Source organism: Sinocyclocheilus grahami, unplaced genomic scaffold, assembly GCF_001515645.1.
Source record: "Sinocyclocheilus grahami isolate Dianchi unplaced genomic scaffold, SAMN03320097.WGS_v1.1 scaffold555.1, whole genome shotgun sequence".
Taxonomy (NCBI): domain Eukaryota; kingdom Metazoa; phylum Chordata; class Actinopteri; order Cypriniformes; family Cyprinidae; genus Sinocyclocheilus; species Sinocyclocheilus grahami.
The window spans coordinates 335,007-403,680 of record NW_015505734.1 but is presented as its reverse complement, the minus strand read 5'-3'; the positions used below and the strand labels follow the sequence as shown (position 1 = coordinate 403,680).

The following is a 68,674-nucleotide window of genomic DNA, read 5'->3' as shown; positions in this document are numbered from 1 at the left end:
ATACATACATACATACATACATACATACATACATACATACATACATACATACAACAAAATATAATGAATACATATTTTAAAAAATTTTTATTTAATGACCCACATCATCTGTATCTAATGCTAAAGCACATTGGAAACATTTTATTCCAGTATACTCAATTTAGAAGTCTACCCTACACCAGTACAATGCCCTCTCAGAGGCGACTGTCTGAGTATATGCCTTCATTTGTCTCAGCCAAGCTATTGATTCTCACTGAACCTGTAGTAAGACAAATAACTCTTGGTAAACAGGCGAAAGTTTCGAAAACTTGGTGGGTTGCATTTTAGAGGATTTAAAACTCTGGAGTCTGGGGCCTAACTGTCATCAAAACCATTACCCCATCACGTGAATGAACTGAGGTGTTTCACATTTGAGTGATTTTTGCACAGTCACCGCTCTGTGTCCTATGCCAAGATGGGCAGATTTTTTTGAGGAATGAGATCTCTCATCTGCATCAAAAGCAGTATGAAAACACAATCAGCATTGTGCAATGAGGGCTGAAGATAGCAGCACATCCCATCTGTCTGTGCGTATTTGTTCTTACACATCAATGGCTTTTAGAAGGAAGAAGAAATGGATTGTAACAGCCGGAAGCTTGATTTTAGCCAATGAAGTCTGCAACAAACTGTATTTTTTGTTAAGAGTTACAGAATGTATTCTTTAGAATGCATGTTTATTAAATTATTATTTTTTCCCCAGGAACTAACAGACAAGATGAAGGCCTTTGTGGAGAAATATGAGCAAAATGCTGATGGAAAAATAGGTATCATTGAGGTAAGAAAGCTAAAACCCAGTGTTTAGACTCCAAAATTAAAAAGGTTTTGACATGCGTTTAACTCATACGGTTGTGTTGTTTTACCAGAGAACAAAGATGCTTGTTCATTTATGAAATGCTTTCACCCCAAAAAAGTACTGTGAGCTATTCAGACCCATTCAGAGCAGTGAAAGCGTGTGGATTTTCAGCAATCAGTGCAGCTGTCAGCGGCTCTCTGGGAGCATCATTTCAGAAATGCTATCACTTAGCAGATATTCTCAGATCCAGCAGCATTTGACACCTCATAAACTGACATCCCTTCATAGCTGACAGTCAACTTGTCTTTCCCATAAGAATTTATGCTCATTACATTAATCAAAAAGTGCATACATTTTGTTGATCTGATCTTTGTACATCTTTCACAGCTGGTTCAAATACTACCTACAGAGGAAAACTTCTTGCTATTTTTCAGACAACAGCTAAAATCCTGTGCAGAATTTATGGAGGTGAGTCTGAAATGTTCACAGTTTAAACAAACTAGAATAGATAATACCACTGCACTGCATGTGTTTGAAGTATACAATTACAGTGATTACAGCACTAAATCAGCATATTAGAATGATTTCTGAAGGATCATATGACACTGAGGACTGGAGTAATGATGCTAAAAATTAAGCTTTGCCATCACAGGAATAAACAACATTTTAAAATAGAAAACCGTTAGGTTAAATTGTAATAATAGTTCACAAAATTATTGTGTTTAGCGACTGTATTTTTCATCAAATAAATGCAGCCTCGGTGAGCATAAGAGATTTCTTTCAAAAAAGCATGTTGAATAACTTAAAGACATTTAAAAAATGTAAATGTAAATTCTGAAGATCAGTGTCAGCTTTCTGTAACAATTCCAATGGTTAAATGTATTAATTTTTCCACCAGGCTTGGAGAAATTATGATGCTGATCACAGTGGATACATCGAAGCTGACGAACTCAAGGTAAGAAACAATCTTTTAACCTTTCAAAAGATGTGAGCTCAGTGAGCAGCATTCTTTGTTGAGTAACTTAACGTTTATGGTCTGCTGAGATTGACTTTTTATGCTCCTTATGTGGGACCCAGAGACCCCAATGCTGTAGGTGTAAAAATAATAATAGTAATTTTAAACCTGTTATTTTCCCTTCAAATATGTATGTTGCTCTGACTTAACCGACACACTATAGCTTTAACTCTGTATTTTACTACCAAGTCAACATGTACTTTGCAGAAATGTGACTACAGTAATATTTCTGGTTCTGTTTGAGGTCAGTTTGACCTCAGCAACACCATGTTATCAAAAAATGCAAAAAAGCAAAATAAGTGTACTGCAGTCTTAATGTGTAAAAATGCTTTGCGGTGATTCATTTTTGAAGTTCATAATCTGTTCACATATGCTTGGATACAATTCATGAAGTATCCAGTTACTTAAAGGAAGAGTTCACCAAAAAATGACCACCCAAGATGTAGAGGAGTTTTTTTTCTCCACTTGAACAGATTTGGAGAAATGTAGCTTTACATTACTTGTTCACTAATGGATCCTCTGCAGTGAGAATGACAGTCAGAATGAGAGTCCAAACAGCTGATAAAAACATCACAATAATCCGCAAGTAATCCACATGACTTCACTCCATCAGTTAACATCTTGTAAAATGAAAAGCTGTGTTTGCAATAAATCCATCAAGATATTTTAACTTTTAACTGTTGCTTCCAGTTAAAATCATAATATTGCTTTCTCCAGTGAAAAGGTCATCTTGTCTAAATTGGGTGAGAAATATGCACAGATGAAGCACCGTTAACAAGCAAAACTAGTCCAAAACAGTTCTAAACAAAAATGTTGGTGGATTTTCATGTGAGAGGACAACAGGGATGGACTTTTTCACTGGAGGAAGCGTTATTATGGATTGGTAGTTTGGCCAGAAGTGACTGTTTAAAATTCAAAAGCCTTAAAGGGATAGTTCACCCAAAAATGAAAATTCTGTCATCATTTACTCACCCTCATGTCGTTCCAAACCTGTATGAGTTGCTTTCTTATGTTGAACACAAAAGAAGATATTTTGAAGATTGCTGGTAATCAAACCGTTGGTGGTTGCCATTGACTTCCATAGTAGGAAAAAAATACTATGGAAGTCAATGGCAACCACCAACGGTTTGATTACCAGCAATCTTCAAAATATCTTCTTTTGTGCTCAACATAAGAAAGCAATTCATACAGGTTTGGAACGAAATGAGGGTGAGTAAATGATGACAGAATTTTCATTTTTGGGTGAACTATCCCTTTAATGATGGAGTTTTTTCTAACAAACACACAGTTTTAGACATTAATTGATGGACGGGGGTCATGTGGATTACTTGTGGATTATTGTGATGTTTTTATCAGCAGTTTGAACTCTCATTCTGATGGCACCCATTTGCTGCAGAGGATCCATTGGTGAGCAAGTGATGTAAAGCTAAATTTAACCAAATCTGTTCCAATGGAGAAAAACTCATTACCTGTGATGGCAAAGCTGAATTTTCAGCAGTCATTACTCCAGTCTTCAGTGTCACATGATCCTTCTACATCCATTGATTTGGTGCTCAAGAAACATTTCTTCTTATTATCAATGTTGAAACTGTTGCGCTGCTTAATTTTTTTGTATTTATGCAAAATAGTAAAGCCATTTATAATGTTACAAAAGACTTCTGTCACTTTTAATCAATTGAATGCATCCTTGCTGAATAAAAGTATTCATTTCTCAGAAGAAAAAAAATAATTACTGACACCAACTGTTCAGGCCATTTGGGACCAAGGGTTTGTTCACACCTCATAAATGTAGTGAAGTAAAAACAGTATGCAATTTAATATATTTATACGGTTTGGGTTTAAACATTTTTGCTGCATGTCTGAAAAAAGCCTTTGAGACTCATGAAAACTGAACATTTCTGATGCCACATTGACAGATGCTCTGAAGAATCACTGAAGATATTCTTCTGATCTCTGACAGGTTCTAGAAGTCAGCAAAATCCCGACGTATAAGAGCGCCATCATGGCTCTGTCTGACGGAGGCAAGCTCTACAGAACAGAGTTAGCGCTGGTGTTGTGCGCAGAGGAGATGTGAACGCCTCCGTCTGTACTCACACCATCCCAGAACCCCGTCCTCAGCTCACCTGTGATGCGTAAAGTAGCTAGAACCCTCTTACGTTCTCTGAATATGAATTTCACTTAGAAAGGCAACCCAGTGGCACATACTTTTCAATTAGTTGTTTCTATACTGTTTCTAAGTGTACAGATTTTTTAACAATGGCACACATACAATACTTACAATCTACACTGCATACATGAACACATTTCCCTCAACAAAAGAAGAAACCCAACAGGCTACCATATCCCCATCTCAATTCAATACCCAAAATATACACCAATACCTATTCAGTAAGTATATTGATTTATCTTACAATATCATAGACAAAAGCAATAATGTCCTCAAAGAATGCTGTTGGTGGGATCCAGCGTATAAAACTCCAAAAGGCTGCATTTACTTTTGCGATGCATGTTTGTAATTGACGGCAGGCCCTGCTAGTGGGGTATTTTTGACTGCAAGCACATGCCGAATGTAATGCATCGCCCCAGTCCTGTCTCTAATGTTAGATTTTGCACTGTAAAAAATGACATGCTCCTTTATGCTAAACACCACAGACACGGTGTACGAAAATATTAAACTTATTGAATGACTACCTGCATCCAGTTGTTTGTCATGAATCCCTCAGTCTCTAAAAATCAGACTAATTTTAATTCTAAACATGTATGAGTTTCTTTCATCTGTGGGAAAGTATCTTTCCCCCCATACAATGAAAGTCAATGGGATCAAGTGCTGATTTGTTTTGGACCCCATTGATTTTCATTGTATGGATAAAAACAGTCGAAGGTTTCTTCTAAAGATCTTTGTGTGTGTGTGTGTGTGTGTGTGTGTGTGTGTGTGTGTGTATGTTCCGCAGAAGAAAGTAAGTCAGGTTTGGAACAATATGAGTAAATGATGAACATCTCAAGAAGTTCATTGTGTGATTTGTTGCAACAATCACAACATGCAAATGTTATTTTGCTCAGTCAATAAAATCATTCTTAAAATGAATGACTGGTTTTGAAACAGTATGTGAACATAAAGCAGGGGTTGGAGAGTTCTAGCAAAAAACACAAAGCAACACTCAGCAGAGTTCTCCTTCCCATTTAAAGTTTCAACAGATCATGATCTTATCTTATAATTGAACAGTTGACCTTCCCAAAGTGGACACAGCAAGACATAAAACTTGTGTAATTGTGAACAAACAGAAACACTCTGTCTAAACCCGTTTATTTAGCTGGAACGTTGAGAGCTTGATGAAACTAAATCAACTAGGATAGCAGCGTATTGAAAACGCATTTGATTTTTAAATTTTTTCATATATCAAGATTTTTGTATGTCATTTTCGATTAGACACCTCTGGACCGGAACACCAAGGATGAATGGCATTTAAGAGAAATGCCTTTTCCCCTCAAGCGCTGTAGCCAGAAAATTGTTTTCATACCAGAATTTCGATGCCAATTTATAAGCTATTTTAGCACCCTGCCAGTAATATCCAGTGATTTAGGCTTGACCTGAAAATGCCACTATTAAGGCTAACTGATATTTAGCACTAATGACTATAAGGACATATTGAGGCCTAAAACCGTCAAGACTCAGGCTTCGCCCAGCAAATATATTAAATTACATATTAAACATTTAAATACATCTATTATTACATAATATATGAAATGATTACACTACCGTTCAAAAGTCAATACGTTTTTATTAAAGAAATTCATAATTTTATTCAGTAAATACATTTACACTGGTACAAAAGATTTCTATTTCAAATAAATTGTTCTTTTGAACTTTCTACTCATCAAATAATCCAGAAAAATGTATCACAAAAATAACATGCAGCACAACTGTTTTCAACATTGATAGAAACGTTACTGGCGTACCAAATCTGCATCACCAAATCAAATGGAAATTAGATCATTTAAATAGAAATTTCATAATATTACTGTTTTACTTTATTAAAAAAAAAATCTTACTGACCTCAAACTTTTGAACGGTAGTGCGTGAGTGTGTTACAGGTGCATCTCAATTAATTAGAATGTCGTGGAAAAGTTCATTTATTTCAGTAATTCAACTCAAATTGTGAAACTTGTGTATTAAATAAATTCAATGCACACAGACTGTGGCAGTGTGGGCAGATGCCAAATCCTGCTGGAAAATGAAATCAGCATCTTCAAAAAGCTGGTCAGCAGAAGGAAGCATGAAGTGCTCCAAAATTTCTTGGTAAATGGGTGCAGTGACATTGGTTTTCAAAAAACACAATGGACCAACACCAGCAGACATTGCACCCCAAATCATCACAGGCTGTGGAAACTTAACACTGGACTTTAAGCAACTTGGGCTATGAGCTTCTTCACCCTTCCTCCAGACTCTAGGACCTTGGTTTCCAAATTAAATACAAAATTTGCTCTCATCTGAAAAGAGGACTTTGGACCACTGGGCAACAGTCCAGTTCTCCTTCTCCTTCGCCCAGGTAAGACGCCTCTGATGTTGCCTGTTGTTCAGGAGTGGCTTAACAAGAGGAATACGACAACTGTAGCCAAATTCCTCGACACGTCTGTGAGTGGTGGCTCTTGATGCCTTGACCCCAGCCTCAGTCCATTCCTTGTGAAGTTCACTCAAATTCTTGAATCGATTTTGCTTGACGAATCTCATAAGGCTGCAGTTCTCTCGGTTGGTCGTGCATCTTTTTCTTCCACACTTTTTCCTTCCACTCAACTTTCTGTTAACATGCTTGGATACAGCACTCTGTGAACAGCCAGCTTCTTTGGCAATGAATGTTTGTGGCTTACCCTCCTTGTGAAGGGTGTCAATGATTGTCTTCTGGACAGCTGTCAGATCAGCAGTCTTCCCCATGATTGTGTAGCCTAGTGAACCAAACTGAGAGACCATTTTGAAGGCTCAGGAAACCTTTGCAGGTGTTTTGAGTTGATTAGCTGACTGGCATGTCACCATATTCTAATTTGTTGAGATAGTGAATTGGTGGGTTTTTGTTAAATGTGAGCCAAAATCATCACAATTAAAAGAACCAAAGACTTAAACTACTTCAGTCTGTGTGCATTGAATTTATTTAATACACGAGTTTCACAATTTGAGTTGAATTACTGAAATAAATGAACTTTTCCACAACATTCTAATTTATTGAGATGCACCTGTATACATAACATTGAACATCACACATTTAACAAAGAGTAAGACTTATATGTGATTATCTGAGTGTTATATACTCTCAGATGCTGTCAAGAGCCCAAATCTAAAAAGACTGCTTTTGCTCCACCACAAGCAGTAATGTAATATGAATTGGAAACCACTAGGAAGAAAGAGCAGGGAGAAAAAAAAAGAAAATATGAATATGAAGAAATTAATATATTTTTTAGTGGAGGCTGTTTTAAAAAACACTTTCAATTATTAAAGAAACTTCAGAAATACAAAGCAATTAAGTCCCTTTTTTATTTATTTTTTTTATCCTCAAATTGATAATTAAACAAGAATAATGCAAGAATTAAGGCAGAATTTATTCTACAGAATATATATACTTTCGACAAAATGCATTTCTAAGTTAATGTATACCAAAATATCATATCTACTTCATTACATCATAAGGCTGTTGAAAGTTACTGTAAGACGTCTAACACTTGTTGCCATAAAATATCAGGCAGATTGTTTTTATATGCTTTTAAACAAAATAACATCTCAAAACATGTTTTTGTGGGATTTGTCAAAACGGGCAGTAACCATCTATCCACCCATCTATTCTCCAAACTGCTTAGTCTATCCCAGAGTACAGGGGCAGTGTGTAGGTTAAAAAAAAAGTCACCTACATGTTTATAGCATGCAGAATGTAATTGCTATTGTTACAATGAATAGTTAAGGCAGAAATGGCAGACAGGTCAAAAAGTACACAATATCTATATTCAGCACAGCTCAAAAACTCCACACAACAATTCATTATAGCCCTCAATGTGATAAACATGTCACTGGACGGATATTTGTATGTGCCAGGACAATTTAAGTCTCGGTTTACACAATCTAAAAATCATATTTCAAAATAGTTGATCCTCTGTGCTACAATGCACTCTAAAAAAAGCTGGGTTAAATACAACCCAGCACTGGGTTGTATTTAACCCAGCATTTTTTAGAGTGTGGGAGATTGAGATTAGGACTGTCATTAGTGCCGAGTTACTTCGGTTTCAGAGGTTTATGATCCTTTTGTGTTTCTGATCATTGCTTCCATAATGGCCCATTGCTTCTGTGTGACCTAGCAAATAAAATCAAGGTAAACATATAATAAATAAAGTAATAAAAACTCCCCATTGTACATTTCTAATTGATTGACTTTAAGGGGGGGGGTCACCTTTTTCAAGCCATTAAACTCGCCAGCAAGGGAGACATATTCACCACCATCCATTCGAATGATCTGTGAGGAAAAAGGAGATCTATGAGATGGAAATTTGTCTTTCTCTGTGAAAAACATATTAGCTGCCCTGTCAGGGCTCCTTAACTTTATAAGTATAGGGCCATTACACTTATGCACCGGACCATATAACTCCATATTGATCTCTAGAGCACTATTTGTTTTCTCGAATTCTTCACAAAATTCCCTCTGATACTCAGAGAGGGAAAGAAGGGTGGAGTGTGTGCCCTTGGCTCCGTTTCCATTTGGCTGTAAATGGAGAGGCCCTGTGGGGATGATGCTAGGTGAGCTCTCGCCCAGAGAGACAAAGCACTTTTTTCACGCAAGGTCACCGAACTCACCGCGCCTGATACCCAGCTGGCATAATCGCTGCAGAGGTAGGCGGCCAGGTTGGCAATCTCTGCAGGAGTTCCCAGACGACCCACGGCTATAGTCTCTAACATCAACTTCTCAAACGTACCAGTGGGATCCAGTCTGCTGAAGGCACCCTTCAGAAAGATACCGGAGGAGTCACTGTAAAGCACCTTTTTCAGATGGATTTCATAAACTTTTAAAAAAGTAAAGCTTTAAAGATTGAAAATAATCCAAACTGAATTGATTCAGAGTTGAACTCAAGAACTGGATCAGTCTGATTTGTAAACCAATCATTCAAACTGGTTTTCACTGAAATGATCTGACTAGAAAGCATGATTCACTCACAAACTGGACTTTACAACTTCTCGCTGAACACACCTAGGGTTGTATGATAACATGTTCAGAGAAGAGCAACTTTAAAAAAAAAAAAAAAAGGCACACTACCTTGGTTTTGATTGGTCCTGGTTGAATAATATTGAATCTCGTGCCGTATCTGCCCCACTCTGCTGCCATAGACCTGTGGGTAGATGGAATCAGTCAGATCTTTTACACATGCTCTGATTTATTTGAAATTTGTCCCATCTTTTGGGGACATCTGGTCATCCTATCTCTCAGACATGGCCAACACGGTTTCTACTGCAATTATCTTCCTGAGACAGATTTTCCATTAGGTTTATCACACAGGGGAAGCAATAGCAAACATAGTGGCTCACAGTCAAGCCAAGGAAAATGCAATCAAAGGGCTGTTAAGGCTTTGGTGAGCTTATGTACAGAATGTATAGAACACACTTCAAATCAGAGTGCAATTATGTGGCCACTTTTCAATTCAGCAAGAGATTTTTGTAGGGTGCAAATCTGGTATACAAGTAATGTAGGGCCCTAAAATCTGAAAACACATGGAAAATTCCAAGTCGTACAAAAAAATTCAAAATCAATTTTAATATTAGTAAGAATTTGACAGATAAAAAAAAACACATAATGATCTAAAAATAATAACAACAATAATAATACCGTTAATAGAATATTTAAGATATATCTATATTCATATTTATATAATTATATTCAAATCTTTGTTCTACTAATATAATTTTTTAAAATTTTAATTAACGGCAAGGCAATGGATTCAGATAAGCAACGTTTTGGAATTAAGTTAGGATTCTCATTTAATCACTCATGAATATACAAACATCTATAACAACTTCACCATTTTTAATATTAGTAATATACATAACTACTAAATAATAAAAATATAAAATTCTACTTTATATATTATATATAAAGTAGTGTGTGTGTGCGCGTGTATGTATGTATATGTAGCATCATATATAAATAAATGTATTAACATAATATATATAAATCCTGTCATTGAACTAAACATTTCAGCAGAGATTATATTATTAATGAGCTACTGATCTGAATCATCAGTTAGATAGTGTGCTGTTCACCTCTCCCTGTTGTATTTTCGGCATATTTAACACTCCTTAAGGAGAGGGGATCAAGATCCCCATCTTACAATTAAAATGTAAATGAAACATAGCACACGGCACCTTCATTATGATAATATATGCAGCTCCCCAAGAATATATTAGAAAGGCATTTGACAGGAGGACCTGATTCTCAAAGGAGACCACAGCCTGCCAGGAGAATTGGACCTAAAACATGTCTGTATTGTAACAGAGTACATACGTGCAAAGCGTCTCCACTCCAGCTTTAGCAGCAGCACTTGGCGCAACAAAAACTGAGCCACTCTCAGCATAGATTGTGGTGATGGCCAGAAATGCAGCACCTTCAAGTGAATAAATTCAACAAGATTATCAGTTTCTGGTGCCTCAAATGAGATTAAACTAGGCTTCAGATCACCTGTGACACAATGAGATGATGATAAAACACACTGTATCGTGAAGGTCAGACTTGTTATCAGTAATATATTATCTTTGGACTTCGAGTTAGTGGAGTAATTGAACAGTCTGTAATCACAATGTTCAAGGAAGCAGAAAGAGGTCAAAATAATCAAGTGAAAGGCTGGATGTCTGAATTTAAGCAGCTAATTCTCACACACACAAACAAACGTGACTGTGGCAATGAACCGGAATCATCTTATCTTGCTTGTTGTCATCGTACCCACACATACCTTATCATTGAAAAGTAAATGTACATTAAGACTAATGATGTCTTAATTTACAGAGGAGTGATTACACTGTGGCTTACTGGTTCCAGCCAGAAGCTGTTATCTTAAAAGAAAACAACGAGAGCAGAGAACAGCATGAACGCACATAAATTAGCCTATTATAAAAACAGGCTTGATTACCAAAACAAAATCCCACATTTTGACAACTTTTTATGCCACATTTCCAAAAGCATTGCTCATGGGATGTGCAAGAAGCCACAGGCAACCTCATTACAGTAGAAGCATCGAGACAATGGGCAAAAGAAGAAAAACATGGATCATCTGCACAACCACACATCTCTTGTCCACTCCAAGGCTGCATTCATTTGATCAAAATCACAGTAAAAACAGTAATATTGTGAAATATTATTACAATTGAAGACAACTGTTTCCCATTTTAATATATTTTAAAATGTAATTTATTCCTGTGATGGCAAAGCTGAATTTTCAGCACCCATTACTCTTCAGAAATTATTCTAATATGCTGATTTGTTGATACTTTTATGCAAATCATGACACATCATTTCAGGGTTATTTGATGAATGGTAAGCTCAAAAGAACAGCATTAATTTGAAAGAAATTTGGCAACATTACCAGTGTCTTTACTTTCACTTTTGATCAATTTAATGCATACTTGAAGAAAAAAAAAACATTTTGAACAGTAATGTAAAAATAAAGAAATGTTCTGGGGTCCAATAATTATCTCTACTGACCAGTCACCACAGAAAATTATTTTAATGTGTCACTCAAAAACAAAATGCACTTAAAAGTTTGGCATTGACAGGACACTTAGGGCCACTGCTTAGGGTCTAAGAATAGAAATGTACAACTGGACTTTTGGTTCTAATATAAATTCTTCAGTACAAAAAAATTAAATGATCTAAATTGTCCTTTTAGCAATGGGACTACAGTTCTAGGTGGATGGACTTTTGGTTATACATTTCTGATATAATATCATGGTTTACCATGTTTGCATGTAAAATTGTGTAAATTTCTGGCTGTACTTTTGGAATGATGTACATTTTAAACAATTATTTCAAAGCAATATCAAGGGCATGCATTTTCACACCTTTTTTTTTTTTTACAAACCTCTGTGTAATAAAATTATTTTCAGAGATGTGATTGATAGAACTTTGTTAAATTCAAAGCATTCTGTTAATTATTAAATAATCACCAAGACAAACAGCAGAATATCAGTGGCTTGTGTACTCTGTAAGCCTTTTTTTTTTTTGCTCTTACTGCCCTCTAGTGGTTATGTACTCCAACTCAACCACATCCATTCAACCTATCTAACAACCGTTCCATGTATTTATGCATTTTGCAGAAGCTTTTATCCAGAAAGACTTAAACTGCATTCCAGGTACACATTTTTTATCAGTTCATGCATTCCCTGGCAATCAAACCTATGACCTCAGCATTGCTAGAGCTATGCTCTACTGTTTTTAACGGTAAGCTATCTTTTTATCATAATTAAAAGTTGAATTACCCTACAACTACTTAGCTACATCTCTATAAAAATAATAATAACCTTTCTCAGCTTTGATGAGGTGTTTTCCCGATGTCTAGCGTGACATACGATGTCAGTGATGGTTCTCCAGGCATTGGGGGAAAGCTTCTCTGACGGAGAGATGAAGTTTCCAGCAGCATTGTTTATCACCACCTGTGGGGTTGACAGTGCATATCAGAAACAGTTTTGTGTATTTGGCTGAATCTATTGCATCACTGCTGTTGAGATGGAGACCTAAACCTACATCAGGCAGACCGACATCATTGACAAGCTGGTTAACAGCAGCCTCCACTGAAGCAGGGTCTCTAACATTACACTGGACGGCATGGACCTAAAGCATGAACACATTTATCAAACTCTAGGAGGATGAAAACAAGTTCTTCACCATAATCTGAATTTGAATTGCTGTACGAATATGACAATGTTTGCATAGACTTACTAAAGCAGAGGTACCTTGTTTCCTGTCTGTTGTGAGATTTCATCTGCTGTTTTCTTCAAAACATCAAGATTTCTGGAAATGATGTGACGACAGAAGACTTAACACAAATAATCACTCACATTCAAATTGATTTAAGCTTTTGGCTTTGCTTCTAGGGTGCATTAGCAGTGATTCAAAAATTGAAAGACCTATAAAACAAAGTGAAAATGTGTCTGAGGTAAAAATATGATTTTTTTATGTTTTTGAAAGAAGTCTTATGCTCACCAGGATGCATTTATTTGATCAGGATTACAGTAAAAACAATAATAATATAACAAAAATAACTGTTTCTATATTTGCACATGTTTTAAAAAGTAATTTATTCCTGTGAGGGCAAAGCTGAATTTTCAGCAGCAATCACTCCAGTCTTCAGTGTCCCATGATCCTTCAGAAATCATTCTAATATGCTGATATGGTGCTCAGGAAACATTTCTTACTATCAATGTTGGACACAATTGTGCTGCTTAATACTTTTGAATTGTACTGAGATAACTAATGTGCTGGCTATCACGCACTCTGCTCCCAGTGAAGACAGAGTGGTGGTCATGGCTTTTCCGAGTCCCGTTCCTCCTCCAGTGATGAAGGCCACTTTGTTTTTGTAAGTTCCTGGGAGAAGCATAACACTTTCGGAAGGTGGGAAGAATCTAGCTTGAGGACCGCTCTGGTATAAAGTGTTTGTCCCATTTCCAAACATCTGTTAAAGGATGCAAAGAGGGTCATTTTGTTTCAGTACATGAACTCAGTCAGGAATAAATTGTAGCAATTATAAATAGCAACTGGGTCAAAGGTCATAAGGACAATGCCAATGTAAACAACTACTACTTAAGCTAGAGAATTACTGTATAATTCATGCAATGCGTCTCAAATGAAAAAGTTTGAAAGGCACGATTTTCCCATTCAGTGCACAGTGTGCACATATTACAATTAAAAGAGATCATTTTAACCAAATATAACACTTTACAAGCTATTTAAAATTCAATTCTCTAAAATGCACACGTGAAGTTACAACCTTACATTTCGTATATGGTTTATTTACATAAACTTCCAGGTAAAGAAATTACTTTATATTGGCAGCATTTTATGAGATTTCGAAACTAAATTGTAAATACATACACAAAATCTAAGTGCGCATGGACAACATTCAATTCTTACTCGTGCTGGTGTGAAACACTTGTTTGGAGAAACTCTATTTAACACGGTCAATCATCTGAGCAGCGCCATAGCGTCAAAAGAAAAATATATATTTTTTTAGAGAGAACGCGTGCTTTAACAATGTCAAAACATGCAAATAAACAAATAAAAGTCGGACTCAGGACGCCTCTGACGCATTCTTCTTCTTCTTCATTGGAGTTTTACGCCATCTGCTGTCTCACTTCTTCTTCTTCTTCTTGTGTGATTGATTAGCGGCAGTTTAGACGCTTCAAAGGCGTATTGCTGCCCTCCTCAGTTCATCTGAAGAACTCCATCTCATAGATTAAATCCTCAAATAAAGACCAGCGTGGAGTAAAAAACTTATAACAACCTTTGTGCTGTCTCACTTTAACTTACTATATCTTAATTAAATTCGTCCTTCCAGTTCAGTCCTCCTTAGAAAATTAAACAAATATCTCTGTCCTTGGTCATTATTTCCATATGTTACTATATTTTTAACATTATACTCTACTATACCTATTTCCCGTAGCTGATTCTTGAACTCTTGCCTTTCTTGTATATATTTCTTACATGATATAAAGATGTGCTTAACTGATTCCTCCTCCTGACATTCATCACAAAGTCCTGTTGGGTGTTTAGCAAGCAATGTCCAATCCTCAGTCTATTTTTTATGACTTGTTCCTTCCTTTTATTTTTGTATCATGTACAGATGTCTCCCTTTTATATCATTATCCCACTGCTGCTGCCATTTTTGCATGATCTTTTTCCACACTAAACTCTTCCCTTCTGTTTTTGATCATTTAATTTGGACGTCAACATGTTCTTTTTTTTGTTGCTTCTTTTGCCAGTCTGTCTACTTTCTAATTTCCCTGGATGCCCACATGCGCTGGCACCCACATGTATGTGATGTTTTTCCCTTGCCTGCTTATTCTTGAATTTGTAAATAAAATCTAGTTAGTAATTCCTGATGATTTCTAGTTACCCCAGACTTTATACTCATGAGGGCAGATACAGAATCACTACATATTACAACGTTGTCCCATCTGGATTGTTCAATCCATTCTAATGCTATTAATACAGCATATAACTCGACTGTATACACACTTAATCAGACAGATGTTCTTTTGTTTACTCCCACATGATATCTACACTGTAAAAAATTACCGTGAATTTAACAGTAAAAGACTGTAAAAATGCTACATTAAAAACCTGTTAAATGGTTAACGGTAAATTCCCCTACTATATACGGTGAAAAACTGTATTGGACATTACATGTATTGGACATTAATGTTACGGTAGTATACTGTTTTTGGAAGTGAAAAAGACCGTATAATTTACAGTGAATAACCATAAATTGACATTCCCAGAATTCCCTGCTTTACATTTCAAATTTGATGTTTTTTTGTTGAAATAACTATGTTTCTTCTTAGTTTTTTCTTATCAGTTTTGTATATTAGGGTTGTGTGTTACACCTAATGTTGTTAAATCAATGTTTATTGCCTTATTTCAGTTTCATGTGTGTTACCATGATGGTGTTTAGCGTTTGTGTGAAAGACACTGTGCACCTTCTATATATGTTATTATTAAAAAGCTGCTTGTGATGGGCTTTGGTTCATCATGTGCCTTTCTCATCACTGTCTGTAATTTGGTGGTTATCAGTATATTACAAAGGTACAAAACAGATTTCAGTACTTCAATAGGTTGGTATACTAACATTATATCAGTTAATGAACTTACTGGTATTTAACTGTAAATTTAAGTTAGAACTGTAAAACCTAAAACATTGCTACTGTATTTTTTACGGTAAAATTCAGGCAACCACAGCTGCCGTCTTTTTACCGTAAATTTTACGGATTTTTTTTAACAGTGTAGGGATATATACAGCAGATCATGTTGCCTCTGTTTGTAAATCCTTTGATCCATCTGTAAAAAATTTGAATACTATCTTTGTACATATTGTCCATATATCTATAATATTCACTGACTATATCTGTACTCCTACTGCTGCCTTTTATTATTAGAAGCTCTATGTCCACCTTTGTATTTTCCATTGTCCAGATTGGTTTGTTAGTCCACACCACAGTACTAGCAAATTCTTTGTCATATATGTCCATTTCTTTTGCTATTAAATCTCCTGTCCAGCCAAAACTTTCCTTTTTCCTCCTCTCCTTCTTCCAACAATTCTGTAGCACCTTTTTCGTTGGATGGTTTTCCCCATGCTCTCTTCAATTAATCCAATAGTTGGCTACCAGTTGTTTCCTTCATAGCCATAGAGGCATTTCACCTGCTTCAACCTGAAGTGCACACTCTGGGGAAGTTCTGATTGCCCCGAAACATATTCTTAAAGCTCGTCCCTGCACAACATCCAATTCATTTAACACAGATTTAGCTGCTGACCCATACACAGTACAACCATTATCTAATTTAGACCTTATTAGTGCAATATAAATATATTTCAGAGCTGAAAAACTTGCTCCCCATTCCAATCCTGCAAGACACCTCATTACATTAAGCACGGTTTTTACATTTATACACTGTGTACTTTATATGTTCCCTCCATGTTAGTTTTGTGTCAAAATATACTCCCAAGTATCTAAAACACTCTACTTTCTCTAAAATGGTTCCATACATTTCCACCTTGCATTCTTTAGCCTTCTTTTTATTTGTAAAGATCATTACTTTTGTTTTTTCCACTGAGAACTTAAATCCCCATTTTGTCCCCCACTCTTCAACTTGATTAATTCCCTTTTGTAATTTATTGTTTATAAATTCACAATTTCTTCCTCTCTTCCATATAGCTTCATCATCCGCAAATAGGGATCTCCCCATATCCACTGGAAGCTCTGAATCTATACCTCTGACGCATTGAAATGACTCTATAACTAAAGTCCGAAAAAATCCCGAATGATAGCTTCCGGTTTCCGGTTTGCCGGCTGATCTAGGATCAGAGACTTCAGGCATTTCATCCAATAGCGTATCGCTAATGAGCTGAGGAACAGATCTCAGATCAGCCAATGGAGACGCACACCTCTGGTTCACTCCTAGCACATAATAACAAACGAAGCTGCTCTTTTATGTAAATATCTGTATGTTGTATCGTTCGTATGATTTGACAGGTTTGTTAGTAACGTTCGTTTTAACTTGGGCAAAATGTAGAATGTCATTTTGAGTAAGGTGGGAGGAAACAACTCTTGCTAACCAGTTAGTTGACAGCGCGCTGGGCTCAAAGAATCAGGTAAACAACCGTTTATTTTTACATCAGTGCTGTACATGTATGCGCACATGTATGTGACATAGTACGCTATAACTGCCAACTTATATCGAGCGAATATTGCAATAATGTAAATATTTGGAGTTTTATGTTTTGTAGCATTGCTAACTGATATGATGCAGCATTTTATGTCTCATGACACTGTATGTGAAGAATACTGTATACTGAATTTGATGATTATCCTAAATATATGACAAAACTTTACATGTATCTACTCCAATTATTAGTAATTATTTTAAGATAAATCTGATTTTTGTAATGAACTGCAGAACCATCTGTCTCTCTCTCTCTCTCTATCTATCTATCATAGGTATACATTTGTCTTTGAGGACAACCATCTCTAATCCAGTGAGATGGGGAACCAGCTGGCTGGAATTGCTCCATCACAGATTCTTTCAGTGGACAGTTACTTCTCTGACATCCATGATTATGAATATGACAAAAGTCTGGGCAGTACACGGTTTTTCAAAGTGGCCCGGGCGAAACATAGAGAAGGATTGGTTGTGGTTAAAGTCTTTGCGATCCAGGACCCCTCTCTGCCCCTAACCAGCTACAAACAAGAGCTGGAGGAGCTGAAAATCAGACTGCACTCCTGTCAGAACTGTCTGCCTTTTCAAAAAGCCACACTTACTGAGAAAGCAGCCATACTATTTCGACAATATGTTCGGGATAACTTGTATGACCGTATCAGTACGCGGCCGTTCCTCAACAATGTGGAGAAGAAGTGGATCGCCTTCCAGCTCCTCAATGCTGTGGACCAGGCCCATAAATCTGGTGTGCGTCATGGTGACATTAAAACAGAGAATGTTATGGTGACAAGCTGGAACTGGGTGCTTCTCACAGACTTTGCTAGTTTTAAACCTACATACTTACCTGAAGACAACCCTGCAGATTTCAACTACTTCTTTGACACGTCCAGGAGGAGAACGTGCTACATTGCACCAGAGAGATTTGTGGATGGCAGCATGTTTGCCACAGAAAGTGACCAGACAACTCCGCTTGTGGATCTCTCCAGCAATAGCCAGAGGACCAGGGGAGAACTCAAGCAGCCCATGGACATCTTCTCAGCTGGTATCCATCACCATTATATTGTTTTCTGTTTGCTTAAAGCCGATGCATTAATATGACATTTTTCAAAGATCTTTCTTTTTGATTTTCTTTTGATAGGTTGTGTGATTGCAGAGTTGTTTACAGAGGGTGTCCCACTCTTCGACCTCTCACAACTCCTGGCTTACCGTAAAGGACATTTCCAAACTGAACAAGTGCTGATGAAAATTGAAGATCGCAGTATAAGAGAACTGGTAGCTTTTCTATTCTTATGAGATTTTTGATACTGTATATTATTTCAATTTAGCTTTTACAAATGTTTACACTTCCATTCAAAAATTTGGGATTGTAAGTGTTTCTTGAAAATTTTTTGAATTCTCCTAAGCTTACGGAGACTGCTTTTCTTTGATCAGAAATACAGTAAAAAGCAGTAATATTGTGAAATATTATTACAATTTAAAAGAACTTTTCTATTTTATTATATTTTTAAATTACATTTATTCCCATGATGGCAAATATTAATTTTCAGCAGCCATTCCTCTGGTCTTCTGCGTCACAAGCTCTTTCAGAAATTATTCTAATATGCAGATTTGGTGCCCAAGAAACATGTATTATTATTATTATTATTATTATTATTATTATTAATGTTTAAAGGAGTGGTGTAGGTTAATATTTTTGTGGAAACGTTGATACTTTTTTTTCGGGATTCTTTGATGAATACAAAGTTCAGAAGAACAGAAATAGAAATCTTTTGTAACATTTTGAATGTCTTTACTGTCACTTTTGATACATTTTATTAGGCCTTGCTGAATAAAAGTATTAATTTCTTTTAAAAAATCTTACTGACCCCAATCCTTTGAATGGTAGTGTGATTTATTTTATACATTATATAATAAACAACACATTTGATAAATAATATGATACTAGTTAGTACTCTTAGTTAGATACTGGGTAGTACTCCGTATAATTTCATCCACTCTATGCAGGTGGCACAAATGGTGCAGCGAGAACCGGAAAAGCGTCTGACAGCTGAAGAATATCTAAAGCAGCAGCGAGGCAAAGCTTTCCCAGAAATCTTCTATACCTTCCTTCAGCCCTATATGGCGCAGTTTGCCAAGGAAACCTTCCAGTCTGCTGACGAGAGGGTGTTGGTGATTCGTAAGAACCTGGAGAACATCCTCAATAACCTGTGCAGTGGCGGGCAGACGGGGAAGACTGAAAAACAGGAGAAGGCATCTCAAGAGCTTAGTTCATCCAAGGAGCAAGGGCTGGTGGTGCTGGTGTCAGTGATCACATCCTGTCTTCAGACACTGCGTTTCTGCGACTCCAAGCTGGCAGCGCTAGAGCTGATTCTTCATCTGGCTGGCCGGCTGAATGTGGAGATTGTGCTGGACAGGATTACACCTTACTTACTGCACTTCTGCAATGACTCTATGCCGCGGGTCAGGGCTGAGGCTGTCCGCACACTGACTAAAGTTCTGGCACTGGTCAAGGAGGTTCCTCGCAATGATGTCAATATCTACCCAGAATACATTTTACCTGGGATTGCGCACTTGGCCCAAGATGAAGCCACAATTGTCAGACTTGCTTATGCAGGTATTCTAGTACTAGAAAATGCCTGAATGAATTGTTTCTAAATTGTCTAATCTAAATTGCTCTTTTTATATGTGTTAATAGTTTTCACAATCCAATCGGTCTTTGATTTTAAATAAAACTAAAGAAATTAAATCTTTTAAATAGGAAATTCTTTGATATTTCTTAAGTCACAGAAGTAAAATGGATTGTGAAAGCCATTTTATGTTGACTTAAACATATTTATATACTTTAATATAATTCATTATATTATATTACTGTTTAAAAGTATGGGTTCAGTAAGATTTTTTTTAAAGAGACAATTCATACTTTTATTCTGTAAGGATGCATTAAATTGCACAAACGTGACAGCTAATACACTTTTACATTTTGCAATGTAATCTTTTACAGATTACAATTTAAGATATAATATAAAGCAGTTTTAAATTGTAAGAATATTTCAAAATATTGCTGTTTTTACTGTATATATATTTTTTTTTTAAAGTGCAGCCTGGGTGATCATAAGACATTTTTTGTCAAAAACAAACAAATCAACCCTAAACATATGAACATTATATTTCATTACATTATATCATATTATATATTATAGAGAACATAGCGCATTTGGCTGAGACAGCACTGCGGTTTCTGGAGCTGGTGCAGGAGAATAATTTGAGCTCTGAACAAGACCTCAATGGGGAGGACACAGAAGAAACGCTTCACCCCAATGAAAACTATGATTCAGGTAAATGTTTGTCCTTCAATAAAATCTCACTTTTATAGTACGCTCAAAAGAAAGTTAAATCCAAATGTAAGATCCCACTTTATGCACTTAATAGACAGCTTGCATGGAAACATTCTAATGGTGTCATTAAAATGCTGTGGATATGATCCATCCCTTGTCTAAAGAGCTGCAGGCCTTGCATGAGATGGTTCAACAGAAGGTGGTGACTTTACTGAGCGACCCTGAGAACATCGTCAAACAGACACTGATGGAGAATGGCATCACGCGCCTCTGCGTGTTCTTTGGCAGGCAGAAAGCCAACGATGTCCTTCTCTCCCACATGATCACCTTCCTCAACGACAAGAATGACTGGCACCTCCGTGGAGCTTTCTTTGACAGCATAGTAGGTAGGTTGCCGTCACATCACTTCATATAATATCAGTTTCTTGCAACATGTTACCAAATCTCCTTCTCCCTGCAGGTGTAGCAGCATATGTGGGCTGGCAGAGTTCCTCCATCCTGAAGCCTCTTCTGCAGCAAGGCCTGAGTGACGCTGAGGAGTTTGTCATTTATAAAGCTCTCAATGCTCTCACTTGCATGTGCCAGCTGGGGCTACTGCAGAAACCTCACATCTACGAGTTTGTCAGTGATATTGGTGAGAGAAATTCTGTACTTTTGTATGCCGTTGTATAATGTGCTTCGTAATTGCTCTATATGATTTATTATTTAAAACGTTATTGTCCTACAGCTCCTTTCTTGTGCCACCCCAATCTGTGGATCCGCTATGGAGCTGTGGGTTTCATCACTGTAGTCGCTCAGCACCTAAACATCGCTGACGTCTACTGCAAACTCATGCCCCATCTCAACCCTTTCATCACACAGCCTATTATACAGGTGATTAGTCACAACTACTCTGAATAAAATTCTCCTTTTGCATTTCATGAATGAAAGGAAGTTATACAGGTTTGGAAGGACGTGAGGGTGAGTAAATGATGACAATTTTCATATTGGTTTGGTTGAACTCTCTTTTTGCCTTTGGACAGATTGATAAGGAGATTGTGTTGCTCAGTGTGCTGAAAGAGCCTGTAAGTCGCTCCATCTTTGACTATGCACTGCGTTCCAAAGACATTGGAAGCCTCTTCAGACACCTGTTACTCCGCCAAAAAAAGCGCAATGGCTCCATCCCAGAATGCCCTGTTCCTGAGGATCCCGCAATTGCCCAGCTGCTTAAGAAACTTCTTTCACAGGTCAGGAAAAAAATTTGTTAGTTTCATGTTTTTATTTTTTAAATTACTATTGATTTAATTTGATCAAATGTATAAGGCTGCTAGTTCAGATTTATTTGTGCAAAATCATTTTTAAATGAGGAAATAATTACTTTGTTTTAGAACAACATTTCTGTTATGAAAATCCATAGCTCTTGCCCTAACCCTAGTCCTGAGCAATGGTTGGTTAATAGAAGTCTTGTTTCAGGAACAATAAGGCATGTTGCCTCATGTCACACTTGTATAAATCAAGTTAAGCTGTTATCATGTGATTCCCTTCAGGGAATGACAGAGGCTGAGGAGGACAAGCTCTTAGCTCTGAAAGACTTCATGCTCAAGTCCAACAAGGCCAAAGCCAACATCATAGACCAGAGCCACTTGAGTGATGGAGCCCACAGTGGAGTCATTGATCTCAGTACACTGGGCATCACTGGCCGACAGGTGGACCTCATCAAGCCTAAGCAGGAGCCTGAAGACAAGAGAGGTGAGTGACACACTTTCTGTTATTTGAGGATCTATTTATGCTTCTCATGTCATTGGGTCACCATTTGAAATGAATGCATTTTATTTTTATTTGTTTACAGACTTCATCCCTTCTGCCTCTGGTATATTGTTTAGGTCTCATGCAGCTGAGCTCTATTTGAAGTTATAATCACTCGCTTTGACTAACTCAGGTTAACAGGCAGATGTGTGATGTGGATAAATCCACTTTGTTTTGCACGACAGCTCATGATGTTTTTTGTTGCAGTCAGTTTGTTACAAACCAGTGGGAGTGTACTTTCAGAGTGCTCAGTATGGCTGCACAATTATATCGAATTTCTAATCGAGATTACAATTATGGATGCCAAAAATACATAATCATTCAAAGTCCACTTATGTTATCCTCCGTGCTTAAGATGTTTTTTCTTTCTACAGGTTATCTTAAGGGTTTTTCCATGGTTTCAATTTTACTTTTAGTATAGCATTATAATACCATTCATATTTAAAAAAAAAAAAAATTATACAGACTTCATCCCTTCTGCCTCTGGTATATTGTTTAGGTCTCATGCAGCTGAGCTCTATTTGAAGTTATAATCACTCGCTTTGACTAACTCAGGTTAACAGGCAGATGTGTGATGTGGATAAATCCACTTTGTTTTGCACGACAGCTCATGATGTTTTTTGTTGCAGTCAGTTTGTTACAAACCAGTGGGAGTGTACTTTCAGAGTGCTCAGTATGGCTGCACAATTATATCGAATTTCTAATCGAGATTACAATTATGGATGCCAAAAATACATAATCGTTCAAAGTCCACTTATGTTATCCTCCGTGCTTAAGATGTTTTTTCTTTCTACAGGTTATCTTAAGGGTTTTCCATGGTTTCAATTTTACTTTTAGTATAGCATTATAATACCATTCATATTTAAAAAAAAAATAAAATTCATTTAAAGAAGAAACAATCCGATGTACAGGTGCATCTCAATAAATTATAATGTCGTGATAAAATTCATTTATTTCAGTAATTCAACTCAAATTGTGAAACTCGTGTATTAAATAAATTCAATGCACACAGACTGAAGTAGTTTAAGTCTTTGGTTCTTTTAATTGTGTTGATTTTGGCTCACATTTAACAAAAACCCACCAATTCACTATAAAGACAAGTTGCTATCTAATATAACACCCAGATATTTGACTGTAGAGGAGGTAACCGTGCATCCGTCTAGTTGCAAATTGTAATCCACGAGATTCGGCGTACTGTGAGAAACAAGAAACCAAAAAATGCAGATGAGCTGAAGGCCACTGTCAAAGAAACCTGGGCTTCCATACCACCTCAGCAGTGCCACAAACTGATCACCTCCATGCCACGCCGAATTTAGGCAGTAATTAAAGCAAAAGGAGCCCCTACCAAGTATTGAGTACATGTACAGTAAATGAACATACTTTCCAGAAGGCCAACAATTCACTAAAAAAAATTTTTTATTGGCCTTATGAAGTATTCTAATTTGTTGAGATTTTTGAGCCAAAATCATCACAATTAAAAGAACCAAAGACTTAAACTACATCAGTCTGTGTGCATTGAATTTATTTAATGCACGAGTTTCACAATTTGAGTTGAATTACTGAAATAAATTAACTTTTCCACTTTTTAGTGAGATGCACCTGTATAGTTTATATTTGATGCTTAATACTATCCACCTTTTTCTTGCCGTCATCCGTGTCCAGTTATTTTTAGCTGTACAGAACCGCTCCTTTTGCTGCTTGATATTGAAAATTGGTGTGTCTTACCATATTATTTTAATGTATTATTTTAATTATGAACACACTGGTTTGTAGAGCAAACAGTTTTACCGTTTACTGCACGTTGTTATTCTTCTTGTTATTTCCCTATAGCGTCTAATGAACCGGAAGTCTCACCCATAGGCTTACTTCTGCGTTAAAGAAAAAGGTGGATAGAAAAGCAATAAAGGTTTTTCAGTCGGAGTGTTTTCAGTTTGTTTATTTTCATATAAAAATATGGCATGCAGTTGCTTCAAACAATGGTATAAACAATGTAAATTGTGGTAATTGTAATTAATAATCGCAATTACAATTTCAAGGGAATAATTGACAATTATGATTTTTGTCATAATTGTGTAGCCCTAGCTGCTAGTGACTAAATTAATTCAGTCATAAAAGGTCATAGATTGCCCAGTTATACACTAGCATTGAAATTTTTTTTTTGTCTTATTCAGCAGGAATGCATTGAAATTGTCAAGTGACAGTAAAGACATGTTACAGAATATTTCTATTTCATATAATAAATGTTGTTCTTTTTTTTAATTCAAATTTTAATATCTTAATTGTAAAATTACTGTTTTACTGTATTTTTAATCAAATAAATGCAGGCTTTGTGAGACTTTTTCCAAAAACATTTAAAAGTCTTGCTGACCCCAAACATTAAATGGTGGTGTATATAAATTTATTTTCACCGATTTCCTAGTAGCAAAGGAAGCAGAAGGTGGCATCGAAGCAGGGCTCCCAAATATGATGATCAGATATCACTTTGCGAGGGACCCCTTTCCTGTGGATAAAGATACCTTTATATTTTATTAGTCCTTACACAATTTTTGAGCTAGTGTGGACAAAAAAAATTTTAAGCTGGGCTTGTAAAACTGTAGCTATAGATGAAGTTGGTTTAAAATATTCCAGATTTATTTGCTGAGAGCTAATGCTCTCAACATATTGTAGAGTCCCCTAGTGCAGTTCTAGTGCATTTGAGAAGTTTTATTCTGTTTGCTTCTGTTCTATGAAAATATTCACTTTTGGAACTAATTTTAATTTACTTAAGTACTATATGTCACTGTGCTGACTAAATCAATTGCCTGATTTCTTTTACACGTGTCAGTCAGTCCGCATGTTAACACTTTAACTGAGCATCAAATGTTTTAGAAACCAGAAATGCATTTTCTATCAAAACCACTTTTAAAATGGGTCAATTTTGTTTCTCTTCTGACAGCTCGCAAACATACGAAACAGGACTCCAACTTGAATGAAGAGTGGAAGAGCATGTTTGGTTCTCTGGACCCTCCCAGCTTGGCGCAGACGCCCTCGACGGTACCTAATGTTCTAGTTCCGAGCGGTGGTGGGGAGCCCAACGGAACTCTGGCCAGAGAGCGCCTGCGATCTGAGAGTTCCTCACAGCCTCTTAACCTCCCTCATGTTCCATCCTCAGCCCAGGTCGACCGCTGAGCTGACAGTGTGCTATCGTCCCTCCCCTGCTCTTTCTCTGCCCTCTCCATTCAGCCTCTTCCATCATCTTTACTTCATCAACACCTTTTTTAGTGTGCATTTGTCCATGTTGTAGCTTTGTAGTCTGTAAAGGCTTTGAATCATATCAGTCATCTGATATTTTCCATCATGTTTGCACAAACATGCAGGAATGTGCTGGATTTTCCCAGATTAAATGTATTAGCATGTTGTTCCTAAATAATAATTATAAAATACTAAAATCTTAAACCGCCCCCCATTACTCTTCATTGCAGATTCCTGAAGGTGGAGCCATGCAGCCCAGGAAAACCACAGCACTCCCTACTATTCAAGTGTTACAGTCTGTAACCGGAGCGTCCACGTACCAACGGCGCATCACCACATGCAAGGCAGAGCTACAGCAGCTGGTACAGCAGAAAAGAGAGCAATGCAGTGCAGAGCGCATGGCCAAACAGATGATGGAGAGCGCAGAATGGGAGAGCAGGCCTCCACCACCAGGTACAGCGGTCACATGTCACCTCGCTAATACATTATGTGGCTGTCTAGCCTCTGCTTGCTAGATCTTGTACAGAAATCATCTGCAGCTGACCTATTTTTTTTTTTCATTTAAAATGGCATTTTAATTTTTAAGTGGAAAATAAAAGGTAAAGTAATTAAAAGCTAAATGTAACTTTCATGGTTTGTGTAAATGATTAAAAAAACAATTTCGCGCATGGCCAAACAGATGATGGAGAGCGCAGAATGGGAGAGCAGGCCTCCACCACCAGGTACAGCGGTCACATGTCACCTCGCTAATACATTATGTGGCTGTCTAGCCTCTGCTTGCTAGATCTTGTACAGAAATCATCTGCAGCTGACCTATTTTTTTTTTCATTTAAAATGGCATTTTAATTTTTAAGTGGAAAATAAAAGGTAAAGTAATTAAAAGCTAAATGTAACTTTCATGGTTTGTGTAAATGATTAAAAAAACAATTTGAATTGTTCTGCAGGATTTTATATTTGTTCATTGTTTTTTGACTCAGTTATATATTACAGGACAGTGAAATCTCAACCTTTTTGACTCAAAGGCCCCCCCCCCTCTCTCTCTCTCTCTCTATATATATATATATATATATATATATATATACTGTATATACACGTATACGTATACACATATATACACATATACATATATATATATATACACACACATAAATAAATTATATTGTAATATACTGTAATATATTATATATTACAAACCTTTGAATGGTAATGGTAATTTTGATGTTTTCACCCTAATTGAGGATATCCTAAATATGCTTAAGATCAAATTTTGAATATCATGAAGTTATTTAAAATATATTGCTGCATTAAGTAACTTTTTGTTAGTGGCTTAGTGTAACTAACTGCTTTTTGAAAAGGGTGGTTTTACTGTGGTTGAACTACTTTAAATGAGTTGATTGAGGTTTTTCTAGCTTGTGTGCCTCACACAGGTTATTTCCACTTTGGTAACTACAGCTTTTACATTGCAGGGTGGCATCCAAAAGGTCTTCTAGTGGCTCATCTCCACGAGCACAAATCTGCCGTGAACCGAATCAGAGTCTCCGATGAGCACTCGATCTTTGCTACATGCTCCAATGATGGAACTGTAAAGATCTGGGACAGCCAGAAAATGGAGGGCAAGACGACCACCACACGGTATATAATATCTATATAATGTCTCTAAATTGTCTAGGTTGTTGTTTTACTGTAATGTGAACTGGGATGATTGAAAATGTGATTGTTTCAGGTCTGTGCTTACGTATTCTCGGATTGGAGGCCATGTGAAAACACTGACCTTTTGTCAGGGGTCACATTACCTTGCTGTTGCATCAGATAATGGTTCCATCCAGCTTCTTGCAGTTGAGGCAAACAAGCCACCCAAATCACCCAAAGTCCAGCCCTGTCAGACCAGGTGCGTGCAGGTCATATACTGTAACTACTTACTCTACTTGTAGCATCCTGAATTTCTGTGCTTCCATACAATGGTACAAATGAGTAAATCAAGACCATCACACTCAGGTCAGTGTCACTCAAGCAGTCAGATCAGTGAGCCACTGAGTCTCTTCCAGGTTCCTGGATCCTAAGGATGAGGGCTGTGCGGTGGATGTACATCACTTTAACTCAGGGGCGCAGACGGTTCTGGCCTATGCCACTGTGAATGGCTTTTTGGTGGGTTGGGACCTCCGCAGCAATAGTAATGCCTGGACCCTCCGCCATGACCTGCGCCTAGGCCTCATCACTTCCTTTGCTGTGGACATGCACCAGTGTTGGCTGTGTGTGGGTAAGAGTGCATCGTGTAGGTGGTGTACAAGCAAGTGAACCGGAAATGTGTGCCAATCAAAACCCAAATTACAGAAGAATGTTTTCAGCAAATTCTTGTTTTATGATAGTGATTGATAAACTAGGTTTGCTCTCTCAAGCTGGGATTTATTTCATGTCCTACTGACACAGGCACAAGTAATGGCACAATGGCATGCTGGGATATGCGGTTTCAGTTACCAATTTCCAGCCACTCCCACCCAGCCCGAGCTCGAATCAGACGCCTGCTGATGCATCCACTCTACCAGTCCTCTGTCATTGCAGGTGAAAAGTCTCTAATGATTACCAAGGCTGCATTTATTTGATAAAAAATACAGTAAATATAATATTTTAAAAATATTATAATTTGAACAGCAATATTTTGAAATATTGTAGTTTAAAATAACTGTTTTCTGTTTTAACATTTTAAAATGTAATTTATTCCTGTGATGGAAAGCTGAATTTTCAGCAGCCATTACTCCAGTCTCACATGATCCTTAAGAAGCCTTTCTAATATGCTAATTTGATGCTCAAGAAACATTTCTGATTATCAGTGTTGAAAACAGTTGTTCTGATGGATAGAAAGTTTAAAACAACAGTATTTGAATTTTTTTATAATTACACATCTTTACTGTCACTTTTGAGGAATTTAATGTAACTTTTCAGAATAAAAGTATGAATTTATTTATTTTTAATTAAAAAAAGATTATAAATATATAAAATAGAGTATGTTCATAAAGGTTTTTCTCATTCTCTTCAGCTGTCCAAGGTAACAATGAGGTGTCCATGTGGGACATGGAGACTGGAGACAGGAAGTTCACCCTGTGGGCTAGCTCTGCCCCTCCGCTTTCAGAGATGCAGGTATGTTGTCACTTTTGCATCACAATACAAGTTCACAATAATGAATAAATTCAATCAGACCTACAATACCGGTCAAGAGTTTGGGATCAGAACGATTTTTAATGTTTCTTATGCTCATCAAGGCTGCATTTATTTGATCAAAAATACATAGAAAAAATGTAATATTGTGAAATATTATTATGATGGAAAATAAAGTTTTTCTATTTTAATATACATTAAAATCTAATTTATTCCTGTGATGCAAAGCTGAATTTTCAGCACCATTACTCCAGTGTCACATGATCCTTCAGAAATCATTCTAATATGCTGATTTATTATCAGTGCTGGAAACTGTTGTGCTGCTTAATATTTTTTTGGAACCTGTGATACTTTTTTTCAGGATTCTTTGATGAATATAAAGTTAAAAAGAAGAGCATTTATTTAAAATAGAAATCTTTTCTAACAATATACACTACAGTTCAAAAGTTTGGGGTCAGTACATTTTTATTCTTTCGTTTTTTGAAAGAAATTAAACCGTTTATTCAGTAAGGCTGTGTTAAATTGTTAAGAAGTGATAGCAAAGATTGTTAGAAAATATTTATATTTTGAATAAATGCTGTTCTTTTTAACATTTTATTCATCAAAGAATCCTGAAAAGAGTATCACGGTTTCCAAAAAAATATTTGGCAGCACAACTGTTGCCAACATTGATAATTCTAATAATAAACCAGCATGTTAGAATGATTTCTTAAGGATCATGTGACACTTTATACTGGAGTAATGGAGGAAATTCAGCTTTGCATCACAGAAATAAATAATATTTTAAAGTATATTAAAATAGAAACCACTATATAATATTTTTTATAATATTTTGCAAGATTACTGCTTTTTTCTGTATTTTTTATCAAATAAATGCAGCCTTGATAAGCAAGAGACATCTTTAAAAAAATATTACAAGTCTTACTGATCCCAAACTTTTGACCGGTAGTGTACCTTCTGTCGTTACACTGGAATCTGTTGTCCTCCACAGCCCTCTCCTCATAGTGTTCATGGGATATACTGCAGCCCTGCTGATGGCAACCCTCTCCTACTTACAGCTGGATCTGACATGAGAATCAGGTGTGGCTAATTAGTAAACTAATCATTGTTGAGGTGTGCTGATTTAACAGGTTAGAAGGCATCAAGGCTTGTTCGAATCCAATGTTTGGCCCACAATCTGTTTACAAAGACTACGTCCACATTAATATGTGTCTGTATTCATTAATTATTTGAATTTGATTATTTGATTATTATTCCATGTATGATGTGTTTTCAGATATTTTATTCTGTGGATGTAGCCTATGATTTTTTTTAAAGACACCTCAGATATGTATCCTTGGCCACCTATGATATCCCACAATCCTGTGCAGTTTAATGTAAATCAGTAAAAAAAAAAAAAATTTAACTCCTGAACAATTCTCAACTTTTTTTCCACCATATAGTCATCAAATATATCCAAAGCTCAGCTGAATTTGTTTTAGATGGTACATCTATACAAAATCAGCTGGCTTCAGATTCGGACACAACCAAGTAAATATCATAAAGCTGGGTGCAAAAGTTTTACATCCCAAGATTATGAGGGCATGTGCAGATTGTGTTCTGTATGATATCTGCAGGTTTTGGGATTTGGCCTACCCTGAGAGGTCATACATCGTTGCAGGCGGTGCAAACGACTCTCTTCACTGCCCTTCTGTGTTCTACAACCGCAAGATCATAGAAGGAACAGAAGTAGTACAGGTCTGAAGCTCATTTCCATCTGATTTTCTGTTTTCTGCACATTTATATTTAGCTGATCTTCACTTCCGTCTCCCTTCAACCTCACCAGGAGATCCACAGTAAACAGAAGAGCGGATCCACTGAGGACACGCCTCGCCGGGGCCCAGAATCTCTTCCTGTGGGTCACCATGACATTATTACTGATATTGCGACTTTCCAGACCACCCAGGGCTTTATAGTCACCTCCTCTAGAGATGGCATTGTCAAAGTCTGGAAGTGAGAGACACACTGTGCCAAGATGGGACACCGTTTGTATGAACGTCCGATCAAGTGCACTGTAAATTTAGATATAATGCCAATTAATATAATTAAGTCATTTAGGATCAAATCCATTTTTAAAAAATGAAATGTAACCATACAAAACAGTGAAAGCCAACAGTGTGTGTGTGTGCAGTTTGCTTTGTATGTTTTTGTTTTTCTGTGCAACTGCTTTATGTGGATATCAAGGTCATAGAATATGACCACACTGCAGAAAACAGGACATGGTGTGGTAAAACAGTGTTTCACACTGTAGTTAGTTACACTTAGTGTTATTTCTGCACAGCTGAACCCATGTAATTTTGTTTCGAGGCCGAAGTGCAAGACATGGATGGGGATGAAACTTCCATTATAATCACAGTGTAAAAGTTAATGATATTACTGAATAAATGTAATGATAAATATATATTTGATTTTTTTTTTGTTATGTCAGATTACAGAAGTAAAATAGGTTGTGAGCAATTTTTTTTATTTTATTTTTTTTACAATTTTAAGTTTAAAAAATGCACAGCCTTTAACAAATGTGTAATTACTGAAAACATTTTAATCAAAACAGTATCAAAAATGTTATTGCACATTACTAGTGCTGTCACAGAACATCTTCACTGAAAAACTTAATATACATAATCTACACACAATGTGAGAAGTTTCTGTCACGTGATAAAACTAAAAAGATAATTGTGACTTTTTATTTCACAAATCGGACTTACAATACAAAAATATAAACTTGCAATTCTGAGTAAAAAAAAGTCAGAATTGTGAAAAAACTCAATTTTGAGTTTATATCTCACATTAGTTTTTTTGTTTCCACCACAGAAAAAAGTATAAAAGTTAATTGCAAATTTTTATATCAAAGATCTGTTTTGTTTTGTTTTTTGAATTTTGAGGAAAAGATGCATAATTGTGAGATATAACCTAAGAATTGTGAAAGAAAAAGTATGAATTTTGAGATAAAAAGCCAAATTTACCTTTTATATCCCTTGGTGGAAGCAGGAAAGCTTCCATACTTAGCTAACCATAAAAGCAACATGAACATAAAAAATATATACTACTTTGCTTTTGTGTTGGGATTATGTGCTTCTTTAGTTGTAAAACTTGCACAAATATAATTTTCTAGCTCCGAGAGAATGATTGCTAAATATGAGGGTGAAGAAAGTCTTTGCTCAAAAGTGTCATCCTGGTTAAATGTGTCTTACACAAAGGGCTTCACATTCCTCCTGCGTGTTAAACCTGTTTTTGTTTCCTCCACATCCTCCAAACCAGAAGTGAATGCATTCATTCTGCTGGATATCATACTGCCAGCTTAAAACGTAGTCACTGCAGGGCCCCACATCCTGTTTCATGGGGCACGAATCTGTGAGTGGAAACATCAGGAAAGAGTTTGGTCGATAACGCTTCAGGCGATATTGCCATATCAAATCCTTTTACTGTATTTACAGAGAGACAAAAATTAATTAAAAGCCAGACAAGCCGTTACAAAGGAGGCTAATTTCTCACCATCCACTAATGCCGTTTCCTCTTTTGCCTGCACGTTTACTTCAGGATCTGTAGATTTAATAAAGAACAAAAATGTTTCAGCAGTTGTTTTATATTGAAAAAGTACCTTTTGTGATTGTTGATTTCTTAAAGGTGCAGTTTGTCATTTCCATGCCACTAGAGGCACTAAACAGAATTACAATTTGTTCAGGACTTTACATACAGTAGTAACCAGTGGTTTGTGTTTTGGGTACACAAAAATACACATTAAACTAGACTAATCTGTTTTGCTGGTCTTATGTATGTTGGGTTCTGGGCAACTTTTCAGTTATTCAGGCTGAGGATTTGGCTTTCTAGTTCAGTTGTAAAAAATACAATTGAAACCTCTCTTGTTATATATACGAATTACAAAATGGGGACAATACATTTTTGTAACAATTATTCTACAGTAGCTGATGGTCAGTTTGCCCAGGCTGGAACCCCAGCTTAAACTAAAAAAAGTTCCATTCACATTTTCTTAAAAAATCTAGTTATTTTTGCAACTTGGTTTGGTGTTGCTAGCGACAGAAATTAAACAATTAAGCATCTTGTATTCAAGGTTAGGTTGCATTCAACTATATGTACTTTAATAGCAAAGCATATTTACAATGATTTATGAGACACTGCACAAAGGACTTACTTTGTTTGCCACAGGTCTGAAGGCATTCCTTTTCTGAATTAAAACGGTTACTATTACCATCACAACCCCCATACCAGAAGGGTAAACATGCACCGACTGCTTCATTATAGTACCAGCGCAGCACATATCCACTACAGACGGTGCCACGGTCACTGTTCAGGTGACACAGATCTGAAAGCAAAACACTTATTTACTAATAAGCCATGCAGAGGATGCTGTTAAGTAATCAACTTTTAAACAAAACTGCTTTTGTTTAAAGTGAAGTATAATTTCTGTCCTTTTTGTTGCATATGTTTAAGCACTAGAGGCACTGTGATGTGAGCAGAGATTTGTAAGAAAGTACTGTCTGTGTGGTCAATCAGAGACTCGACTGCTGAGGCTCCACGGCCTGAGTTCTGCTGGTATTTAGTCTCCTCTGCAGTGCCTGCTTCCTCTATTTCCTCTTCAACCGCTGCATCTGGGTAAGCAGTGGACGGCACAGGAACACTAGGAAATAGCATTTGTTTTGACAATGGGCCGAAATGGATATTCACAAAGAGCTGCACCACTTTTGCGCAAAGTATTTTAACACACACACACAAAATATATACATTTAGATATTAATAAATACATTTATAAATCGTAGGTTTATTTTAATAACCTGCATCTTTTAAAATAAGAACCTGTCTTCTTTTTTATGTAAATTACATTCATTATGAACAAATATATAAACAAATATATATATATATAGAGAGAGAGAGAGAGAGAGAGAGAGAGAGAGAGAGATAAAAATATATATATATTTATTTATGGTTTATTTTTATTAACCTGTTAATAAAATTAACCTCTTAATAAGAGGCTGCCTCCTTTACATGAAAATAGATATTTTTTATGTAAATAAAATAAATACATGTACTTATTTATTGCAGGTTTATTAACCTGCATCGTTTTAAATATGCACCTGCCTCCTATGTAAATTATATTTGGTAACACTTTACAATAAGGTTCATTAGTTAACTACATTAGTTAACATGAACTAATAATGAACTGCACTTATACAGCGTTTATTAATCTTTGTTAATGTTAATTTCAACATTTACTAATACATTATTAAAATCTTGTTAACATTAGTTAATGCACTGTGAACTAACATGAACATCTGTATTTTTATTAACTAACATTAGCGTAGATTAGTAAATACAGTAACAAATGTATTGCTCATGGGTAGTTCATGTTAGTTAATATATTAACTAATGTTTAACTAATTAAACTTATTGTAAAGTGTTACCTTATATTTTTATATAAATAACATTCACTATAAATAAAATTCTATATAAATAAAAAAAACTAATATATTTATTTCTGATTTTATTAACTTGGATCTTAATAAGCCCCTGCCTTTCTATATAAATAAATACATACATTTATATATAAATAAATGTACTTAAGGTTTTAAGCGGCATCTTATTATATAAGTACCTGCCATGTTTTTATGCAAATTAATCAATTAATTAATCCGTTCATTCATTCATTGCAGGTTTATTAAAGGAATTGTTCATCCAAAAATGAAAATTCTGTCATAAATTACTCACCCTCATGTCAAACACAAATTAAGATATTTTTGATGAAATCCGAGAGCTTTCTGTCCCTGCATAGACAACAAGGGAACTACCACGTACAAGGCTCAGAAAGGTAGTAAGGACATCGACAAAATAGTCCATGTGACATCAGTGGCTCATCTGTAATTTTATGAAGCTATGAGAATACTTTTTGTGTGCAAAGAAAACTAAAATAACAACATGAGGGTGAGTAATTAATGACAGAATTATCATTTTTGGGTGAACTATCCCTTTAACCTGCATCTTACTAACCTGCACTTTTCTACGTAAATAACTTGGATTATATGTAAATTACATTCATTATAAATAAATGTATATATGAATAAACAAATATATGTAAGTATTTATTTACTGCAATTGCAGGTTTATTAACCTGCAGCTTATTAAATAAGCACCTGCCTCCTTACTATGTAACTAAATAAATAAACAGTGATCAATGTTCAGAGTTACTGCTATGACCTCAAACTAAACAGATATTTCACATTAAATGACAACAGATCAGATTTTGTCAGTTGATACCTATATAGAGATTTCTCTGCAGCCTCGTATTCCAAACGCTGACCTTGATGAAAATTAATACACTGACTCTGGAATGATCGATGAGGGTAGGAGTTCACATTTTCTGCAATCACAAATAAACTATATTAACATACACAAGTTCTTCAAGATGAACAAAGCTATGCAAAGCCTTCCTTAAAGGGATAATTCACCCTCGTGGTCATTCCTGTGACTTTCATGGTGTTTTTTGTGCTTTGAGTGTCATCAGTGTGAGCATATTTTCACTGGGTGAACTATCCCAAAGTTTAAGTCCTCAAATCTGTATTAAAGGTCATGAAGCATTCCTTACTGCTCAGAATGTGGAAGAACGTTCTCATGAAGCGCTGTGTGTACTCCTGTTCTCCATGTTTCAAGTGGTCCAGGTGAATGATGTGCTGTTCTGAGGGGTAGCTGACAAGCTTCTCCACCTGAGCAGTGCTGATGTGGTCACCCACCGTCAGGGCAAAGAAAACAACACCCTCGCATTTTGCGACCCTGGAGATAAAGTCCAGTGCCGTTCTGTCCTGAGATGTCATCTCCCCGCCAATAATGGCCAGCACCATCTTGTTCTTGCGACCATCAGAAGCTGTGAGGACGCCCTTCATTATGGCATAGTCTAACGCAAGACCCAGACAGGAAGAGCCTCCGGTTTGCTGTAGATCCTGGTAGATGCTTCTCTTCATTAGACTGCGATCTGGGAACTGTTGGAAGTCGAATATCACTTTCACACAGGATTGGGCTTCACTGTACGTTGAGCTCTGCTGGTAGACGGCCACTCTCGCATGTCTGTTGGCCCTGTTGGGTTGACTGCTCACAACGATCTGATCGAGCACACTACCGAGCACCTCCTTCACACCCTCGTACTCGTCAGCCAGCATGCTACGGGAGCTATCCACAATCACTGCCAAGTCCATGTCCAACTCCTGAGGAGCAGTTGCCAGGTTGGTGCCCTCACATTCTCTAACTGGTTTCCAGGGATCTTAGAAGAGAAAGAGTGCAGATATGATCACAAACAAACTATGGCCACAGACCTCCACAGGAAGATCTGCAGAAATCAAACACCCATCATTCATAACACTACACATTCCACATTGTACTCGCAATGTGTAGAACACTCTACACATTGCAAGTACTTTTATTTTAGTTTTATTATTATTATTATTATTATTATCAAATGCTTTCAGCTACCTTTAAGAGTATGGTACTTTATTTACATATTAATTCGAGATATTAAATTGAGATGTTTGAGTTAATATTGAATTTTTTGCAGACTTTTTGCAAACATGAACACCGTTTGAAACACTATACTCAGAAGAAACTCAGAGATTTAAGAAGTTTCCCTTTGCTGTCCATTTTATTTAAATTAAAAAATTATTTTATGTAAAACAAAAATAATATAATATAATGTTTTTTTTTTAATTAATACTATTATTTAGCACGGATGCATTACATTAATTAAAATTGACAGTAAAGACATTTATGTTACAAAAGATTTCTATTTCAAATAAATGCTGAACCTGAACTTATTCATCAAGAAAATACTGAAAAAATGTATCATGTTTTCCACAAAAGATTTTTTTTCCACATAATCATAATATTTCTTCAGCAGCAAATTAGAATGATTTCTGAAGGATCATGTGACCCCGAAGACTTGAGTAATAATGCTGAAAATTCAGCTTTCCATCACAGGAATAAATAACATTTTAAAATATATTCAAATATAAAACAGTTATTTTCAATCGTAATAATATTTCACATAATACTGTTAATTAGATAATCATCTACTCTCTATCGGATTCTTTTCCTTATTTTCTTATTCCTATTTGACACATTCCTATTTTTTCACCAACACTAGTTGTGAGAGAGAGGGAGAGAAATAACTGGGTCTTACCAAAGCAAATAACACAACTCTGGATCTTACTGAAAGTAGTATTCTGGTCTTGCAATCCACCCAGCACAGTCAAGATAAAACTCTGGGTTTCATCTGCCTGCATACAATAAAACATGATACAAGGAGAATTAATAGTTCAACACAGGGTTAAAAAAAAAAAAAGACTTTTGTATTCAAACGTCTTGTGTTAGGCACACAAATCATGATTTAATTAAAGGTTCTGTATGTATTTTTTTTTGACTGTACTAAAGCATATAAACACTATAACACATTTGTAAATATTCAGGAAACATGCTAAATTCACATACTTGTTTCACCGAAAAACAATGCTATAACCAGTCATTCTACTTTGAAAATGTGCATTCCGTGTTGGAATGTCTGTTTTTGTTTTGGTCTGTGTGAATCTACCCACTTACAGTTTACCCAATAATATTTCGAAGCCCAGGTTGCCAGTTTGCAGAAAACAAAGCATACTACAAAGCTATGCAAAGCCTTCCTTAAAGGGATAATTCACCCTCGTGGTCATTCCTGTGACTTTCATGGTGTTTTTTGTGCTTTGAGTGTCATCAGTGTGAGCATATTTTCACTGGGTGAACTATCCCAAAGTTTAAGTCCTCAAATCTGTATTAAAGGTCATGAAGCATTCCTTACTGCTCAGAATGTGGAAGAACGTTCTCATGAAGCGCTGTGTGTACTCCTGTTCTCCATGTTTCAAGTGGTCCAGGTGAATGATGTGCTGTTCTGAGGGGTAGCTGACAAGCTTCTCCACCTGAGCAGTGCTGATGTGGTCACCCACCGTCAGGGCAAAGAAAACAACACCCTCGCATTTTGCGACCCTGGAGATAAAGTCCAGTGCCGTTCTGTCCTGAGATGTCATCTCCCCGCCAATAATGGCCAGCACCATCTTGTTCTTGCGACCATCAGAAGCTGTGAGGACGCCCTTCATTATGGCATAGTCTAACGCAAGACCCAGACAGGAAGAGCCTCCGGTTTGCTGTAGATCCTGGTAGATGCTTCTCTTCATTAGACTGCGATCTGGGAACTGTTGGAAGTCGAATATCACTTTCACACAGGATTGGGCTTCACTGTACGTTGAGCTCTGCTGGTAGACGGCCACTCTCGCATGTCTGTTGGCCCTGTTGGGTTGACTGCTCACAACGATCTGATCGAGCACACTACCGAGCACCTCCTTCACACCCTCGTACTCGTCAGCCAGCATGCTACGGGAGCTATCCACAATCACTGCCAAGTCCATGTCCAACTCCTGAGGAGCAGTTGCCAGGTTGGTGCCCTCACATTCTCTAACTGGTTTCCAGGGATCTTAGAAGAGAAAGAGTGCAGATATGATCACAAACAAACTATGGCCACAGACCTCCACAGGAAGATCTGCAGAAATCAAACACCCATCATTCATAACACTACACATTCCACATTGTACTCGCAATGTGTAGAACACTCTACACATTGCAAGTACTTTTATTTTAGTTTTATTATTATTATTATTATTATTATCAAATGCTTTCAGCTACCTTTAAGAGTATGGTACTTTATTTACATATTAATTCGAGATATTAAATTGAGATGTTTGAGTTAATATTGAATTTTTTGCAGACTTTTTGCAAACATGAACACCGTTTGAAACACTATACTCAGAAGAAACTCAGAGATTTAAGAAGTTTCCCTTTGCTGTCCATTTTATTTAAATTAAAAAATTATTTTATGTAAAACAAAAATAATATAATATAATGTTTTTTTTTTAATTAATACTATTATTTAGCACGGATGCATTACATTAATTAAAATTGACAGTAAAGACATTTATGTTACAAAAGATTTCTATTTCAAATAAATGCTGAACCTGAACTTATTCATCAAGAAAATACTGAAAAAATGTATCATGTTTTCCACAAAAGATTTTTTTTCCACATAATCATAATATTTCTTCAGCAGCAAATCAGCATATTAGAATGATTTCTGAAGGATCATGTGACCCCGAAGACTTGAGTAATAATGCTGAAAATTCAGCTTTCCATCACAGGAATAAATAACATTTTAAAATATATTCAAATATAAAACAGTTATTTTCAATCGTAATAATATTTCACATAATACTGTTAATTAGATAATCATCTACTCTCTATCGGATTCTTTTCCTTATTTTCTTATTCCTATTTGACACATTCCTATTTTTTCACCAACACTAGTTGTGAGAGAGAGGGAGAGAAATAACTGGGTCTTACCAAAGCAAATAACACAACTCTGGATCTTACTGAAAGTAGTATTCTGGTCTTGCAATCCACCCAGCACAGTCAAGATAAAACTCTGGGTTTCATCTGCCTGCATACAATAAAACATGATACAAGGAGAATTAATAGTTCAACACAGGGTTAAAAAAAAAAAGACTGTTTTGTATTCAAACGTCTTGTGTTAGGCACACAAATCATGATTTAATTAAAGGTTCTGTATGTATTTTTTTTGACTGTACTAAAGCATATAAACACTATAACACATTTGTAAATATTCAGGAAACATGCTAAATTCACATACTTGTTTCACCGAAAAACAATGCTATAACCAGTCATTCTACTTTGAAAATGTGCATTCCGTGTTGGAATGTCTGTTTTTGTTTTGGTCTGTGTGAATCTGCCCACTTACAGTTTACCCAATAATATTTCGAAGCCCAGGTTGCCAGTTTGCAGAAAACAAAGCATACTACAGAGCAAACTGGCTCAGAGATCGCAGATTCTACCCGAATTAAAAGCTTTGGCATCCATCTACAAAGCTCTATGACCACAGGTATATTAAAACACAGATAAATCAACTCATCATTTACAGTATAAGGTTTGTCGCTTTCCATTGTCAGTTGTGCTCATTCCTGTTGCATGTACTTAATCTGACGACCCGTGTGAGAGTCTGAGGAGGAGGGTGCGGAAGGAACAATATTTTGAATTATAATTTTGAATTTGACAACCCGCGTGAGCGTGGAGTCTGAGGAGGAGGGAGGAACAATATTTCAAATTTAGACCGTAGTACCCATTTCAAATACTAGCTGTCATTCTTACATACTGCCCCTTTAAAGGGACAGTTCACCCAAAAGTAAAAGTTTAGTCAGCATTCAGAACGGTTTAAAGAACCAATTCACTGATATGTTTTGTTGAACAACTTAAACTTAAGTAAGTGAAAAGTGTGACTTTCAAATGTCCCCTTTGGTGTTCCACAGAAGTTGTCAATCATACAGGTTTGTAACATGAAGGTGAGTAAATGATAACAGAATTTTCATTTTTGCGTGAACTATTTTTTAAATAATAAAATTTAATAAAATTTTCTTTTAAATAGTAAAATACAGATTTAAGTACGCTAACAGTAACTTTACCTCAAAAGCTCTTCTAATATTAGGGACATCCCTTAGTGAGATGACCCCAAGCTTAATGTTCAGGGCTTTGTACTCTAGAATGGCTGTGGTGAGGGATGTTGAATCCTGAGATTTTCCAGCGGTAAGGAAGATCGCTATCTTCCTCATCAGGACGCCCTTTCGCACACGCTTCAGGACATTCCTGCCCACAAACCGCATGGCAGCACCTATATTACGGCGTTTTAAAGTGCGTTCCAGGCCGATGTTCTTCACTGCTTCAATAAGCTGCTTTTTGCGGTGATAGTCGGTGAAGCGAATCAGGTATTTGGTGTAGGAGCCGTAGGAGACCACAGCAACCCGAGCCCCTGTCGGGCAGCTGCTCTCTGCAATGTTGATATTGTCCAGCAGTCTGAGGACTACAGAATGCATGTATTCAAAGCCTTGAGGAGACACATCTTCAGACATGTCCATGGCAATCACAAGATCAGTGGGGTAGGCAGGGCATTTTATATTATCTAGAGAGACAAATGTGAGAGAAGAGTAAGGGACCATATTTAATAATAAACAATTTTATTTTAATTTATAAAATTAATTTAACATTTTTGGCTTCTCATTTCAGTGTTATTACAAATATGCCATAAAATGTTACCAACCTCTGCAGCACACTGTAAAAAAAAAAAAAAAAATCATACAAATTTCAATAAAAAACATGATACTTACAAGGCTATTATCTATTTCAAGAAAACAATAAACAATCATAAGGATTTCTTACCACAGTTGTCTCGGACATATGAGATCATTTGACAGTCCTACAAAAGAATTTATATTATTTAGATATGTATATATATTTTATATTAAGCATTATTTTATTGTATTTATACATATATTATAAATATACATTTATACACTACTATATTCTGATTATTGTGAAGTAAAAATATAGTATATTTGTACTATATTTGTACAAAATTTACGTTACCACTTTTGGAATACTGAAAAAAACGCATCAGGATTTCCACAAAAATATTAAGCAGTGCAAATGTTTACAACATCGATAATATGAAGAAATGTTTTTTTCAGCACCATATTAGAATGATTTCTGAAGGATCATGTGACACTGAAGACTGGAGTAATGGCTGTTAAAAATATAGCTTTGCCATCGCAGGAATAAATTACATTTTAAAATATATTAAAACAGAAAACAATTATTTAAAATTATTATTTTAGTTTATATCTAAATTAATATCTAAATTAATATTTTGTTTGTTTTATAATCATTTAAATGTTTTATTATCTTTGTTTTTTGTTTGTTTTAGTTTTTTGCACATTATGCGAACTAAAGTGTTATTTTCAGTTTCAAGTACATATAACATTTTTAAATGTTAACTTATGCAGTGGTAAATCTTTTTTCTACAGAATGCATGTATTCAAAGCCTTGAGGAGACACATCTTCAGACATGTCCATGGCAATCACAAGATCAGTGGGGTAGGCAGGGCATTTTATATTATCTAGAGAGACAAATGTGAGAGAAGAGTAAGGGACCATATTTAATAATAAACAATTTTATTTTAATTTATAAAATTAATTTAACATTTTTGGCTTCTCATTTCAGTGTTATTACAAATATGCCATAAAATGTTACCAACCTCTGCAGCACACTGTAAAAAAAAAAAAAAAAATCATACAAATTTCAATAAAAAACATGATACTTACAAGGCTATTATCTATTTCAAGAAAACAATAAACAATCATAAGGATTTCTTACCACAGTTGTCTCGGACATATGAGATCATTTGACAGTCCTACAAAAGAATTTATATTATTTAGATATGTATATATATTTTATATTAAGCATTATTTTATTGTATTTATACATATATTATAAATATACATTTATACACTACTATATTCTGATTATTGTGAAGTAAAAATATAGTATATTTGTACTATATTTGTACAAAATTTACGTTACCACTTTTGGAATACTGAAAAAAACGCATCAGGATTTCCACAAAAATATTAAGCAGTGCAAATGTTTACAACATCGATAATATGAAGAAATGTTTTTTTCAGCACCATATTAGAATGATTTCTGAAGGATCATGTGACACTGAAGACTGGAGTAATGGCTGTTAAAAATATAGCTTTGCCATCGCAGGAATAAATTACATTTTAAAATATATTAAAACAGAAAACAATTATTTAAAATTATTATTTTAGTTTATATCTAAATTAATATCTAAATTAATATTTTGTTTGTTTTATAATCATTTAAATGTTTTATTATCTTTGTTTTTTGTTTGTTTTAGTTTTTTGCACATTATGCGAACTAAAGTGTTATTTTCAGTTTCAAGTACATATAACATTTTTAAATGTTAACTTATGCAGTGGTAAATCTTTTTTTTTTTAAATCAGTAACTTACAGACATCTGTCTGGTTCCTCGTGGTCCTTTTGGGCCCTATGTGAAAAAAACAACATTCGGTATCCCTTCAAATTCCCATGGTCATATGATGTGAATAATTTTAATATAATCATACCCTGTGTCCAGACGCCCCTTCGCTACCAGGATATCCAGGTGCTCCTGCCCTACCAGCATTGCCCTGTTATCAGACAACCAATTAAGTCTCCTTAAGGTTCATAGAACGCGTAAGAAAATAAAACTTTAAAATGTTTTACCCCTCTTCCCCTGTTGCCTTTAGGACCACCACCTCCATTTGCTCCTTTAAAACCCTGTTCGCCCTGAAAGTCAAAAAGAGAGTGATTAAATATTGTTCACTCATTAATGGTTATACAATCAAGTCATTCTTTTATGAACAAACCATGTTATAATCACTGTACTTCTGTAGTTTTGGATGTAAACTCACCTGAAGTCCAGCATAACCTGGGAAACCAGAATCTCCCTTAGAAAAAAGGAAGGATATAAAAAATAAAAAAAAACTTTTTTACATATATATTGAAAGTATATTGAAATACATATATTTTTACTATATTTTGTTTTTAGTGAAATAATAGTACTTTATATTGTGGCATCAAACAAATTTGATATTTGAGAACAAATTATTGCCATAATTCTCTATAAACCTTCTGTCCTTTGGGCCCTGGGAATCCATAGCCATCTGCACCATCTTTTCCCTGTCATAATAAATAAATGTTGCAGTCAGTGTTTGCATCTGTGACTGTGTCATTTGTGTCTTACATCAAATAAAGACAATTAGACAAACTGTTAAATTGCATTCAAGAACAAAACAGCATTTCTGAAATTGCTAAGTGATGATGGGTAATGCCCAACATTGGAGAGTTTTGGTAGCTTATAAAAAAGAAAGAAAAAGTAACCGGCAGTCCTCTGAGGCCTGGAGGTCCGGGAGCTCCCTTATCTCCAGGATCACCTGGCTGGCCCTGTAAGGCAAAAGCAAGATGAGCAGGTTTAGCATTAAAAAGCTTGCATTTATAAATGAAGAGGATGATTCTAAATGAGCTCACTCACCTTCTGTCCTCTGGACCCAGTGCTTCCTTTAAATCCTGGCTTTCCTAAAAAGCCAGGAGATCCCTGTGTAAAAGAGATTAACACAATATCAATGGCTGGATGTGGTTTATTTGATATTAATGCCAACAGTAACCAAATAAAATGGTCAATTCATTGTTTTTCAATATGCACCTGAGGTCCAGGTAGACCAATATATCCTTTCTGCCCAACTGGACCCGGTGGACCGATAGCACCCTGAACAGAAAGAAAGACTCAATCCCAAGCTCAAACTAAAAAAAATAAAATTATATATATATCCAATTTGAGATCAAATTAATTTTGAATGGGGGTTACACACATTTCACATTGCATAATTAATAGTACTCAATCTTTAATGGCATATTTTCTCACTTTTAACAAACTGGCAAACAAATCAGCTACAGCTCTACATGTTTTTTTTTTTTTTTGGAATTGTCATTATGGCGTCCACCTTGTATTTATTGATAGATTTAAAAAAGAGAAATAGGATCAATTTGTACATTACCAGTGGACCTGTGGCCCCAGGGAGTCCTGGAAGTCCTAGCGCTCCTAGAGGCCCTCTGGGACCCTGAATTCACAAGCAATTTGGTATAACTTTTGAAGTGGCCTAAATATTATTTCTACAATACTGTACCAGTGGACCCGCTGAGCCTCTTCTGCCATTAGGGCCCTGAAAATGAAGATAAAAATATTAAAATAGAAAACAGGCTTATAACTTCATGCTTCTGTACTATAATTACATATCAAAGATTAGGATTAATTTACTGGTCTGCCATTATCACCAATTCGACCTGGAAGACCAGCTGAAACTATTTCACCCTGTTAAGCACACAAAGAGAGAATAATAAGAGAATAAGTGATTGATATTTGTTGTTAAATCATTCATATACTGTATATATATATATATATATATATATATATATATATATATATATATATATAGAGAGAGAGAGAGAGAGAGAGAGAGAGAGAGAGAGAGGGACGGATGGATAGATACAGAATACAGAATACAGAAAATAAAATGTCACTATTTTTATCGGATTAATCAGATAGATAAACAACAGTTGATTATACATTTTAGTTGCAGTCCTAATGTTTCTATTAATACCCCTTGACATGTAAATGTAAATTGGCACCGTTAATGGTCAGTTGTTACTAAAATTAAATAATCTCCCCATACCTGAATGCCTGGGCCACCGATGTCACCTTTACGACCGCGGGAGTTGTTGTCTATTCCTGGATTTCCCTGATTATAATTAAATGGATTAACAGGGGTGAAACACTACTGGAAAATCTGCTGCATGTTCACTGTCCTTGCACCTGGTATTATTTCCCACCAGTGCTCCACAACTCACTATTTTGCTTCAAGACTCTAGGGACATTCTTTGCAACAAGAAACAATGTTAACCGCAAACCATTCCTTTGGAACAGAGTGAGCTGGGCAAATTACTGTATGCAATCTACTTGAATCTAATCTGAATAATTTTTTTAAATCAATGGAAATTAAAAATCACCATTCTAATGAAAGTATGAATAGTGTTTTGTTACATTAAAGGATAATTTATTACGATTATAATGTATCTACTAACCGGATCTCCTCTCAGGCCTCTCTGCCCTGGGTTTCCAGGGTTTCCTCTGATACCTCTTGGACCCTGCGATTAAAGCACAATGAAGATCAGAGCACTAAAGAGAGACTGTGTCATGGTTGAGAGGTACAGAGAAGAACATATGTGATGGATTTTACTGAGCTGCCTGGATCTCCTCGCTCTCCTGGACTTCCTGCTGCTCCTGTTACACCCTGAGAGGAACAAACAGATGTGGAATTTGTTTGACAACAGAAATGCATGACTGCCATATTGTAAAAATTCAGGGCAAACTAAATATGTTTAGATTTTTTTAACAAAATGTGACTAAAGTTTTGTGGGTGGTTGCCAGGCAATTGCTAGGTGTTTTTTTGGGGTGTTACACAGAGAACAAGGGAAACACAATGAAACATAGACAGACCATACATGTAACAGATATTATATATTTAATATAACTTTTATTTATTTTAGTTTGCATCATATCTATGTATCGGTCCTGGATAACTCATTGGATATTAGAAGTGCACCATCATTGTCTTACCTGTTCACCATTTAGCCCATCTAAACCATCTTCTCCGTCATCTGCCTATTAAAAAATAAGATTAAAAGAAACAGCGGTTACATTACTTTCATTAACAAGCCAAATGAAAGCGAATAGGAAAGGAGACAGGAACACAATTTATATGCAACCTCATAAAAACAACAAAAACCACAGGTTACAAAAAACCTTTCTAGATGGCAATCAAAGACAGTAATCCAAGCACAGATGGCGGATAGTAACTGCTGTCTGGTAATAATTAGGTAGACACTTGACGCATACAGCTATCTTCAAGTTACCTCGCTCGCTCTCTAGAGCTTAAATGACTATGAGAACTTCAGATGTCTGTGTACAAATACTTATGGATGTACTCACATTGTCACCTCTGTAGCCTCTGCCACCCTGACGAAGAACAAATAAACACCGGAAAATAAATATTGCAGTGTTTCAGCTCTAAAAGCCACATTTAAAACTTAGTAAGAAAACATATAGCACTGCATGTTACCTTTATGCCTCTTCTTCCAATGCATCCCTGATGTCCTCGAGTTCCATTCAAACCAGGAAGCCCTCTCTCACCCTTAAACACACATGTATAGCACATGAAAGCCATAGGACATTAGTATTTTAGTATATTCAGTATATACTCAGGTATTTAAAGTGTTACAGTGTATTTTTGTGCAAAAAGAGTTTTACACAAAAATGAATAGTACTTTCAAACTAATGCAGTACCATTCAACAGCTTGAGGTCATGGTTTTTAAATAAGTTTCTTATGCTCGCCAAGGCTACATTTATTTGATCAAAAATACAGTAAAAATTGTAATATTGTGAAATAATATTACAGTTTAAAATGACTGTTTCTATATTAATATATTTTAAAATAGAATTTATTTCTGTGATGGCAAAGCTGAATTTTCAGCATCAGTTACTCCAGTCTTCAGTGTCACATGATCCTTCAGAAATCATTCTAATATCCTGATTTGTTATTATTATCAATCAAACTGTTGTGCCACTTAATATCTTACTGACCCCTAAACTTTTACTGATGGTGTGTGTTTAAATAGCACATTCGTATGAGATGACTACAGTCATATCATTAGCCAAGAAAAACTTGTTTTATTCTACATTTAATCAATATAGTAAGGTGTAATGAATTTCCTTTTTTGCTTTTATTTTCTTAATTTTTCAACATTTTCTTCTGTAAAGCTGAACAATGTGTATTGTAAACACGCTATCAAATAAAATACAAAAAGACTGTTTTTGCAATGTGTAATGGAGGGAATACAGGAAGCGTGCGGATCCATCTGCAAGACTTTATTCATAAGAGACGTGGTCAAAAACAGGCATAGGTCAGACAATGGCAAACAGGTATATTGATGGCAAGGCAAGAGGGATAATCCAGGTACAAGGCAGAGGTCCAGGCAGGGGCGAACCGTATCCAATTGGGCGAGACTCGAGGGATAATCCAGGTCCACAGGCAGTGATCAGAACACGGGGAAACAGACAAGGCAAGACGATGAAAACAAGGAAAACAAGACACTAGGCTCGGTAATGTGGGGAGTGGAATATGCAGAACAATACACGGCAATCTGAACAGGAACTGAGAGAGTGTTAAATAGAGTGTGTAATGGCTCTCAGGTGAGCGTGTGATAGTGACGGATGTGTGATCAGTGAATTCAGCTGTGTAAGTGCAATGGATGATGGGAACTGTAGTCCGGAGTGACATGTAACAGTCTGTGAAGTGTGAGAGTCAATGTAAAGGTAGAGTGACCTCTAGGGGCAATCGGCCGGAAGGCCAAGGACCGGATTCGTGACAGATCCCCCCCCCAAGGAGCGGCTTCCAGACGCTCCCAACACAATACCATCCAGGAGGGGGGGGGGGCGGCGGCAGAACAGGGGGAGGGACGGTGGGCCAGATCCATGTGGAAATGGAGAGACTGGGAACTGAGGCAAAGCCGGCAGGGCACCAACGTGGAGCAGACGGAACAGGAGCCCACCAGGGCAGAGCAGACGGAGCAGAAGACCTCCATGGCGGAGCAGACAGAGCAGGAGCCCACCCTGGGCCTAACTCAGGGACATGAACCCTTCCTGGGCGGAACTGAGGATCAGGATAGCACTTACGTGGTGCTGGCACTGGAGTGAATCTTGGGGCTGGAGCAGACACTGGAGATGGGGAAACAGGAGCCCTCACTGGGCAATACTCGGGAACAGGAGCCCTCCCTGGGCTTAACTCGGGAACAGGAGTCCTCCCTGGGCTTAACTCGGGAACAGGAACAGGTAGAGAGTTCACAAACAGCCTCCATAGCCATGACAGGGTAGGACGAGGATTCACAGACGGCCTCCTTAGCCGTGATAGGACAGGCAGAGAGTTCACAAACGGCCTCCATAGCCGTGACAGGACAAACAGGAAGTTCACAGGTGGGTACTACTCACAACTCTGGAGGTTCTGCAGCGGATGCCGCCACCTCTGGAGGTTCTACAGTAGTGCCCTCAGGATACAGGGAGAGTTCGGCAAAGGTTCCTTCGACCTTGACATGACAGGTTGAAAGTGCGTTTCTGGGTGCCACCACCACGCAAGGAGCTGAAGTGAGTACCGCCACTTTGGGAGGTTCTGCAGCATGCGCCGCCACCTCTGGAGAAACTGCAGTGGGCACCATCGCTTCGGGGAACACAGCAGCGAGCACCACTACCTCAGGAGATTCTGCAGCTTCAGCCGCCAAATCTGGAGACCTAATAGTGGGTGCTGCCGCCTCGGGGAGTTCTGTGGTGGTGTATGCAGCCCAAACACAACAAAAAGCGATCCCCATCAGGGGAAACACTTCAGACAGGGGAATTAGTTCAGGAACAGAAGGGTTAGAGAGAGTGGGTTTGGGGATACCAGCGGTGCGTTCAGACACCAGTGGTGTATCCCTCACACTAGATACCAGACTGGGATACCGAAAGACTTACCTTGACGATCTGGGTGCAACAGACAGGACATGACAAGACTTCTGATGATCAGCGGTGTCCTGACGAGACTCCGGATGATCAGCTGTGACGTGAAGTGACTCAGGATGATCAGCTGTGACGTGACGTGACTCAGGATGATCAGCTGTGACTGGACTGGACTCATGAATAACAACTGTGACTTGACTTGACTCATGAAGATCAGCTGTGATTTGACTTGGTTCATGAAGATCAGCTGTGACTTGACTTGACTTATGACAATAAAATGTGACTTGACTTGGTTCATGAAGATAAGCGGTGACTTGACGGTTCATGAAGATAAGCGGTGACTTGACTGGACTCAGGAAGATCAGCTGTGACTTGACTGGACTCAGGAAGATCAGCTGTGACTTGACTTGACTCACGATGATCAACTGTGACTTGACTCACGATGATCAACTGTGACTTGACTCACGATGATCCACTGTGACTTGACTTGACTCACGATGATCAGCTGTGACTTGACTTGACTCACGATGATCAGCTGTGACTTGACTTGACTCACGATGATCAGCTGTGACTTGACTTGACTCACGATGATCAGCTGTGACTTGACTTGACTCACGATGATCAGCTGTGACTTGACTTGGTTTATGAAGATCACCTGTGACTTGACTTGGTTCATGAAGATCAACTTTCACATAACGGGGGTCTGTTGTGTCCGCCATTTTGTGAGCGTAGTCTAGTGCGGGGGACATTACATGAGTGAGTGCGGGGTTGTGTTCGTCCGCGATACCCACAGTGAATAGAGAGCCAACAGTCAACAAAGCAAAGTCCAAAAAACAACTCGGGTGACAAACGCGGACCCTCGCATCTAAGCTCAGATCGTAGAGGTTGATTAAGGCCATCACAAAAAAACTATCAAAAGACAGTCTGGCAGATCAGAATAGGGTGCTATGGCTAAAAATTTGTGAATATAGTTCTCTAGTGATCGCGGGCCCTGTCTAAGGGCTAACAAAATCCTTGCCGTGACCATACCTGGCCAATGTTCTTCTGAAAAGCTGCTGGATCCTTGTAAGGCCGTGTATTCTGTAACGGAGGAATACAGGAAGCGTGCGGATCCATCTGCAAGACTTTATTCATAAGAGACGTGGTCAAAAACAGGCATAGGTCAGACAATGGCAAACAGGTATATTGATGGCAAGGCAAGAGGGATAATCCAGGTACAAGGCAAAGGTCCAGGCAGGGGCGAACAGTATCCAATTGGGCGAGACTCAAGGGATAATTCAGGTCCACAGGCAGTGATCAGAACATGGGGAAACAGACAAGGCAAGACAAGGAAAACAAGACACTAGGCTCGGTAATGCAGCTAACACTAGGGGAGTGGAAAATGCAGAACAATACATGGCAATCTGAACAGGAACTGAGAGAGTGTTAAATAGAGTGTGTAATGGCTCTCAGGTGAGCGTGTGATAGTGACGGCTGAGTGATCAGTGAATTCAGCTGTGTAAGTGCAATGGATGATGGGAACTGTAGTCCGGAGTGACATGTAACAGTCTGTGTAGTGTGAGAGTCAGTGTAAAGGTAGAGTGACCTCTAGGGGCAATCGGCCGGAAGGCCAAGGACCGGATTCGTGACACAATGGCTTAAAAAAGTTCTTGATAACCAAAAACCAGTCCAAGACTATCATCTTGTCAAGCCAGGGTAACAGTTTAACATTATTACAACAAAATGTGTTACAAACCCAACAAACACTACAAAACACAATGCAAACACTACAAACAAAAATACATTTAAACAAATAAAAATAAATGTAAATTGAAGAACTTACATGTCCTCCTTCTTCTCCAGGGAAACCAGGAAGTCCCATCAGTCCAGGTGACCCCTGATCAGCAGTACAGTGACAAATTAAACACTTATCTCCATTTTCAAATATTGTTCAGTAAATCTTGAGTCATAAATCTAATGACCTTAATCCCCAGGGGACCATAATTTCCACGTGCTCCCTCATGACCGGTGCATTTACACATCACATTACAGCACTCCCTTGAGGCAACTGTATCCTATGGATTGGAAAAAAAAGTGAGATAGCGAGAAACACTTGAAGGAAGGCGTTTTATGTTATGAACTGACTGTTGACACGTTGAACCAAGCACTTGACATCCTGACATCTTTCTTCAGCATTCTTTAAAAACTTACAGCTGTTTCCCTTAGAGAGCCTCACACTACTTCCCACAGGAAGCCATTTATTTACACAGCAGTCAAAACACCGTTGTGATCCCTAAGGCAAACCATTTGGCAGCTAATGTACTGCAAATATACAATGTACTTGCATGTGACAAATAAGGCCTGAAAATTCTCATAGCACCAAAATTATGAAATATAGATTTTCTCAAAGTCTCATGCTTTTGTCTATGATTTGGTGATTTAAATTAACTTGCAATTTCTTTCTGCATGACACTGGCCACATTCTGAATGCCGATAGAGAGAAGCTGCCTGTAGTGCATCCCTCGACCAAACTCCAGCCTCTGCAGGTCAGCAGTGCTTTTAAATCCTTCTAGCGCCACAGTCATCAGCGCTTTTACACCTGTGAATGTCACAAAGAGAGTCTTAGTAAACGGAAAAATGTAATTGGCATATTCAACCTCCTTTGATTTGAAGCAGGCACATCTGTAACTGTAACTGCACAGTATGAAGTTGTTTTTGTTGAAAAGCTATTGAACAAAGTGCAGGTTTTTAAAGAAACTTGTTGTTGTTTAGTCATTGTACCACTCATCCTGAGGCTGTTGACGGCAAGCAGAAGGTCCTCAACAGGCTCATCCAACCCGTCTGTAAAGATGATCAGCACCTAAAACAAGAAATCAAAGAAAAAAAAAGTTTTCTCTAATGAAAGGACAAATTTAGACCAACATGAATACTTGATGGTTCATGCTGGTTTATGGCGGTCAGTGCTGGTTCAGTGCTGGTATAACTGGTGGATCAGCATAGCAAATCAATCAATTAATCATTCAATCAATCAATAAATCAATCAATCATCATGCATACATCTATCTGATGTATTTTTCAGAGGGGCTGGTTTGGTAACTGCTGTTCTCACCTTTACATAAGAATTTGAAGCTCTGAACTTGTCTTCAAAAGAGCGTAGAAGCTGGGCGTTGAATTTCAGAGACTGTGAAGTCTGAAGTGCCATCACTTTTTTTACCACACCTTCATCGTACTCTTTGAAGGAAAAGTCATCCAGCATATTTCCATTAGCATCAACCAATCGGAGGCCTACATTGGTGTTGGGGGTTGGGCTGCGGACACAGCACAGGTTGTGCACAACTGAAACATAGCGGATGATCTCGGGCAGGTAGGACTGCAGCTTTTTCTGGTCTCTAAAGATTGACTGATGACTTGAGCTGGTGCGCGAGTTATCAAATCCGATGCCAATGTCAATAGAGCAACCTAAATAAAGAGAAACAGAATTTATATGTGATCAATTAAATGCTTTCAATGTTCAAATCACAACCATATGCATAACTGAATAAATATATGCATATATGAATAATTATTTAATGCTAAAGATAATAAATGGCTGATATTTAAATTCTATCCTATTTTGCCTAACTTAATTAAAAGTAAAACATTTTTTTAAAAATCATTTTAAATGCTACAAGTTAATTAAGGCATCAGAACATTTTAATGTGCAATATGAATAATCTGCATTTAGAGATTTGCTAGATTTAATTTAACAGTAAATAATTAGTTAAATCATTCATGTTAATAAAGATTTACTTTAAGTGAGAGTTAGATGATGGGTAAAATCTGGGAAATTAACAATTAATTATAACAATTAAATATCCAATATCAAACAAATCTGATAAATAAATAAAAAAAAGTCTAATATCGGCCAATAACCAATATGGTACAAATATACTGTGGATTCCTAATTCGGTGTTACTCTTAAAGGTATATAATTTCACTAATTAATATCACACATAAATGGTACTTCTACTCACTTGGCTCCTGACTTGGAGGAACACAAATGGCATAAACAAATGTTGCTGTTGTCAGATTAAGGTAGTTGAAGTTTTGCACTTTGAATAACCTATCTGGTGACCCAGCAATATAGCTGAGCTGTGGCATCGAGATGTCTCCGATTCCAATCACAAAAATTTGAATTTGCAGGCATCTGAGATAATCGGCTGCTTCGTTCACACTGTCTGATGAAATGCCATCAGTGATAAGTACAAGATTTTGCGGTACGCTGCTCTGTCTGCGACTCCCTTTGCTCTCCTCGAAGAATTCCACAACGTTACGTAGAGCGTTTCCAATTTTTGTCCCTTCTTTAATTTGCGTGATTTGTCGAATTGCTGATTTCACCCCCTCCGTATCGTTATACTCATTTAAGTAGAACTCCTTCTGATATAAGCTGCTGAACTGGGCTATACCAATTCTGTAAAGGTCTGGAGAAATACGGAGCTGGTTCATAACATTTAGCAAGAAAGCAATCATGGTTCTCCATGACTCCTCGCTGATGCTTTCAGATCCATCAATAAGAAACACCAGGTCGGCTAACTCTTTCTGGCATTCTGCAAGACAGAACAATCAAACTGAGACAAGCCAATTCTGATCATGTTGATAAATCTGAGATCTAAATCAAGAAGTCATTCTGAAGCAAATTCTTTTACCTGGTTTGGTTGCATTGCAAAGCACACTGGAGATATTCATCTGCAGTGTTTGAAGACCCACGTAATTATCAACGTGGAAGATTTTGTTTTTGTTCATGGTAATCATCTCCAGCTCACTCTCTCTAGCTCTAGCCACTCCAATTCCATACACATCTATATCTTTGTCCGCAAACTCATCAGCCCGTGCACTTAAGTTTTCTCGGTCTCTAGCATCACCATCCGTAATTATGAACAGCATTTGAGGGATGTCCCGTTTCTGGCGTCCACCATTCTCTTCATTGAAGTAATTGAGCGAGTATCCCAGAGCCTTAGCCGTGTTGTCATTTCCAGGTGGGGACTTCAAGGTTTTTATGGCTTCCACTACCTGACGTTTATTGTTGTACTGGTTTAAAGAAAATTGATTTGGAGTGCCTGAGTAGACAATAACGCCAATGCGAATTAGATTGTCTCCAATCTGTGTGCTGTTCACCACGGAAATCAAAAAGGTTTTAATGTTTTCAAACTCTTGAATACGAATCCGTCTGGTGCACTGCACCAAGAAGATCACATCAGCCAGTTGCGTGCTTGGACAACCTACAAGTACAATGAGAAAAGGTTTATTAATATTCCATTAAAAAAATCATGTCCTCCAAGACTATAGTTTAAACCAGCCTAAAAATCCCAGGCTGGTCTAAGATGGTTTATTCTAGCAATTTTGTTCACAGCAAAACTTTGTAGTCAACCAACATGGTTGCATTTGAATAATGTTAAACGGGTGTCTAACAGGATGCACAGTTGCAATTCAAATAAGAATTCAATTAAGTAGAATTTATCAATTCAACTAAAAGAAGTATATAATTTTTAACTAAAAAAGGAAGGTTCATTAAAATAAACGTTGAAAGATGGTTTGACAATCTCTTAAAGCAAAATTGTTTGCAAAACTGACCTTTTAAATTTAAATTTACCAAGGGTGAAAACCCCTTCATTTCCCAAAATGCCATTACCTGTTGAATTTCTTGGAAATATAAATAAGTAAATTCAACTTTCTGTCAGTCCAATTCAACTTCCTGTGGAATTCACAATTCAACTCAAGAAACTAAAGAGAGAAATTCAAAATTTTGCCAAACCCTAAATAAAAAACATCCGAAATACAAAGCTGATCTTTTCAACAGGGTTGTGCTGAAAACGTGGCATACAGGAACATTTTAGGAACGTTTAGGATTCACCTGTTTCAGGGCTGCAGAGCTTGAATTGGAGGTTTTTGTCAATGGACTGAAGTGCATCAAAATCCCTCTCCACGTATACTTTATCTCGAGTTCCACTGATCTCCCACAGCTGTGTAGTGTTTACACTGCCCACACCTATTGAGAAGATGGTGACACCCTTGTCTCTGATGGCCTTGGCAGGCGCAGCGACAGCATCATGAGCTTCCCCATCTGTGATAACTACAAGGAACTGTGGAACATTAGGCCGACCGCCATTGGATTTGTCAAAATATTTTGAAATGAATGAGAGCGCTTTCCCTGTGTATGTGTTTCCTGTTAGCTGTATAATGCTGTTGATCGCGTCCTCTACTTCATCTTTGTTGTAGAACCTATTCAGTGGAAACTGCTCCCGTGGATTATCGCTGAACTGGACCACCCCAATGTGTACATTATCTTCTCCAATGACGGTACCATTCACGACTTTGGTAATAAATGTCTTCATTGATGTAAAGTCTAGGCTGTAAATGCTAGAAGAGCCATCAATCAAAAACATGATATCTGCCACTTTGTTCTTGCAGGCTAAAGAAAGCAGAAAAAATCCAGTAAATATATCTAACATATTTAAAATTAAAAATACAATCTTTAAGCTACACTACCATCCAAAATTTTGTGGTTGATAGGATGTTTTTTTTATGTTTTTGATCACTTAAAAACAGTAATATTGTGAAACTAATTTCAAATGAATGCTAACTATTTTATTCACATTTATTCATGTTACAGCAAAGTTTAATTTTCAGAAGCCATTACTTGAGACTTCAGTTTTACAAGATACTTCAGAAATCATTCTAATATGCTGATTTGGTGCTCAAGAAACATTTATTATCATTATTAATTTTGAGAACAATTGTGTTGCATAAAAGTTTCATGGAAACTCAGATTTTTTCCCCTCAGATTCTTCGATGTACAAAAGGTTCAAAAGAACAGCATTTATTCGAAAAATAAATATTTTGGGTAACACTTTACTTGAAGGGGTGTGCATAAGACTGACATGACACCTTCATAATCATGACATGACACATGTCGTGAATATGAAGGAGGTTTTATGCATGTTTATGACAACTGTCATTAACTGTCATTCGCTCAGTTATGTCATTTTTAATGCAAATTTGACATTATTTTACCTAACCCTACCCCTAACCATAGCCCATAACAAATACATCTCAAACAATGTCATCTTTGCATTAAAAATGACATAACTGAGCGAATGACACTTAATGACAGTTGTCATAAACATGCATAAAACCCTTCATATTCATGACATGTGTCATGTCATGATTATGTAGGTGGCATGTCATGATTATGAAGGTGTCATGTCAGTCTTATGCACACCCCTTCAAGTAAAGTGTAACCATATTTTGTAATATTATAAATATTGTCACACCAATTAACTGAGTCCGTGTTAAATAAAAGTATTAATTTCTATCAAAAAAGAAAGAAAGAAAAAAAAACGTACTGATCTCAAACTTTTGAATGGTAGTATATCTTTAATTAGCCTTTTAATGTTTTTAAGTTTGTCAAAAATGTGTCTTGTTTTAAACCAGACAAAAACATGCAATTTTTGCAGTATATGTGTAATGGGGCTGACGAGACGAGAGGCGTGCGGATCCATGTGCAAGCTTTATTTAACAAGATAAGTGGTCAAACACAGGCAGGGTCGATCAATGGCAAACAGGTATATGGCGGGCAAAACACAAGAATAGTCCTAGGGCTAGTGTAGGTCACTGATCGGCAGACAGAATCACAGGGGCGAGACGAGAGGGAAAAATCCAGGAAAACAGACAAAGATCAGAAACCAAGAGAACAGGCAAGGCAAGGCAAGGCAAGGAAACACAGAGACTCGGAACGGGGAACAGGCTAAACAATACTCAGCCGAGAATGGTTGTTTGAGTGGGTGTTATATAGTGTGCAATCAGTGCAATCAGTGCAGTGTGTAATCAGTGCAATGAATGATGGGATATGTAGTCCGGGGTGCTATGCAACAGTTTGTGTTGTGCGAGAGTCAATGTAATGGAAAGGGTGACCTCTGGTGGTGAATGAACAGAAGTCCATGGACAGGATTCATGACTATATGTATCATTGATTAGTCTTACCCTCTTGTGAACAAATATCTGTGACAATTTCGTTCTTGAGGGCATTCAGAGCATCGTAGTTGCTCACATAGAACTGCTTAGTTGTGTCAGCCGTCATCTTCAAGAGCTCATCCTGCTTAGCATCCCTTACTCCAATGGCATAGACTGAAACACCTTGAATCCTCAGCTCTGCCGCTGGTTCGCTCACTTCATCTTGGGATTCCTTATCAGTAATGATAATGAGAATCTCCTGCACCTTAGCTGAACGGGATGCTTTTGCCTGACTAAAGAGATTGCCCACATAAGTTAGTGCCTTGCCTGTCTCTGTACCTCCATAGGGCTGATTGATGTTATTCACAGCTGCTTCTAAGGAGACTCTGTTTTTGTGCTCCGTCAGGCTGAACTGTAGAGTCGGATCACGCTCAACTTTCACAACTCCAACACGAACTCGACTGGGTCCAATGTTAAATAATTGCAGGAAGTCTAGAATAAATTTCTTCACGTCTCCAATGTCGGCGCAAGTGCTGCTAGAGTGGTCCAACAGGAAATATATATCGGCTTCTTCTGTGTTCACGCATCCTAAAAGTGAGGATTGAATTACAAGTACAAGAAATTATAAGGGGAAACCGAAGGTAACATACTGAAAGAATAAGATATTCAGCACAAGCTCTTTGGGTTAAGTGTATTATGATATTAATCATATCATTATTTTATTTCTCTGAGTCTCCTTTTACCGTTACATAAATGGTTGACATTTTCATCAAAAATTATTTTTTAACTCTTTTAACTCGTTGCCTACATTATTTGTTGCTTTTACCTTGTTTTAGGATGAATCTATTGATCTTGTCAAAACCTCTATCAACCACAACCTTACAAAGGCTCTTTCTGAGGCTTTTCTCCAGCGATGTAAGCATCTGAAAACTATCCACATTGAACACAAACTGCCGTTCAGGGTAAGATCCTATTTTTTGGAGCTCCTCCACACTAGCATTCTTCACCCCGAGGGCATATACAGTGACCCCTGAGCGTCTCAGTTCAGCAGCTGGGGGGGTGATATCATCTTGTGACTTGCCATCAGTGATGACAACAGCAATCTGCTTAACACCGACAGCTTTCCTGCTTCCCCTCGTCTTAGTAAAGAGATTGTCCTTAGCAAACTTCAGGGCTGCACCTGTTGAGGTTTCTCCCCCTCTGTATGGTAGGATTTTAATATAGTTCAGAATATCACTCTTGATAATGAAAGTGTCCAAGTAGAATTCAGCACTGGGTCTGTCATTGTAAAGAATCATTCCCACCCTCACACTGTCAGACTTCACCTCGAGGCCACTTATTGTGCGGTGGAGGAAACGTTTCACTAGATCAAAGTTGCTTCTGGTGATACTACCCGATTCGTCCACAATAAACACAATATCTGCCACTTGGGCTGAACTGCAATCTGTTCAAAGACAATAAAAATACATTAATATAGATTATCAAGTGAAAAATAGTGTGGCAAAATTGAACAGTAACAGAAAATGTCATTATCACCAAACTATACATAATATTACAATTATATTTTTATATTTTTAATCAAATAAGGTACTATTAGATTTCATTCATGTTTCGCTGGCTCTCATTTATTTAGCTAAACAAGACAACAATATTAGGCTCTCTGCTGCCCCCATCAGCTCTGGAGTACAAATGGTGTTTATGAGATGACTAATATGCAACATATGTTAACATTTTCTGAAAATTATGTTTATTATTTGGTTGAATTGCAAAACATGGCTTGTCATGATCTCAACATGGAAGCCACCATGAGGGGGGAGGACCCACCTTACATAGAATAAAACGGCTTCAATGTCATCTTCAATCTGATTTGAATCAAAAACACTTCATATTTTGTGTGTCAAACTTACTTAATGCACCTTAAAGAACATATAACTCATAATGTGCTGTTATGTCTGTATTGTTTTAGTTATAATAAAGGCAAACTAACCTCCTGTAACATTGAAAACTTCTTTTTCCTGAATTATTTTCGTGATGTCTGCAGCAACATCAATGATATTCTGGTCAACCTGGAAAGTCCGTAGCGTAGGTGAAAGGTAGCGTAAATCTGCTTCCAATCTGATATCAATAACGGTCACATCCTCGTTCTTCATTGTCCGTATGGCCCTCAGAGTGGAGTCGGAAGAGTTCCCTGTTCTCAGCACCAGCAGATACTGCTTGTAGCCTTTAGCGATTCTGCTGCCAGACGCCGTGTTAAGGAAGTGAGTACGAACATAATCTATGGTCTTTCCTAATTTTCGCTCTCCATTGGACCTGGGCTCAAACCGGTTTATGTACCCTCTGGCTTTTTCTGTTACTTTGTAGTCATTGAACAGGAACTCCTTGACGACGCTCTCGCCAAATTGAGCCAGTGCGATCTTATGAGATCCATCACCCACATTGAGCTGCACAGCCAGTAGGTTGAGAAGTTCCCTTATCTGCTGTGTTTCCCCTTGGGCCAAACTATCCACCAGGATAAATACATCAGCAAACTTTGGGGCAATGGCTGAAACGGACACAAAATGGAAATTGACCATTATTTTACATATTTGCACATATAAATACTCGAATATTCAATATATTACACAGTCACTGCTCACAAATCAACCAGTGATGATCTTTTCCTCAAGGTTAAGATAAAAGTCAATAACACAGAATGCCTTTAAAAACACAAAACAGGGCAGAACTTCTTTCAACTTGAGCCCCGCATTTTTACACTGTAAAAGATGTGAGACATGAGCATAACAAATATAAGTTTATTTTTTGGCTTTTTATATGTACTTGGCATGTGCATATTACATGCACAAGACTTAATGATGATTCTTCAACATGCTTGATATGAATTTCAATTCTTTCTTATTATGTATTTATTTACTGCTTTTGTGGGTGTGTGTGTATTATCAATATACAATAACACACAGTGAAGTGGTGATGTTAGTGACATCACTGATGTAAAGTATATAATCATAATATCAGAGACCCTCTTCCTGAAAATCACATATGGTCACAGGAGACACATTTGAGACGTGCATTACTACCAGGTCAAACAACAAAAACCCCTATTATAAATGACAACAGTACAAAAAATTACTAAAACTTAACTAAAATTAAAATTAAAAATTCTAATTCAAAATATTAATAATAAATATAATTGTACTAAAATAACACTGTTATCTCGCTTGACCACTTGTGATTGGATCACCAGAAACAGATTCAGATATCAGGTGTATACAGGCTTGTTGACTTATGAACAAAGTTTTAAAAACTCACTTTACCTTTCCCCTGATCCCTCATCAAGATGCACACTGTCTCCTTCATGGTGGTTGTTAGTCCTTGCAGTGCTTGGTAATTGTCTATATTAACCACAAAACGCTCAGGTGGGCTGTTGGCGATGGCCTTTAACTCTGTCATATTGGTTGGACCAACACCAATGGCAAAGATGATAATACCCATCTTTCGCAGATCTCCAGCAGGTCCCTTTATATCATCAGCTGAGTCTCCGTCTGTGATCACCACAACAATCTGAGGCACTTTTTCATTGATACGGCTTCCACCCGCACTCGTGAAATAGTTGTCCTTAAGGAAATTCATGGCTTTTCCCATGTACGTGCCTCCTGTTCGGTATGGAAGGTTATCTATTTTCTTAAACAGCTCTGCTTTGTTTGCATAGTCCCCGATCAGAAACTCTTTGTGGGGATCGGTGCTGAACTGAGCAATGCCAACTTGTACCTTTTTCAAGTCAATTTCCAAACCATCCACAAAAGTGTGCATGAACATCTTAACCTCCCGGAAGTCTCGAGTACCGATGCTGCTAGAACTATCCACAAGGAATACAATGTCGTATGGCGGGTTTTCATCCAGGCATCCTATCAATGAGTGTATAATAGACAACATGTGACAATCAAGACATAAGGGACAGAAATATATACTACTGTTCAAAATGTGGGGGTTGGTAGGATTTTTTAATGTTAAGTTTCTTATGTCATCATGGCTGCATTTCTTTGATAAAAAAACCCCCACTTAAAATAGTAATTTTGTGAAATATTATTTTAATTTTATAATAACTGCTTTCTATTTTAATATATATATATTTAAAATGTAATTTATTCCTGTGATGGTAAAGCTGAATTTTCAGCAGCCATTACTCCAGTCTTCAATTTCACATGATCACAGAAATAATTTTAATATGCTGTTTTGATGTACAAGAAACATTTCTTATGATTATAAATGTTGAAAAGAGCTGTGCTGCTTAGTATTTTTGTGGGAAACATGATATATTTTTTCTGAATTTTTGATGAATAGAAAGTTCAAAAGAATAGAATTTATTTGAAATAGATTTTTTTTGTAACAATGTAAGTCTGTACTGTCACTTTTGAAGCATTCTTCTTGCTGAAATATTAATTTTGTTTAAAAAAAAGACCAAACATTTGAATGTAACTTTTGAAAACCACAATACAAACTATTACATATATACAATAGAAAATTAACACACATAACATTCACCATTAATAGTATCAATAACTTTCATTTCATTTCATCTGTGTGCTTTGGGCCATGTTAAAATAAAAGTCCATATATGTGACCCTGGACCACAAAACCAGTCTTAAATGTAACAGATTTGGAGAAATTTAGCATTACATCACTTGCTTTCCAATTAATCATCTGCAGTGAATGGGTGCTGTCAGAATGAGAGTCCAAACAGCTGATAAAAACATCACAATAATCCACAAGTAATCCACTCCAGTCCATCAATTAAGTTGCTAAAATATGAGTCCTATCCATAATATTTCTTTATCCAGTGAAAAAGTTGTCTCATCTGAATCAGGAGAGAAATATGCACAAATTACTGGAGGAATGAGGAAAAAACATTCTGATGGCACCCATTCACAGCAGAGGATCAATTGGTGAGCAATTAATGCTAAATTTCCCCAAATATGTTCCAATGAAGAAACAAACTCATGTTCATCTTTTTGAGGGTGGGTACATTTTCAGCTAATTTTCATTTTGGGGTGAACTATTCCTTCATCTCACACCATTGCTTAACTATTGGACTGGTCGGCATGGGAGAGAGAGATAAAGGGCTATATATTTTGTTGTTATTTTTCTTGAATCAAATTCAGTCACATTCTACTTTCCCTTCCATGAGGCAATAGAAACATCTGCATCTACTTGCTTCTCTCTATTCGTTTGAGAGGTACAAAATCTACAAATGTCCTATGCATAGAAAGTTACGCCCATTGTCCCAAAGTAGGAGCTCAAAGGAAATCAATCTAATCTAATCTGTATTCTGCTCCTTTGCTCTCATGCTTCAATTTCTACTGTAGAATCCCACATGAGAGACACATGGAGCCTATATGTGTCTCGGGCACTCTAACAGAACAACTTGCTCTATTACAAAATAATTTCTAACACAACTCTTTCATTAAGATGGCTTTCCAAATACAGCCATTGACAAGCTTTTATGTCTTGTGTTTCACAATGCTGTTACTTCCTATACAAGGAGTAGGCACACAGAACATAAAGAGCAAGAAAGATTAATATTATATGAACTATTTTTTACTTTGTTGTTTGTTTCAATTGAAGTTATCTGCATCTGCATCCCAAAAAACTTCTTTCAGTAATCCTTCAGCGTCACGCCACCTGTTTAATTAATTTATGAGCTGCTCAGTTGAGCTGGACGCTGCAAGTGCTTTGATGTGGTCTGCTGTTCTTGAAACACTTTGCACTCAATATAAAGAAGATTTTTTTTATATATAGTTTTTTCAACACAGGAAAAAAAAAGATTTGTGATTTTGCTAGATTAATAAATCATTAAAATAATAACTCCAGACTTCAGTGTAACATGATCATTCAAAAATCATTCTAATATGCTGATCTTCTGCTCAAGAAACAATTCAATGTTGAAAACAGTTGTGCTGCTGAATATTTTTGTGATATTAGGCAGTGATCTTTTTTTCAGGATTCTCTGCGCCGTATAGGGCTTAAATCAAACTTAATAAAAATATATTTTTGACCCTAAACTTGTGTATGGCAGTATATATCAGATAGAATTTAATTTATTTTACTTGTTATTATTACTATTATTATCAGTATTATTAACTTTTTTTTACTTTTATTTGAATTAAATCAGCAAAATAAGATCAGCACTTCTTTAGATTCCATCTCATCTTGTCGTAGAATTGCTTGAATTCACTGCAAACTGTGATAACCAGAATTTTATTCTTCCCCAGTCTGGGCCCCCTGAACAGCATATTGACTCAGGCCCCCTCCGTGATTGCATTCTGGGGAGGGAGGGGGGGTTCCCATTGGCAAAAATCACGTTCCAGACCCCCTCTCCCTCATCAGGTCCTTGGAATCGACCTAACCTTCACCCCCATTACCCCATGACCCCTGCCCCTAGTGCATGATGAAAGAAAATGGGCATCCCACCCCTGTTCTATGCCATTAAGAATGTCAACAGTTTTGATAAAACAGATTTGAACAGAAAATCTAATAATATCCAAACCTACCAATGAGTGTTTTAAACCCTTAAGCCAGAACCAACAGAGTGAAAAAACTGTCATAAGGCCCATATGTTTAAGGGTAACAGGAACGGTGGATCAAATAATGTGCACATGGAAGTAATTAAACTGTGAAGAGAGAGTTGACTGATTGAGAAAACCAAAATCAGAGGCCTGACATTTCACTTCAGTGAGGCAAATCTTTGCATGTACGTTTATTTAAAGCTTGTTTCCTTCCATATGATTTCAGAGGTCAGACAATGTTTGACACAAATATTAATACGACAACATATTAAATGAATAAAATACTCTGTAGATCATCTCATGACCATAACATTCCACGAATCTGAGCAACTGAAAGCCTTTAGACACAGCTCTTTAAGTTATGATTATTTTATTTCTTAATAGTAAATGACTGATTACAGCCCAACTTTCTAATTTAATTCTAATAATTTACTAATTTTAAGTACGAAATTTATTTTGGGGATAGGTAACATGCCACTTGATCAGGCATCAGAAACCTTTGGCATGTTATGCCACCACTGGAATGTGGAAAATAAACATCGGCACACAAGCGATAAGGGAGACAGGAATATTATGCCATTATGTTATAGTAGTAATATAAATGATAAGGATGACAGCACAGAGAATATAGCAAGAAAAATTCTAGTAAAAAAAAAAATCCCAATCCCATGCACTCGATCTGACTCCAGTCATACAACCAGTTGCCTTCCTTATGGTGAAATCTGGACCTCTACTAGAATTGTATTCAACAGTGGCAAACATTCAAGTGCCGACAGATACCATGAGGCAATGCACAAGACATCCTATAAAGTAAACAAATGCCTTTGATGCTCTCTTCTAATTACTCCCATTTATTTGACATATTGACTGTCTATAAGACAGCTGCATATGATGTAAATTAATTAATCCATGGTACCATGTTTTTTTTTGTATGATTAAGCATGATGACAGCATAGAACATATGCATCTCCAGATGTGCAATTATGTTGGCTTTTAAAATTCCTAAACCCAAGAGCATATTTTTGGTCTACATACACCAAATTAGCTAACTAACACCTTCGAAACCCTTCTGAGCACCTTAATTACCAATTCATTCTAGTGACCACTTAGACTAACAAGCCTTCAAAACAGAGTAGCTACCACATCTCTTTAGAAACTGACAAAATATTCCTGCTAGAAACGACCTCAATGACCTTCAGACTTTCAGTCAAGGCATTGTCAAGCCATTCAAATTTTGTCTAGATAAAAATTCCATTGGTTTGCCAGATATTCTAAAACTGTTCTTTCACTATTGTTTAACGTCCAATTTAATAGCTGTAAAAATGATGAATATATTTTGTATGCGAGGAGTATAATTTTTTGTTAGTAATTAAAAAAAAAAATTGGCTTCTCTATACTACTATTCACGTCATATATCAAGATAGTAGCTTTGCACACTTTTAAGAGACCTAAAAAAAATACAATAATATAACGAAATAATTGCTATTTATATATGACTTGAAAAAATACATTAAATAAAAAAATGTAACTAAAATTGAATTTGAAAAAATTGTTTGTCAGAAAATGTGCATAACTATTTGCAGCTATGTGAAAAGAGACATGTTTAACTGCTAAAAATATCGCTATCATTATTATAATAAAGTATATGACCCTCCTGGCCAGGACGCGTCCTGTGAAAATGGCACGTATGGTCACCCTAGTTCAATGCATTTGGAAGATTGTATCGAAACAATATTCGTTTTATAGGGCTCATTACAAGAACTACGACCTTGTTAAACTTCTAATATTCACATTTGATTTTACTGAATATAAATATGCAAATGAAAATACAATTAAAGTAAATGCAATTGAAAGTAAAAAGATAATAGAAGATAAATATTAAAATAAATATTCTGTGTTTTTCTGTCAATATGGGGTGCTGTGTGTACATTAATGAGGAAAAAAAATTACTTAAATGATTTTAGCAAATGGCTGCAATATAACAAAGAGTGAAAAATTTAAGGGGGTCTGAATACTTTCCGTACCCACTGTATGTGAACAATAAAATAAAAAGAGGCTTTGTTTAGCCAATCAGAAGGTTCTTTCTGTCTGTTAATCATTTTATTTAAACCTTAGAAAATTCATTTTCAACTCATTGGATATTTTGTACCTTTATAGTGTTTATTGTACTAAAAACAATTAAAAAACAAGGACGTTTAAAACGAGTTGTTTTTGTGGAGTGGAAACAATAAATGTTCTTTCTGAATTGCAGAGGAAGTTTGGAGTTCTGAAAAAGAATCTTTGCTAGAGTAATATAGTACAATGACCTCTTATGTGTCAAAATATCAAGAAAAATGTATTCATCACCTTACATGACTCCTCTACACTATAACTCAAATCGACAGACAAATCATGTCATATTTTTTAGTAAGACCTTTTTATACATAGCCTTTACCGTGACAGGTATGGTAGTAGCTCATATTTTAATGTCATAACATAACAGTGCCATCATAGTGACTAATGCACAATCTTTTGAATTAGAAACTTTTAAAGTTTCAGTGGTTGAAGATTAAGAGTTTTAATTTACATCAGTGAAAAAACATTAGTCAGCAAGCACTTTCAGTTTTAATCTGTAGACCTCTTTGCCACTAAACCACAGACAAAGAGTAGCATCATGCTTGCAAAAAAAGAAAAAAACATTTCTTTGTGATAGTGGGACTTGAGAAACTTGTGGAGATGGATTTTGCCTGCCTTGTATACCAAAAATGAACCTGCTGGTTGTAACAGTCATGGACTTGTGTTTTTCCCTGTTCCTTTCTTGTTTTGTTTCTTGACATAGTTTTCTGCGCTCCCTTGATTAGTTCATTCTGTCACATGGAAAGCATACAACACAGGAGTAAAAATAAACAAGAAAGTCCTTTAATAATAAATCCACAAGCAAGAGAAACACAGGAGATATACATAAAAGAACACCAATACCAGAACTGAAGAGCTAGGCAAAACACAGGGCTTAAATAGGTGAGGGCAATCAGGGAGAAACAGAAACAGGTGTGGAGTAACTACATAAAAACCATGGAAACTAAGGAGGGAACACGGGTAACTGGAACACAGAGAAACAAAACCAAAACACAACAGAACCGTGGTCTCTGTGATGTATTTTGTGGTTCTTCTTGCTTTGTTCTCAAGCAAGATCACACTCATGTTTTATATTCAGAGCCCAAAATGCAACATTAAGTGTCAGTTCACTATTGTAACTTGCATCCTTCCCGCAATTATTTGGATGCTGCTGTTTTTAGATGGACAATACTTATGTGCAAAAACTGATTGACCGTTCACACTGATGTAACAACTTGGTGCCAACTTTTATTCAAACATGACATCACTGAATTTGTTTTTAAATTTTTAAGCTTTCAAAAAAAATTAGTTGTTTCAACTTAAAAAAAAGGAAGCATTTGTGCTGTCTTAAAATTTTAAGTTTAGTCAATGTTTAGTTGTGCTAATGACAACTTGAATATTTGAGTTGACTGAACTTAACATTTTAAGGCAGCACGAACACTTTGTTTAAGTTGAAAGAACCATTTTTTTACAGTGCAGAATTCTGAAAAATAAGGATGATTTAATTCTGTTTGTGTGAATGAAAATGCATTTTACTCAAACTAGTGGACAATATCAGTGTTTTGTCTTCATTTCATGCTATAGTAAAAAGGAAGAGATGATCGGCTGCTTGAACTGAGGTGCTACAGCGATCTGTCATGACACAAGAGCCACAAAACTGCAGTTAATGTTTAAATTTCTTAAAAATGATTTTTTAAAAATGTTTCATTGCAATTCTTGGAAATTTAGCCTTGAACTCCCTTAACCCAGAAAAAGCCAGATATTTGGCTTATCTTTTTCTTGTTTGTCCTTTTAACTTTAGCCCATAATTTATAGATTATCTCAAGCCAACTTAATGACTTAATATTCCAAATGTGTCTGATTGGAGAATGTTGATCACTCAAAGTCTGACACTGGGCAGTTCTCCCCTTTCAGAGTCTGCTGCCAAAAGTTACTTGGCTGCTGAAGGATAACAGTTCTTCTGAACATCCTTGGCTTAGAATGCGCTGTTATTTGCTGTACTGTTACAACACACACAGTGGATATTACAGCAGCAAAAATAACTATTTATTCAAAGTTCCTTGGCATAAGATACTACAGAAGACTTTCTTCTTCAAAGCTGGTCCTGTTTAAACACTGTGAACTTTTGTTATGGCTCAGCTGAGGGACTGCTTTCTGGATCACAGATGTTATATTAACTGTCTGCTGTTGCTATTGAATTTGTATTGAATTTGTAGATTTCCAGGATTTTTTGTTTTGTAGAGAATAACTGAAGTTAATATCTAATATGCAAGTAATATTTTTCTGTACTTAGGGCGGCCAATAGGACATAAATGTTTTGGCTCAAGGCCCAGGTGTTACACAGTCCTAAAATTATTTATAAAAAAAAAAAAGATTTATTATTAATGATTTAAATGATTTAAGCAAACAGTTACTTTATTCTGATGATTTCAATGTCCACCAGACATGCCTTTATAGTTTGAATGTTTAGTTTCTAAATGTTTGTGCTTTTTTTACTTTTGATGTCATTCTCTTGGCTGCCAATAGCTCACTGCACAAAACAAATTGTGGACCATGATTATTCTTGTCATAATTGAATCTGTATTTAATGTAGGCAATAGCTTTTCTTTTAACTTAATATTTTTTTCTCATGGTTTTTGAAGGATGAAGGCAGGACATGCAACATACTTGTTGCATTGCATAATTTAGCTAGCCTTTACCAAAGGAAAGATTAGTTTGTGCCAAAATATTATCAACAAAAGATATGGAAAGTGTCTTCTCCTCCCATTTAAAATATTTAAGTCTATTTATTTTGCTGTCCTGTGTTCCAATTCAATTAATGTTTACTTGTATAGCGCTTTTTACAATACATGTCGTTTTAAATCAGCTTTACAGAAAATGCATGTTTCAGTCATTCAAAGTCATTATAGGACCTAATGGACAGGAAATATAGCATTAAATCAAGAAACTCCCTTAAATCTTTTTAAGCCCCATTGAGCAGTGACAGTTGGCTGCATCAAGTAAAAAAAAACTGTGTATGAGGAAACTTTAAAGGGACCAGAGTTGTATCTGTTATATGGTTAGTTGCCTTTTATTATTAACATTTGTTTTGCAGACTTACAATATGTCGTTTGAGAACTACTGTTCTAGAT

At 36.6% G+C, this 68,674-nt stretch overlaps 2 protein-coding genes, 1 long non-coding RNA gene and 1 pseudogene across 5 annotated transcripts; 1 reads left to right on the top strand and 3 right to left on the bottom strand.

The window, feature by feature from the left end:
• Positions 1-8,033: 8,033 nt before the first annotated feature.
• LOC107556102 (2,4-dienoyl-CoA reductase, mitochondrial-like) lies at positions 8,034-14,178 on the bottom strand (annotated as a pseudogene).
• A 2,803-nt stretch (positions 14,179-16,981) lies between these two features.
• LOC107556101 (phosphoinositide 3-kinase regulatory subunit 4-like) lies at positions 16,982-30,909 on the top strand. 3 transcript variants are annotated; one of them, XM_016239131.1, is made up of 21 exons: positions 16,982-17,228; positions 17,575-18,335; positions 18,432-18,565; positions 19,298-19,907; positions 20,494-20,628; positions 20,793-21,014; positions 21,089-21,262; positions 21,356-21,501; positions 21,651-21,854; positions 22,155-22,356; positions 22,457-22,477; positions 25,349-25,446; positions 25,875-26,097; positions 27,111-27,276; positions 27,368-27,532; positions 27,690-27,901; positions 28,072-28,203; positions 28,679-28,779; positions 29,789-29,877; positions 30,414-30,534; positions 30,623-30,909. In XM_016239131.1, exons 2-21 carry the CDS (start codon positions 17,618-17,620, stop codon positions 30,791-30,793), a joined length of 4,044 nt encoding a protein of 1,347 aa, XP_016094617.1. In that variant the 5' UTR covers positions 16,982-17,228; positions 17,575-17,617; the 3' UTR covers positions 30,794-30,909. The 3 variants fall into 3 exon arrangements, with proteins under 3 accessions (XP_016094617.1, XP_016094615.1, XP_016094616.1); XM_016239129.1 differs by having other exon boundaries at positions 25,349-25,569; XM_016239130.1 differs by lacking the exon at positions 22,457-22,477 and having other exon boundaries at positions 25,349-25,569.
• On the bottom strand, positions 18,517-22,742 carry LOC107556103 (uncharacterized). The gene is made up of 3 exons (XR_001605247.1): positions 22,651-22,742; positions 22,366-22,372; positions 18,517-18,529 (listed from the first exon to the last, which is right to left on the bottom strand). It is a non-coding gene; the product is annotated as an uncharacterized lncRNA (long non-coding RNA).
• Positions 30,910-31,633: 724 nt separating the features above from the next.
• On the bottom strand, positions 31,634-60,819 carry LOC107556078 (collagen alpha-6(VI) chain-like). Its single transcript, XM_016239077.1, has 39 exons — positions 60,201-60,819; positions 58,877-59,431; positions 57,716-58,333; positions 56,920-57,477; positions 54,791-55,348; positions 53,586-54,158; positions 52,914-53,486; positions 52,010-52,359; positions 51,682-51,760; positions 51,354-51,499; positions 50,883-50,975; positions 50,744-50,797; positions 46,495-46,566; positions 46,365-46,391; positions 45,993-46,037; positions 45,613-45,666; positions 45,458-45,520; positions 45,049-45,114; positions 44,634-44,687; positions 44,503-44,538; positions 44,374-44,436; positions 44,022-44,084; positions 43,851-43,913; positions 43,700-43,762; positions 43,448-43,498; positions 43,231-43,266; positions 43,043-43,105; positions 42,904-42,966; positions 42,789-42,824; positions 42,131-42,167; positions 42,012-42,023; positions 40,386-40,879; positions 39,253-39,349; positions 37,664-38,332; positions 35,104-35,206; positions 33,330-33,472; positions 32,987-33,157; positions 32,329-32,376; positions 31,634-32,185 (listed from the first exon to the last, which is right to left on the bottom strand). Exons 1-39 carry the CDS (start codon positions 60,817-60,819, stop codon positions 32,013-32,015), a joined length of 7,641 nt encoding a protein of 2,546 aa, XP_016094563.1. The 3' UTR covers positions 31,634-32,012.
• Positions 60,820-68,674: the final 7,855 nt, after the last annotated feature.

Bases quoted from the DNA above. Each gene is read 5' to 3' on its own strand.
- LOC107556101 (XM_016239129.1), top strand. From the start codon at position 17,618: ATGGGGAACCAGCTGGCTGGAATTGCTCCATCACAGATTCTTTCAGTG. The intron at 28,780-29,788 runs GTATGTTGTCAC...TGTCCTCCACAG, and splicing joins CTCCGCTTTCAGAGATGCAG to CCCTCTCCTCATAGTGTTCA. The intron at 30,535-30,622 runs GTCTGAAGCTCA...CAACCTCACCAG, and splicing joins AAGGAACAGAAGTAGTACAG to GAGATCCACAGTAAACAGAA.
- LOC107556078 (XM_016239077.1), bottom strand. From the start codon at position 60,819: ATGTTGTCTATTATACACTCATTGATAGGATGCCTGGATGAAAACCCG. The intron at 44,539-44,633 runs GTAAATTAATCC...CTTCATTTTCAG, and splicing joins TTGGTGATAATGGCAGACCA to GGCCCTAATGGCAGAAGAGG. The intron at 44,437-44,502 runs GTACAGTATTGT...TTGTGAATTCAG, and splicing joins GAGGCTCAGCGGGTCCACTG to GGTCCCAGAGGGCCTCTAGG.